Source organism: Cornus florida, unplaced genomic scaffold, assembly GCF_030987335.1.
Source record: "Cornus florida cultivar Cherokee Brave unplaced genomic scaffold, ASM3098733v1 CherokeeBrave_3.0.0_Hap2_Chr02, whole genome shotgun sequence".
Classification (NCBI taxonomy): domain Eukaryota; kingdom Viridiplantae; phylum Streptophyta; class Magnoliopsida; order Cornales; family Cornaceae; genus Cornus; species Cornus florida.
In genome coordinates, this window is record NW_026775572.1 from 64,565,975 (window position 1) to 64,638,063 (window position 72,089).

The 72,089-nt window shown below is 32.6% G+C and overlaps 3 protein-coding genes and 1 long non-coding RNA gene across 12 annotated transcripts; 1 reads left to right on the forward strand and 3 right to left on the reverse strand.

Annotated features, from left to right (window-relative positions):
- Positions 1–14,466: 14,466 nt before the first annotated feature.
- Positions 14,467–15,224, reverse strand: LOC132296342 (uncharacterized). Its single transcript, XM_059794554.1, has 2 exons — positions 14,973–15,224; positions 14,467–14,901 (listed from the first exon to the last, which is right to left on the reverse strand). The coding sequence occupies exons 1-2, from the start codon at positions 15,222–15,224 to the stop codon at positions 14,467–14,469; spliced, it is 687 nt and encodes a 228-aa protein (XP_059650537.1).
- Positions 15,225–18,145: 2,921 nt separating this feature from the next.
- Positions 18,146–29,138, forward strand: LOC132295160 (CMP-sialic acid transporter 1-like). 7 transcript variants are annotated; one of them, XR_009478344.1, is made up of 11 exons: positions 18,146–18,489; positions 19,433–19,592; positions 20,317–20,400; positions 20,702–20,916; positions 21,097–21,175; positions 21,897–22,066; positions 22,849–23,035; positions 25,426–25,503; positions 26,040–26,217; positions 28,104–28,195; positions 28,465–29,138. XR_009478344.1 is itself a non-coding variant. In XM_059793300.1 (10 exons), the coding sequence occupies exons 2-9, from the start codon at positions 19,542–19,544 to the stop codon at positions 26,181–26,183; spliced, it is 1,008 nt and encodes a 335-aa protein (XP_059649283.1). In that variant the 5' UTR covers positions 18,146–18,489; positions 19,433–19,541; the 3' UTR covers positions 26,184–26,217; positions 28,104–29,138. The 7 variants fall into 7 exon arrangements, 5 of the variants coding, with proteins under 5 accessions (XP_059649283.1, XP_059649285.1, XP_059649284.1 ...); XR_009478343.1 differs by having other exon boundaries at positions 26,040–28,195; XM_059793300.1 differs by having other exon boundaries at positions 28,104–29,138.
- Positions 29,139–30,141: 1,003 nt separating this feature from the next.
- Positions 30,142–31,049, reverse strand: LOC132295161 (uncharacterized). Its single transcript, XR_009478346.1, has 2 exons — positions 30,398–31,049; positions 30,142–30,356 (listed from the first exon to the last, which is right to left on the reverse strand). It is a non-coding gene; the product is annotated as an uncharacterized LOC132295161 (long non-coding RNA).
- Positions 31,050–44,950: 13,901 nt separating this feature from the next.
- On the reverse strand, positions 44,951–58,409 carry LOC132295162 (DNA-directed RNA polymerase II subunit 4-like). 3 transcript variants are annotated; one of them, XM_059793305.1, is made up of 7 exons: positions 57,851–58,409; positions 55,798–55,878; positions 51,053–51,161; positions 49,585–49,662; positions 49,337–49,370; positions 49,183–49,251; positions 44,951–45,402 (listed from the first exon to the last, which is right to left on the reverse strand). In XM_059793305.1, the coding sequence occupies exons 2-7, from the start codon at positions 55,844–55,846 to the stop codon at positions 45,325–45,327; spliced, it is 417 nt and encodes a 138-aa protein (XP_059649288.1). In that variant the 5' UTR covers positions 55,847–55,878; positions 57,851–58,409; the 3' UTR covers positions 44,951–45,324. The 3 variants fall into 3 exon arrangements, with proteins under 3 accessions (XP_059649288.1, XP_059649287.1, XP_059649289.1); XM_059793304.1 differs by lacking the exon at positions 57,851–58,409 and adding an exon at positions 56,289–56,447; XM_059793306.1 differs by lacking the exon at positions 57,851–58,409 and adding an exon at positions 52,814–53,038.
- Between the last annotated feature and the right edge of the window lie 13,680 nt (positions 58,410–72,089).

Genomic DNA, 72,089 nt, shown 5'->3' on the forward strand with positions numbered 1-72,089 from the left:
TTAAGATTGATCATCAGAGGCCGCCAGGAGCTCTACAGCCATTGCCGATACCGGAGTGGAAATGGGAGAGCATTTCTATGGATTTTATGGAAGGGTTGCCAAATTCCTTCAAGGATCACAATTCTATTTGGGTCATCGTGGATGATGAGCACTGAAAAGTGCGTATTTAAACCCCTTAAGCTTAAGCATTCTAGTACCTTTATCTATCTTACTTTGCCGTTTTAGATTAATTTCGTATTATTTTCATTTTCAGGCACTTATCCCGAAAATAAGCTAACTCAGCCAAATAAGAGCTTAATTGAAGCAATTCTGGGATTAATCAAATAAAGGAGCAAAGTGGAGAAAGAAGGAAGCAAATGAAGCCAAAGGTGGCAAGCAGCAAAGTTCAATCGATTCAAATTCAAGGTTCGATCGATCTAAGCACTTCAAGATAGATCCAAGCCTTGACCCAAAAGCATAAAGTTCCAAAAGGTCGATCGATCCATCACCATCCTTCGATCGATCGAACACTTTTGTCCTTATTCAAATAATTGATCATATCCACAGCTGTACCACCCACTAACCACTTTTGTCCTTTTCCCATAAATATCTCGGATTTGTCTTTTTCCAAAAAGCTCAGCCAGTTGGATCGATCCAGCCTAAGTTCGATCGATATCACTTACTTTCGATCGATCCAAATTCAAGGTTCGATCGATCGAACTTCCTCCGGTGCGAAAAAGTTAAAAATTCCATCTCATTGAAAGTTGTCCATTATCCAATCATTAGGGAATATTGTGTGCACGACTCCAGCTCATTTTGGGTGTCATTTTGACCTACCTATATAAGGATAAGGATTGGTTTTACAAAAAAGGAGCCAACATTATTTTCATATCATCTTTTGGAGAGGAAGCTTAGAGGAGGAGGAGGCTAGAAACACTATTGGAGACTCTTCATCAACAAAGAGCAGATTTCAACCATGGAATTAGCCCTTGAGGGTTGGAGCATCATCACCATGAGTGGCTAGACATCCTCTTAGGGCTAGAGTTAGGCACGCATACTTTTTATATCTTAATCTTGTGTATTATTGAGGGATTAGTGTTGTAATTGATGTTTTGACACTTTGATATATATAGATCTTGTTTATTCAATGATTTATGTGGTTTAATGTTTCCAATTGGTCATTTCATTCTATCCATATGTCTACGTATGCTAGAATAGATGTTCATGTGCTTGTCTCTAGATTTTGTGTTATTGATGCATGTCTATGTGTATTGATGCTATAGATTTGGAGATTGTCAAAACATTGTGCTTAAAAGAATGCTTTTGTGATTCTCTTGATGGTTCATGCTTATCTCTTGATGGATTGTGCCTCTCCCTTAGTCTATTTTCATGCTAGTAGTGTAGATGTAGTGTAGTGTTAAATGGGAGAACAATCTATGCTTGTTGTTTGATGATCCAAGCTTTTGAATGCAATTAGCATATGTCTCTATCCTTAGGTTGTATTTGGATTGCGAGCTTAATGAAAGGATTAATGACTTGTTTTGATTTATTGTGCCTTTCACATGTTGTTTAGACAATATATGCTTCATTGCTTAGATATATTGTGCCTTTCACATGATGTTTAGACAATACATGCTTAACTAGTTATCCTTACTTGTTGAATCAACCAAATTCACACACACCAATATTACAACATACCACTTGCCCTCATTAATTACTTGTTAATAATATAGAAATGCATTGCTTGGTGGTGATCTCTAAATCCCAAGATCTCTCTCTCTCTCTTACTTACTCTTAATTGCACTATTTAGCTATTACTTAGTTTAATTTAGTTGCTCTTTAATCAACCAACCAACCAATTGTTTGATCACTCGACCTACTAGCCTAATTGTGATTCCACGACATTGCTCGATCCTCATAATCCCTTAGGACGATCCCTACTCACTCTTGCTACGTTAGTAATAGTGGTGCTAGTGGTTTTTATAAATTTAAACTTGACTAAAAAGGCTTTTCTTGAACCGCACATTCACCACATCAATTTTGGCGTTCACGAGCGGCCGTCGTCAGTGGACAGACTAACGAAATCAGCTCATTTCTTGCCTATTCGCACTGACTTCACTTCAGAGCAGTTGGCGAGACTTTACATTACCGAGATTATGAAGTTGCATGGCATTCTATTGTCTATTATATCGGACAAGGATTCGAGCTTTATGTCAAAATTCTGGAAGAGTTTTCAGCAGACTTTGGGTTCAGAATTACACCTTAGTACTGCTTATGATCTTCAAACTGATGGACAGACTTAGAGGGTTAATTAGATCATGGAGAATATGCTTCGGTTGTGTGTTCTTGATTTCAAGGGCTACTAGGAGGATTATTTGCCACTTGTGGAGTTTGTGTATAACAATAGTTTCCAGAAGACTATTGGGATGACACCATTTGAGGCGTTGTATGGCCGACTGTGTCGATCACCTGTTTGTTGGATGGAGGTTGGCGAAAGCCGATTCTTGGGTCCTGAGTTCATCAAGGATACTTCTGAGAAGATTACACTTATTAGGGATCGCATGTGCACTGCCCAGAGTAGGCAGAAGAGTTATGCGGATCATCGCACTCGTGCATTGGAGTTTCAGGTTGGGGATCAGGTTCTACTCAAAGTGTCTCCTATGAAGGGTGTCATGCGCTTTGGGAAGAAAGAGAAGTTGGCTCCATGATTTGTCAGTCCATTCATGATTACGGATTGAGTTAGAGCTGTCGCTTATCGATTGGCACTTCTGGATAATTTGGATTGCGTACACAACGTGTTTCATGTTTTCATGTTGCGGAAATTTCTGCGAGATGAGGATCGGTATCAGCATATCGATGTTGGGGAGATTGAGTTCCAGTCGGATGGAACATATTTGGAGCCACTGTGTTGTATTGTCGACCGTCGGGATCAAATCCTTCGTAATAAGGTTATTCCTTTGGTACGTGTTCAGTGGAGTCATCACAATGAGGCTGAGTCCACTTGGGAACGGGAGGATGTCATTCGCTCGCAGTTTCTTGACATATTGGAAGAAGGTAAGAGTGAATTCCGAAGATGAAATTCCTTTTGTTAGGGGGGAAGAATGTAATACCCCTAATTTTAAAAGTATAGTCTCGGTAGTCTATTTTATGGTTTTATTGTAGTTTGTGCCTTGATATATGTTTATTTGGCTATTTGCTTATTTGTTTTATTTATTGTTAATTAATTAATTGAGTTAATTTCAGTTATTATTTTATTTAATTGTTATTTTATTTAATTGGTTTTTGTTTTTTCTTTAGTTGGATTAATTTAGTAATTATTAACTTTAATGTCAAATAAGTTAAATGAGTTTTAAATTACGTTAATTAACTAGGGTCTCTGGGAAGTCAGTGCGTGTAGCCAACATGGATAAATTTTAGACTACATGGATGGGCCGACTAAGGTTGGAAGTAGGGCTTAGTCTCTAATTATACACGGACTAGGGTTATTGTTATAAACCTATAAATATAAACGTTACGGTGGTTTAGGGTTGGAGAACAGTAAGCGTAATTATGTAAAACAGAGAGACAGAGAGATACAGGGAGAAACCGAGAGAGATAAAGAGAGGAAAGCTAGGATTTTGGCTTAGGCTAAGACTGAATTAAGGAGGGGAGTTTGGCGTGTGCTTGTGGGTTGAACTAGGAGCTACAGAGGTTGATAAAAACAATCGACGTTGCCGGAGTTGCTAGAGACGACAGTTTAAGATTTTTAACCGGAAATCAAAGGCAAGTTTCTGTTCTATTCTTTCCCATGGACCTGTGTTCTGTGTATGCTTAGGTGGACTCCAGGGATTTAATGAATGCTTCAATAATCTGTTATGCATGCTTGATATATATTTAATCTCGTTTACTGAAATTGTTTTGCAAATTCTTTAAGGTTCTGTTAATTAATTCATTCTGTATATGTGTTTAAGTTTGCTTGTTTGAGAACAATGATGCATATGGTTGCCTTATAATTAATCTGGAATGCTAAACGCACACTAGAACAAGGATTTAAACATTACAAAGGCCAGGGGTATCACAGGAGTCGAAGAAGATGAGGGGAAAACAGACAACGGCTGCTAAGGGAGGGAGAGCAGGCTCCCAAAACCCTTAGAGCCGGCTCCCAAAGAAGTGGAGCCGGCTCGTAATGCATTGGAGCTGGCTCTCAAGGTCCTAGAGCTGGCTCTAGGTGAATTAAAGCAGGCTCTCAATTTTGAAAGAGCTTGCTCTCTCCTTAAACTGCTGCAGGGTTGGTTTTAGGGACTGTTTGGGCTATACTGGGTGTCTGCACTTCTTTTAAATTGTTTTAAGTGAACTGTATTGGACTGGTATTATGATGGGAAAACATTAATTCATTATTGGACTAAGGATTGGAACAAGTTGAAGTTAAGAAAAAAACTGTAGATTTCACACTGTATCGGATATTTTCAATTACCTGCAGATACTTGCAACTTTTGATATATATAATCTATTACTGTCTAATTATAATTAAACAGAGTTACAGGTATAGTAAATTAGTGAAATCATTTATGCTTGGTTTGGAACAAAATTGATATGTATGTTGTATTAATTGTATCAATTTATGGATTTTATGAAGGATTTAAATGCTATAACTCATGATAGCAATTTAGATAATTGGAATGTGATTTTTAGGATCTGTAATGATTATCTAATATTATGATATATGTATTAAACTATATGATGCATATCCTGATAGTAGTAGATAAATAACAATTATTGTTTTAACAATTATGTTATGTAGAGGTTTGTATACACCGGTATGGGACGGTGGCATACTAGGAATGGCTTAGTTCAGAACACTAAGACCTACCTATTCTAGGGACGGATTAGTTCTAATACTAAGTCCTACCAATATTGGAATAAGATGGATTAACTACAAAAGTTAAGTCCTACTTATCACTAGGTGTCAGGTCAATAAACCTTTTGAATGACACACCTGGAATGGACTTTATATATCTATGTTATGGTGCCATGGTATGAGCTTGAGTCTCAGGACCATGATTAGGGTGCGTGTATTGCCTAGGATGGATAGCTGGACAGAGGTATTGTTCCCTGGTAGGTCTAGGTAAACATGACTACATTATGTGCGATTTGCATGGTACTCTATTCAGGCTGAGACAGACCTATTGGACTAGTGAGCGTCCTATAGTGTGTACTTATACATATATAGACTACTCTAGATATTGTTGGGTCTATCTAGGATGTATCTACGTATCGGGTTTATGTATGGATCATAGTAAAATAGGACTTACATGTGGGCCTAACCCATTCTCTTATTTTTCAGGTACTCGTCAGTTTCAGGGTTAGAGCTTGATCGTGCCAAGCAGATATAGACTTCCATTCCACCGACTACGTAGGACTATTTTCTTTATTTAGCTTTGGATTATGATTTCAGTTCGTTTACTTTACAGTTTGGGATATTAATAGGGTCCATTTGAGGGATTCCCGAGTTGTTAACCTTATGAAGTTATTTTGGAGTTTTGGATTTTAATAATTATATTTTGAGAATTTTCAATTAGAATTCATTTTAGCCATTTATTATTTATTTCTTATTATTTCAATTTGTATTCTGTGTTCATTAAATATTAATTGTTTGATATTTCCCTCGGGTTTAGGTCTGGGCCTGATCAACCCATGTCTCGGATCCGAGGGATATCACAAAAAACTCATGATAAAAGGTAATTTGTGTTAGAGTTTTAGAGAAATTATTTTATTTTACCTATTTAATTTTAATGGGTAATTAATTTGTGTTAAAGTTAACATATTTGAAATTGAATTATCAATAACAATCTTTTTAATATTTAATGTAATATATTAATGTTATTAATGTTGTTACTGTGTATAAGATGTAATGTCTAATCCATTGCCCAACCTTATCACGAGGATGTAAAAAAAAAGAAAAAAAGTATGAGGATAATATGTGGTGAATTAATTATTTATGCATCAATTGATTTATTTCAATATTTTATGCACCAATTGATTTATTAAATATTTTATTATGCATTAACACTTTTTTTTTTACGAAGTAAATAATAATTAATTTATAAAAATTGAGTACAATCCTCTGATATATTCTTTGCATATGAAGCAAATAATAATTAATTTATTAATTTATAAAAATTGAGTACAATCTTCTGATATATTCTTGGTTGGATCCATATGCTTATCTTGATCTCGAACGACACGATTTTAGATGTGCTTGTTCTTTGTTGAAGTTGAATTTGAGACACGATTTTTTTTAGATGTGTTTGTTGTTTTTCGTCCCCCCTGGAAGGGGGACGCCAAAAGGGGTGAGAGCCCTGTGGCACCACATGTCGCACCACGAGGCACTGTCTGCGAGTTGGGTTGTTTGGGAATGCAGCCTAAATCGGGCGGTAAATTCCGTCTAAGGCTAAATATAGGCGGTAACAAGTACTGCGAGGGAAAGATGAAAAGGACTTTGAAAAGAGAGTCAAAGAATGCTTGAAATTATCGGGAGGGAAACGGATAGGGGCCGACGATGCGTCTCGGAGCGTGGATCGTTACGGATTGCGGCGGCGGCCTACGATTTTAGATGATGGTTCTAAAATTATGAGTCTATTGAATTTCAATTTCTGCCCTCTTGGATTTATAGAATTCTCAATTTGTGTACTCTTCCTCTTCCCTTTATGCCTCTATTTATAGGCTTCTTGGATTAATAGGATGATAACATGTGTCCTTTCCTGATAAGAATATAATCATAACTGGGGCGAGCCGGATGAATGTCATTATCTTTTATAATAATAGTATAGATATAAATTTTGTGTTACAGTTTTATAAAAACTCTTTTAATAATAGTATAAATTTATTAGGGAATTTGTAATTTGAATTTATAGAAACTCTTTTAATAATAGTATAGATTTATTAGGGAATTTGTAATTTGAATTTATAGAAACTCTTTTAATAATAGTATAGATTTATTAGTGAATTTGTAATTTAAATTTTATTAAGTAATTTGAAAGTCGTGATTTATTTTATTTGGTAATCTTTTTTAGAAACAAATAGATAAATAGGTAATTTGAATTATATTAGTTAATTTTTAGAGTTTTATATCAATTAATAAATATTTTTTTATATTAATAAATAAATACTGAAATACTGAAACGCTTTGCATATTTAATAATAACTAGGAAAAGGCACGTGCGTTGCACGTGGTGAATGTTTTGTATCTTCTCGAATTTTTATTTTTATTTATTTTTTAATTGTTTATAATTTTTGTTGTATGATATTGTCAGATATTAAATGAATTCATATCAACAATGTTTAGAGAGTAATAATGGTCACCTCAAAAGAAACAAAATAAATCTTCCATTGATGGATTAATCATCCTAAATATGATCCATATATTAGAAAATTCGAAAGGGTACCAACAATATTTAGATTCTAATAATTGTCACCTTAAAAGAAACAAAATATATTAGAAAATTCGAAAGGTACTTAAAAAGTATCACAAACTATTCGAAACTATTATTTTATGAATTCTTAAAAAATAACTCTTTGAAAATAAAAGTATTTTTAAACTATTTATTTCTCAATCTTTATCTTTTTTTATTTCTCATTTCTTCATGAAATGAATCATTGTCAACTGTTAATTCTTTCACTTCTTTTAATTATAGTTTTATAGAAACACTTTTTATAAAAAAATATTTTTATATTAATTAATAATATATATATATATATATATATATATTTTTTTTTTTTTGTGTTGGAGTTTTATAGAAACTCTTTGAATTTTATAAGATAATTTTTAGAGCTTTTTTTTATTTTTATTTTTATTTTTTTTTATTTTAATAATAGCATAGTTCATTTAGAAATAAATAAATAAAATAGGTAATTTTTAGAGTTTTATAGAAACTCTTTTTATAAAAACTCTTTTTATATTAATTAATAAATATTTTTTTATATTTTGTGTTAAAATTTTATAGAAAATAGATTTGTTAGGCAATTTGTAATTTGAATTTTATTATGTAATTTGAAAATGGTGATTAAATTTATTAGGTAATTTTTAGAATTTTATAGAAACTCTTTTCATAAAAAAACCCTTTTTATATCAATTAATAAATATTTTATTGTTTTATAGAAACTCTTTTTATACAAACTCTTTTTATAATAATTAATAAATATTTCTTTATAGTTTGTGTTAGAGTTTTATAGAAACTCTTTTAATAATACAATAGATTTTTTTATATTAATTGATAAATATTTCATAGTTTTATAGAAACTCTTTTTATAAAAACTAATTTTGTAATTAGAATTTTGTTAGGTAATTTGTAATTTGAATTTTATTATGTAATTTGAAAATGGTGATATTTTTTTATATTTTGTGTCAGAGTTTTATAGAAATTCTTTTAATAATAGTATAGATTTATTAGGGTAATTTTTAATTTGAATTTTATTAAGTAATTTGAAAGTAGTGATCGATTTTATTAACTAATTTTTAGAGTTTCATAGAAACTCTTTGATAAAAACTATTTTTATATTAATTAATAATTATTTTATAGTTTTATAGAAACTCTTTTTATAAAAACTCTTTTTGTAATTTAAATTTAATTAAGTAATTTGTTTTTATATTTTGTGTTAGAGTTTCATAGAAATTAGATTTATTAGGTAATTTATAATTTGAATTTTATTAGGTAATTTGAAAATGGTGATTCATTTTATTTGGTAATTTTTTTAAGTTTTATAGAAACTATTTTTATAATAGTATAGATTTTTTTTTTATACTAATTAATAAATATTTTATAGGTATATAGAAAGACTTTTTATAAAAAACTATTTTTGTAATTAGAATTTTGTTAGAAATTGTAATTTGAATTTTATTAGGTAATTTGAAAACGGTGATTGATTTTATTTGGTAATTTTTTGAGTTTTACAGAAACTATTTTTATAAACTCTTTTTATATCAATTAATAAATATTTTATATTATTTAATAAATATTTTATAGTTTTATATAAACTCTTTTTATAATAATTAATAAATATTTTTTTATATTTTGTGTTAGAGTTTTATAGAAACTCTTTTAATAATAGTATAGATTTTTTTTATACTAATAAATAAATATTTTATAGTTTTATAGAAACCCTTTTTATAAAAACTCTTTTTTTAATTAGAATTTTGTTAGGTAATTTGTAATTTGAATTTTACTAGGTAATTTAAAATGATTGATATATTTTTATATTTCGTGTTAGAGTTTTATAGAAACTCTTCTAATAATAGTATAGATTTATTAGGTAATTTTTAATTTGAATTTTATTAGGTAATTTGAAAGTGGTGATTGATTTTATTAGCTAATTTTTAGAGTTTTATAGAAACTCTTTTATAAATACTATTTTTATATTAATTAATAAATATTTTATATTAATTAATAATTATTTTATAGTTTTATAGAAACTCTTTTTATAAAAACTATTTTCGTAATTTAAATTTTATTAGGTAATTTGTTTTTATATTTTATGTTAGAGTTTTATAGAAATTAGATCTATTAGGTAATTTGTGATTTGAATTTTATTAGGTAATTTGAAAATGGTGAGTGATTTTATTTGGTAATTTTTTGAGTTTTATAGAAACTATTTTTATAAACTTTTTTTAATAAAAAGTCTTTTTATATCAATTAATAAATATTTTAATTAACAAATATTTTATAGTTTTATAGAAACTCTTTTTATGATAATTAATAAATATTTTTTTATATTTTGTGTTAAGTTTTATAGAAACTCTTTTAATAATAGTATAGATTTTTTTATACTAATTAATAAATATTTTATAGTTTTATAGAAGCTCTTTTTATAAAAACTATTTCTGTAATTTGAATTTTATTAGATAATTTGTAATTTGAATTTGAATAGGTAATTTGAAAGTGGTGATATTTTATATATTTGTGTTAGAGTTTTATAGAAACTCTTTTTATAATAGTATAGATTTATTAGGTAATTTGTAGTTTAAAAGTGGTGATTGATTTTATTAGGTAAATGTTAGAGTTTTATAGAAACTCTTTTTATATTAATTATAAATATTTTTTTTTATATTTTGTGTCACGGTTTTAGAAACTCTTTTAATATTAGTAAAGATATTGATTTATTAGGTAATTTGAATTTTATTAGGTAATTTGAAAGTGGTGATTTATTTTATTTGGTAATTTTTAGAGTTTTATAAAAACTATATTTATATTTATTAATAAATAATTCTTTTTATATAAACTATTTTTATATTAATTAATAAATATGATAAAACTCTTAAAAACTATTTTAATATTAATTAATAAATATTTTTTGATATTTTGCTGTTACATTTTTATAGAAACTCTCTTAATAATAGTATAGATTTTTATTACGTAATTTTTAGAGTTTTATATCAATTAATAAATAATTTTTTATATTAATAAATAAATACTTGAAAAACTCTTTGCACATTTAATAATAGTATAGATAGATATAGATATATATTTGGGTTAGAGTTTTATAGAAACTCTTTTAATAATAATATAGTTTTTTATACTAATTATTAAATATTTTATAGTTTTATAGTAATTTAAATTTTATTAGGTAATTTGAAAGTGAAAAGGCAAGTCAATTGAATGTTTTGTAGCATAGACACTAAAGTATTAATTGCTTGATAGAAATATAATTACACACCACACAGTTTTTCTTTGTTTAAGCAAAAGGAATAATACACAATTTTCTTTGTTTAAGCACAAAGAATAGTGTGAGCCCGTGAGTGATGTAAATTTTCTATAAGCAAAGTTCAGTTTAATTAGAAAAATTGCAAAGAAGCTAAAATCTACATATACAACATATCTACAACAAAGTGGCATTGACAGGGGAACGAGAGGGATCATTTATGGGATATAACTTACAAGAAATCAAAACCTTCCAAATTCTCCTTCTATGTATGAACTCCGCCCACCAAAGTGGAGCACGGCGAAAAGAGACATGAGTCAAATTCTTGGGTCAAATTCCGAGAAAAGCTATACAAGTTCAGAGTATAAAGATTATAAAATTTAGGTTGGTGAATTGTAATTAATATGTATCCTAACCCCATTCAATGACACATTTCAAAATCCAATAATACAAATCACAAACACATTTCAAAATCCAATAATACAAATCACAACAACTGCCTATCCAAAAACTCATGCCAAAATGACTTTCATTAAGAATCTGATGAGAGTTCTTCTAAAAATTCCATCTTCAAGGCTTTTTGAACCAACAAAGATGATTTGATTTTCTGAATCTATGAATTTCTACACTTCTAAGTCTCTATTTATAGGCTTGATGATATGTGTAATAGTATAGATTTATTAGGGGCCCGTTTACTAACGCTTTTACTTTCTTACTTTCACTTTTTCGAAAAGTAAAATCATGATTTTGATTTCTTTGAGATGAAACAAAAAGTAAAATTATGTTTAGTAAACTGCGAGTTACTTTTGAAAATTGAAAGTAAAACACAAAAAGTGTGTTTAGTAAACTGCTGTCTACTTTTGAAATTTGAAAGCAAAACAAAGAAAGTGTGTTTAGTAAAAAATAATAAATTTCTGTTTTTGCTTTTAGTAATTTACATTGTTTTATATCTTTTTATATCTATTGCATTTTGGCATTTATAAAAGTCTATTTACAAATAAAGCTACAGTATTATTTTAGCCTTCACATTATTGCTGATTAAATTTAATCTTAGAAGAAACAAATTCAACCTTCATAATCAACTTAAAAACTGAGGCTAATGATTTTTTCTATTTTTTTGGGTTACACCCAAAACTTACATATTAGTAATGCATGGCTATAATTGCTAAGCCTATGTTAAACCCTTTCCACAATTATTAAAGTAAATGTCATTAGTCTGCTTTTTATTTTATTTTTCACAAAAAGATAAATCATTTATGGCTCATTACCAAATAAAAAATGAAAAATTATTAGAAAATAATTCCGCTGCCGGGGTTTGAACCCCGGGATTTCAAAAATTAGCTGAAATTTCCAATGTGATACAGTAGATCTCATGCTAATTATTCTGCATTTTATGGAATTTCTATTACAAGAATGAAATTCTCTTTCGATCCTTTCAGTCCCTACCCATGGGGCCATGAATTCTATTAAGATATGCTTAATTAGAGTGTTGGAGAAAAATTCTGCTTTCCTTTATTGAGATTTGGGGGTTAATTGGAACTTTGTAATTTTACATGACACTACAAAGTCTCTACAAAAATCAAAGTGATTATAATTTTTAAAAATAAGCTGAATGAAAGTTAAGGGATACTATAGTTGATCTACTAGTTAAACCGAAATCAACAGATTCGGATCATAGGATTTTATCTAGTAATGAATCAAAAGTGCAATATCATACAACATCATTAAATTAAAGATGCAACTAGAAAAAGATGTCACATTGTTGCAACTCAATGTAATATAAAAAGATGTCAGATTATATTAGTATAGTAACAAGTGAAACACAACTCTAATATTTCGGCCCAGCATACACATAATATCAAAAGCATGCAGATTATAACATGAATTCAAATGGCATTTAGATACAAAATTAATCCAAATAAAAATGACAATATTACAATATCCAAATAGAAAATTAATCATAATAAAAAGTAACAATATTACAATATCCAAATAGAAAAATAAAAAAATAATCCTAATAAAAGTGATAATATTATAATGAGCAAATAGAAGAGATTCATCTATCACGATAGTTGTTCCACAACTCATTTGCAACTGCATCACGGGTTTCACTCATCTCTTGAATTAGCTCCCGTGTAACATTTACTCTTTGAGAAGTACCACCTAGCTAGCTCCACTTCTTCTTCTTCTTCTTGAAGATTGACATTCTCATCCCCATATTCATCAAAAAGACGATCTAAACGGGCTTCGTCACGAATAAAATTATGTAATGTGCAACAAGCAATAACGATGAGTGCTTGTACACTCAGTTTGTAAGGAGGCATCAACTTAAGGATCCGCGAACGCATTTTTAATATACCAAAACAACGTTCTATCACATTTCTCAGTGACGAATGCCTATAGTTGAATAGTTCATGAGGACCCCTTATTCGTCTCCCCCTATATTCCTGTAAATGATATCTTTTGCCAGGATAAGGGATTAAGAAATACCTCATATTGGTGTACCCAGAATCCACAAAATAATACTTACTTGCACAAACAAAAAACAATTATTTTTTTTTCTAATTTAATATGATATCTTAAACATATGATATCTTAATTTAATACCTTCGGGTGGCAACGGAAAATTCATTGTAGTATCAAAAATAGTTTCCAATAATACTCTTGAGTCATTCGCGGAGCCTTCCCAACCTGCCACCACATATGTAAACTTCATGTCTGATTTCCTTCCACGATAAGGAATTTGTGAAGATGCTGAAACATTTGCATGGATGTGTGTACCATCAATTGCACCAATGCAATTCTACAACACATTATTTTGTTAGTAAATATAAATTCACAATACCAATTAATTAAGTAAAATTTTTTTTTAAAAAAAAACTACCTGAAAGAATGGAAAGTATTTCTCATTATGTTGAATCTCCAATGGTACCTTGTTCATATTTGATGGACATATTATACTCTTCCCTAATTTGAAAATATACTTTAAAACTCGGTGGAAATATTTATGCACAGTCCCCGTAGGATGTTGATATCTTTCTGCCACCACTCGAACACTCTTATTGTGTGCTAGAGTATACAAAAACATTGCAACTTGTTCTTGTACGGTTAAATATCTAGAATATTCCAAGCCCAATCCCTTTAACCGTTCACATAAATTTCTAAATACATGTTTATCTATCCTAAAGAGTCGATAACACCTAATGGGGTGGCCATTTACTAGTTCAAGTATATAATTATGGCCTTGAAGCATAGAAGTCATACATGGTCTTGGTGGAAGCATATAATGTTCCATGTACTCTATGAACATGTAAATAAACAACAAACAGACCCCCATTTCCTCCTCTTCATTTTCTTCATCATCATCAATTAAAGTAGGCAAACAAAATGGATCCATAATGGTAAACCTGATGCAATGAAACATGAGATGCATAAAATGATAATGCATTCAATAAAAGTTAGGGGAAAACACTAAATTCATCTTCAAATAACATATATAATATCTCAGATTAACACAATAAAAAGGACACAAATTAAAGCAAAGAAATAATAAACATTAGCAAAACAAATCCAGGGACTTAACATCAGACATAAGTTTACTAGTTCTAAATCACAGACATAAGTTTACTAGCTTAAACAAATCCCAAATAGAAATTACAAACACCAAAAGAAAAAACATTGTCTCAAACAAACACAACAATTGCAACCCATCAACACATAATGTTGCAGCCTATCGCAGCCTTTCAAGCCAGTCCCACTTCTTCTCATCACTAAGTTAACAAATACTCTACTCCAGAGCGGATCTGCACGAAATTATTTTAGGGTCTTGAAAAATGTGTCTCCATCAATTGGTCCCATGTCTTCTAAGATTTGCAAGCATTCAGTAACTTTAGCGGAGTCTTGATCAACTTGAGACATACCACTTGAGCCTCCACCCTTGTCTAGTGCCTCTGCCTTTTTCTTAAAATATTCACCAAATCCACTCATAGCAGAGGAAATTATCTTTTGAAAGCTCTCTTTAGTTGATCTTGTATGAGTGAGGTTAGGAGACTGACTCCTATGATGAGAAGTATCCACCACTTCATTGATCTCATTAGGATTTTCATCTCCCTCATCACCACTAATACATGGGCTTCTATTTGAAGGATGAGCACGATTACCAGTTACATATGTATAACCAAATAACTTATTAAGCAGATCATAATGTTTGTACCCTTTTTTCCGAAACCGCTTGGCATGCCTGACTTGCTGCAATTATATATTATTGTTAATTTATATGAAACAATAGATAATATTACAAATAATGTATTCCAACTAACCTTTTCCGTCTCCTCCCATTGGGCATCTGTAAGTGTGACCTGACCAGTTACAGGGTCCCATGATGAACCAGTGTTGGATAGAAATTTTTTGTATGCTTTATATTTGTCTCTCAACCCATTGAATTTATTCCTCAATTGTAAGTTCGTATACTTTTCTTTAGTCAACCTTAACATCCCTTCTTCTAAATTTTTCCATCCTTCAGTAGAAAATGTGGTGCCTTTTCGATTTCCATTCTTTCTTTCTTCTTCCATCAAAGTTATTAAGATCTCTTCATTTTTTTCACTCCATAGAAATTGAGAACTTTAATCCTCGACCACATTATCCCCATCCAATAATTGAGCACTTTGATCCATCACTACAACAATTAATACTATATGAATAATTATTGTATACCAAAGTGGCTAACACAACTTAATTGAGTACTTTGATACATCACTACAACAATTAACACACTTCTACAACTTAGCATTGAACATATAATACTATGAATGAACTCCTATATAATATTTGAAATTTTTTAAATTGTAACTATTATCTACTCTACTTCTACATTAAGTGTTCAAGTACCATGTTCACAGAGTAAGGGTTTGAGTATCTAAGAGGAAACTGAAAATTAAAGCTATTCAAAGAATTATTAACTTAACAGATTTAATAGAAAGCTCATTCTAAGCATATGGTACACTAATTAGACTTTCCAAGTGAGAATCTCATAAGTATCCCAGGAGTCCCAAGTCAACATCAAACAGTTTTCATCAGAAAGAAATCCAGTTTATAGTTACATAGTTCTTATGGTAACTATAGATTACCAGCAGTTTAAAGAGAGAGAACATTTGCAGACTTAGATAGGCATATTTCTACTTCTTTTATTATTATTATTATTTATTTTCTGAAATGCATATTTTCAGTTTATATGATAAAGTATGTTGTACCAAATAGTAGTAAAAAAACATATTTCAGCATTCAAAGCATTTAACAGGGTCTATTATAACAATGATTATGTATTCAGATGGCATTCAAAAGGAAGTTTTGGAGAAAAATTGACCCATCATATTTGTCATCGTGTGTGGAAGAAGTATTGCTTTTATTTTCCTCTGCTAGTAGTTTTGGATTAGGGTAAAAAAAAAAAAAAAAATTCTATGGTCTCTAGTAGTTAATTACTTCAATATTTGGCCATTTTCAGAATACTTTTTTCCAAGATGTGTCTACAAAGTAACCTCTATATATTAATATGAGAAACTTAGAAACCACATTTGAAGGCCTCTGGAAATTTAGCATGGCATTTAATGCAATAATGATGCTAAGATACATATATAAGGACAAAACTTTCGTGAGACTTGGGCAATGAAAAATTGCTTCAGCATATTTGGCTATATGTGGCACATGTCATCTGCAATATGAATAGTGTTGTGACAATCTCAAATTGGTTCATTTTCTTGGTAGATCTGGATAGGTATCTTATTAGGTACCATCAGCAAGAATCTAGTTCCAGGAACACACACAAACACACACACGCGCACACCAGGAAAAAACATAAGAAATTCCAGCCATTTGGCCAAGTTGAAACAGAAGTAAGTAGCTTAGAAGTTGGGACTCATAGGTTTCGACATATATCTAATGCGCATAAATGACAATCAATTCAACAATCAATCTTAAACTCATAAAAAGAAATTACCAATTTATTTCTGAACAATTCACCACTCAGTACCCTATCTCTTCTTGACCAATTTACACCCTATTTGATAATCTACAAGTGGAAGCAGAGTGTGAGGTAGTTCATGGCAAGCCCCTTCCAACACTGTGGAATTCACTCAAAAGCATGATGGATAGATTAATGACAGATTTAAGTGTAATTCATTATAACTATAAATTTGTTAGGCAATAAATTCTAAAAAATTTGATAGATGTTAGAGGAACTTTCAAAAGTGAAGCCTTTATATATAAAATTTCATATGCACAACAAAATGACAACCAATAAAACAATCAATCTATAAAAATCGACAACCACCAAATCCAGCCAATGAAAAATATTTTAAACACTTCTTCTATTTTCGAAAATATTTCAAACAGATTATGTAAATATATACACATTCAGCAAACGAAAACAAAGGAATTAGGGCTGAAGAGGTCTTTGATTTGAGGGCACTGAGACAAATTGTTATATATACACATATAGATATACACATACAGATATACACATACACATTCAGGAAGAAAATTGCAGATTCTAGGGCAAAATCTTCATACACGAGGAGAGAGAGCATCTGATAAGAAACAGAATCTGAGAAGAGGGAGAATCTGAGAAGAGAGGGTGAATTCACATGCGAAGTGTTGGTCGGCCGTTGAGTCTCCGTTGCCGATCGACGCTCGCAGATAAGGGATGACGATCGGTAGAACTTTCTTGAAGCAGATGAGGCGAGAGGCTAGGGCTTTCTTGAAGCAGACATGAGGCAGAGGCTTGCAAACGATGATATAAACGAGACAGAGTTTAGGTTTTTAAAGCTACAGTATTTAGCGCTCCAGTGTTTAGCGCTACAGTGCGGAATTTGAATTTTATTAAGTATAAAACTCTTTGAATATATCTTTGTCTATTTTGTCTAATGTGATAGAGTTTTATTGAAAATAAAATAAGTAATTTGTGGTAGAGTTATTCTTATCTAATTAGATTTTATTTTATTAGATTTTATTTTATTTTATAGAAATTCTTTTAATAATGGTATAGATTTATTAGGTAATTTGAATTTTATTAAGTATAAAACTCTTTAAATATATTTTTGTCTATTTTGTTTAATGTGATAGAGTTTTATTGAAAATAAAATAGATAATTTGTGGTAGAGTTATTCTTGTCTAATTAAATTTTATTTTATTTTATATAAACTCTTTTAATAATAGTATAGATTTATTAGGTAATTTGAATTTAATTAAGTAATTTTTAGAATTTTATATCAATTAATAAATATTTTTTAAAATTAATAAATAAATACTGAAACACTGCAACACTTTGCATATTTAATAATAGTATAGATATATATATTATTAACTATTATTTAATAAATACATATTAAATATTAAAAGTTTATTAGGGCCTCAAATGACATTGAGCGGACCTCAATGAATCAAGGTCAAGTCAACTCAGCCAACGGCCCAAGCCAAATAAGCCCAGGGCTGGCCCTGACAAAGGGCAAATAATTTCAGCCTCCTCAATCGCCTCCATCTCTATTCTCGTTCTCGACTCTCTCTCTCTCTCTCACTGCAACTGCAAACTACAAAATCTACAAAATCAGAAGTTCAAAACCCATATATTTCAGTCTATCTGTCTGCAAGAATCAAAACCTATTACTTATATCAAAACCCATATCGGCATATCATTTCAGATTGTTCAAAAAAATAAAACCCATATCGGCATATCTTTCCGTTTCCATTGCCCGCTGTTCCAGTTCGGGTTCGCCGTTCGCAAGCCTCAGCCGCTGTCTCTCAACTCTCAAGCTTGCCCTCATCTCTCTCTGCAACTGCTAACTTGTATGTATGGGTTTTATTTTAAATTTTTTTTTTTTTTCTAAATCAACTAATCAAGGTCTGTAATTCTTGTTTTGCAAACTAAATCCTATTTGGTGATTTTTTTTTTGATCATTTTTATATAAATTTTTTTTTTTTTACATTATAAAGTAACAAAATTTGCATTGCATTGCATTTTGAGGTAATCACCGTGATCTACATTTTTATTTCAGCAAAACAAATATATATATTTTTTATTTTTATAACTTCTATTTCTGTTTTTTTTTGGTTGTCAATTATGTGTACAAGAAAATTTGAATCTGGGCAAAAAAAAAAAAAAAAAAGAATCTGAATTGGATTAGAAAGCTGCAGAGATTGAATCTGAAACAATTTTTATCAACATGCCAAGCTTTTTGAAGATGGAAATCTTTTCAGAACTAAAAAAAAAAAAAAAATTCATAACAAGAACTTTGACAAGCAAAAGTACTTAATATAGGGTAAAGCTCTAAAGTTACTTCTTGAAAATTAAAATACTTAAAAAAAGCATGCTTTTGAGTGAATTCTATAGTGTTGGAAGGGGCTTGCCATGAACTACCTCACACTCTTCCACTAGTAGATTCTCAAATAGGATTAGTAAATTGGTCAAAAGAAGAGAGACGGTACTGAGTGGTGAATTGTTCAGAAATAAATTGGTAATTTTTTTTTTATTAATTACCCAAATAGGATTTTCTAGGCCTTAATCAGTCAATTGTCTAAAGAAACATTGTTAGTTAACTAAAATTGAATTAAACAACAGTTGATTTTGGTTGATATATTTTGATTTAGCCCACCCCATTGAGAAATCCTGGATCCGCCCTTGGTTCATGCCCCACAATCTCACTTTCATCTCATCACATGTACTTGTGTATATCTTTTTTTTTTTTCTATAGATATAATGAATCTGATGGACTGATGTAAAGAGTTTCAGTATTTCATCACATGTACTTGTGCAAATATAAAGAGAGGATGTTCTTGCAAAACTAGAAATATAAAGCTCCCCCAGATGCACACTGCTCCTGTGAGAGACAGTGTAGGAGATGCAGTGGTACGTCGTTGCTTCTCTCCTCACCGTCCTCACCAGCTCTCAGGTATTTCTGTAACCCAAATAAAAACCCTAATTCTTTAGTATCGTTAATCTTGTTCTGTTCTTAATTGTTTTAGGTTTATCGGATCTGTATGACTATTCATATCTCTCTCCATACATATGTATAATCGCTGAAGTTGATCAGTCTTTCGTCTACTTTAATCGATTCACTTCGTAGATGTTTAGTTACTTTATTAGTGAACTATATATCGTTATAACCTACTAATAATTTTTAAGTTAATTTTTTGAGATTTAAAATCTCTGTTCAAGACAAACTGGTTAGCATTTTGAAAATAATATTTTGCTGTTTTGAGCAGAACTCGAAGCAATTTTTTTGCTTTGAGAAATCCCAAAAAGTACTTCCACTTTGTTAATCAAATAATGCTCAACCATTTGACGAATTTATGTGGCATTTGTCTCAAAATCAATGCTAATCTGCATAGCCATGGCAATATAGATTTCATAGCATCATCCTCGTCATCACTGTCGTTTTCGGGGATCTCCAAGACCCCTCTCATGAATGTAAAAGAACACGGATGTAAAGTTACACTCTACTCATCATATTGATCAAGAAATTTCGAAAGTGTAATTGTCTTTAGTCAAATGACTACTAATTACGAATGGATGATAAAAAAACTCAGTTATTTTGGTGTCATTTTCGGCTCAAGAGAGGTGGGTCCATGTCTAGTTGTTTGATATTTAGGTTCCCATCTTTCATTGTACTGCAGGGAATTTTGACAACACTGTCACAGAGTAATGGGGGATATAAATATGACTATGCGACCGTTCCTTTTCTTGCTGAAGTGTTTAAGGTACTTCACAGTTTGTTACAAATATGATTAGGTTCATATCTTCATGTTTACGAGGTACTTAACTATTTGTTGAATCTGGTGTATATAGCAGCAAACTGATTGCTGTGATCAATTTTCAAAATTTGATTGAAATAACTAGCTTTGTACAGAAATGTTTTAGGTTTAGAGAAAGATTGTTTTTCATCTTGGTAAAGTTGTATATTCATGTGTGAATTATATGATGATGGTTTCATTACCTTGTTGAGACTTTTCTTTTAATTGTTGTTCTTTTCTAAGAAACATCATATCTGTTAAATTGCAGCTTCTTGTATCTAGTGTTCTTCTTTGGAGAGAAATGAAGAGATCACCTCCTCCAAGGATGACTACGGAATGGAAGACTGTTCGTTTATACCCAATTCCATCTATCATATACCTTGTCCACAATAATGTTCAATTTGCTACCTTGACATATGTGGACACATCCACATATCAGATAATGGGCAATTTGAAGATTGTGACGACTGGAATTCTATTCAGGTGTTGCTCTTAGTCCCCTTTTTTTTTTTTTTTTTTTTTGTTAATTGTGAATCACATCAAACCTAATATTTCTATATTGAAGATTTAAATTTCGTTTCTGTTCAATCATCAAATTTAGGCCTTCAGATATTGATTGCTTTTTACAAATTAGCGTTTTATTTCTATTTTATGTTTTATTAGGCTCTTCTTGAGGAGGAAACTCTCTAATTTGCAGTGGATGGCAATTATTCTATTGGCTGTTGGAACAACCACAAGCCAGGTGCTAATGGGATCTATAACTTACATTTTTCATGTCGTTTTGTATATTTATAACTTGTCGTGCATCAAATATCTTCTCTTTGTGACTTAAGCTATTAGAGAAAATATGTGTTCTTAAGGTGTCAAGAACAGCTAGAATACTTAAAATGGGAACGTTTTAACAACAGAGCAAATATATCTCCATGGTCGGTGGGCCAGGAGGATGTTCTACTAGAACATCCATTTGAGTGCTTGTCAAGAAATGAGGTTATGTCCCAGCAAAGCTTTCAGCGTATCATAGTTTTAAAACTGGTCAAGTGACTGTAGCTATAATCTCACTCATGTTTGTTTTGCACGTTGAGAGGCAATTTCTGGCAGAACACTGGCAGCAGTCAGGGAATCTTGGTCAACTCTGTGTTACCTGTAGAATAGAATAATGCACACCTAAGTATTAGTTTGACACAGAGTTAAAGTATGCATGATTAGGATGAGATCTAGCTTCACAGAGGTGTTACATCAACATATTGTCACAAAAGAATGCTTTCCAATCTACACTTGTATTGTAGTTTGAAGGGACCATCTTGAAAGCCATTAATAATACTCTCTCCTATGCCACAACAAATTTCTTGCACTTATTTGTCATGACTGCAAGCGTCTTTAAACGTCTGATCCAGTGAAAATATCTCTCATATGCAGAAATTTCCACTGTAATTCTCATGTATTTTCTCTCTTCTGAGATATAGGTCAAAGGCTGTGGAGAGGCTTCATGTGAGTCCCTTTTCTCATCGTCAATTCAGGGGTACATGTTGGGAATACTGTCTGCTTGTCTTTCAGCGCTAGCGGGTGTTTATACAGAATTTTTGATGAAGAAGAATAATGACAGCTTATACTGGCAGAACGTTCAATTATACGCGTAGGTTTCCTTTCTTTGGTCAAACACAGATCTCCACGACTTATTCTCAATCACAATGACACGACACTCCTGTATGTGCTTGCATGAAGTTATGAATCTCATTCTCTTGTAATCCTTATATGCAGTGAATTCTTAGAAGCAGTTATTGTACTAGTTTTCCTTGAAGGTATTTTGAGGGTTGACTGTTGGAAAAATCAAATCAAATGAAAATATATAAATATGATCTAGACCAAATAATTTATGTATTATTATGGGCATCTCAAATCATTAAAATTTTGAGAGCTAGGGAAACATTATTCTTCTTTTGTGATTTGCCAAATTTTTAGGTCCCATTATTAGTTTAATAGATGCTTAAGAAATCAATATCACATCTAATTTCTGGAATGATATTATATAATATATATGATTACATAAAGATGAATAGCATCTGCTGACTTCTCACTTATACATCAATGAATATTTTGTAAGGTTCAGCTAGGGGTATGCAAACTCCAAGCCCTACCTAGGGGGAAATTAAGGTTTCACAGCAATTTCTTGTCCTAAAGTTTTATGATGGCTTCATATTTAACATTAAAAATATATTGTTTAATGGACATGCTTATCGAAATAAAAGTTAATTTGTGTCCGTGACACCAGGGCATGCTACAGAATCAGTATGCTTTCCAATGTTGTGATACTTCTGTTTTTGAATTTGATTTAATACGGCCATATTGTGTTCCATTGCTGAAAGCCTGTAAGGGGTATTGGTTAGCTGATTCAGAAAAATACATTCTTATATCTAGGTTTGGTGCAATATTTAACATGGCACGACTTCTTGCGGATGATTTTAAAGGTGGATTTGAGAATGGACCATGGTGGCAACGAATTTTTAATGGATACAGTATCACAACCTGGCTGGTGGTGTTTAATCTGGGGTCCACTGGACTTCTGGTTTCATGGTTAATGAAGTATGCAGACAATATTGTAAAGGTATCTCCTTGTACTCTCTATTGTTAATTTTGTTTTCTTGGACCTTGTTGACTTGATAATGTCTGTTTGCTAAATCACTTACGTGAGTAGTAACGGACTCAGATGGTGACACTAAATTACGGAAGAAAATTTGTAGATTCTTATTTGTTCTTCCATTGTTGCAGTCATGATACTATTTTGTTGTTACATACATGCTAGATTTTTAGTTAAGTGACATAAGCATCACTCTTGCATCACTTTTTATTGTGGTTGAGATTTGTATATAATTTCAACATGCTTTGCTACCTTCCTTCAGCCACTAAACCTAAGAAAAAGAAGAAGATGATTTTTATTAAAATGGAAGGTTTGAATGTAATTAAATATCAAAATTTGCAAATTTGGAAACACCTAGGCATTGGGCCAAATTTTTTTGTTTTCTTTTTCTGGTAAACGGCAGTGGGCCAAAATTTTGATCTTCAAAATTTATGAAATTCAAAATTGTAATCAGCATATTGAATTGTTAACTAGCATCTACTCCAAAAGCTTAAGTAATTTGAGAGGGTGTAACTTAAATATATAAATCCTTTAACACGCTCCCTCACATGTAGCCTTCTTTTGGTCCAACATGTGTTTTTCAATTATTTTTTTTAATTAAGGTGGCGGTGAGGTTTGAACTTTGGCTTTGATACTATGTTAACTACCATCTACTCCAAAAGCTTAAGCTATTAGAGAGGGCGTAACTTAAGTATATAAATCCTTTAACATGAGTATTAGACAGTCAGACAATTGTCAAAAAAAATAAATAAATAATAGGCAGTTTAAACTGAACGAATATAAAGTTGTCATGTGGTTTTGTTTAGTAAATGAGTGCATATTTAGGAACAATGTTGTACTAAATGACTGCATATTTAGGAACAATTTTGTACTAAATGAGTGCTGGCCTTTATCGTAAGTTTAGTAACAGTTCAACATTGAATCTTGCCATAATGGGGGAGCAGGTTGAACAAATGCCGATTTTTTTTGTCACTAGAATATCACGTTATTCTATTTAAAATGAAATTTTGAGAAAAAAAGGAATGATTTTACAATTCTGTTCATGAAATTTCGACTAAAAGTTTGGTGCTAGCTATGAACTTAATATATCCTTCCTTTCTTTGGGCTTAAATCCAGCTGAAGTGGCAAAACAGGTTCCGGTGGGCAACACCAATAGGTTACGGTTACGCTTAGTGTAGTTTAGATCAATTGAGTTTTAATAAATTTCTTTGATAATATAGTTTGAAGAGTAAATTATTGGATGAGAGTAATAATGGTGGTTAGAAAGGAAGGGAACCAAATAATTATAATATTTGGCATACGTTCTACCAGTCTTGAACCTTGGCCTTTTGGTTTAGGGTTCAGGCCATTAAGCCAACAGGCCACAAGGTGGACTGGTAAATAAGTTTAATATTTAGTTGAAACCAGATTTAGAGATACCAATATGAACATTAATACTATGAATATGAATCAGATTTAGAGATACAATTTTCTTAGATAAACATTGCCACTTATGAGTTATGCCTTGATCATAAGGATGCAAGTCATTAGCTTCACAGAATAACAAGTATGTGAAGTTGTTTAGGTATATATCAGAGTAACAAAGTTATGTAAAAACAATGGAATCTGATAACTGAATCTTTATGGATGATCTTTTGATACAATATAACAAGAAATACTTGTCCACACTTACAATGAACAAAAATGGAAATGGAAAACAAAAATTGCAAGGGAAAAGGTCCGTGTATTATATTTGTTGATCAGCTGGTCAGCTACGTAGTTGAGATCAAATTTAATGATTAACAGCATCACATCACACCTGACAACACTATCAACCGAGCACTGCATCTCTAAAGAACCAAATCCAGTATTGCTCCATACTGTCGCTAGTTTCCCAATCATTCCACAATGAACAAAAATGGAAAAGGAAGACAAAAATTGCAAGGGAAAGGTTCGGTGTATTATATTTGTTGATCAGCTGGTCAGCAGCTACCTAGCTGAGATCAAATTTAATGATTAACATCACATCACACCTGACAACACTATCAACCGAGCACTGTATTGCAACCAGTTGGATTTTATGATTACTGTTACCCCTGCAGTCATGTATAAGACTGCTATCGGAGGCAATCGGTTGCAGTTCTCATCTGATCATTGTTGAAGCGTCCTGGTTATTGCCTTGTAGTTTAGTTGATCAATATTTGAAGTTCAAGTTCATCAGGTTTGAATGAGCTAAATCGTCCAGTGTCTACTTAGCAGTCAGCGGACAATAACCTGACGTCCTGGCATGTTAATCTGATAATGCTCATTAATATGATGTTCCTCTTTGCTTTTTTATTTGATTTGTATAATTCAGGTCTCTTTGGCTGCTTCTGTAGGTATATTCAACGTCAATGGCCATGTTAATGACAATGAGTTTATCTGTGTTCCTCTTCAATTTCAGGCCAACATTGCAGGTAAGCTTCCAAAAGTTTGTTCTTTGCCTTTTTGGTTTCCCCCCCCCCCCCCCCCCCCCCCCCAAAAAAAAAAAAGATCAAACTGTGGTTTTCTTATCACTCTCTCAGAGGAGTATCTGGACACTTGTCAAACTGGATGGAAAATAGGACAATCCTATTTTAAACATTTATTTATTTATTTTATTATGTAGGATTTGAGATATTATTTCACATTATTTTTTTTCTAGTAATACCACATTATTGTCCTTTCATTTGTCATGGTGGTTGTCATTGTAGCTGCATGTGTAGGATGATCACATGCATTTTAAGACCGGAGCGAACAATTTCTTTTTCCAAATTATGTCTAATGCTACGATAGGTCAATATTGTATTATTTATATCCTTAATCAATATCTTTTGAATAACTAGGTCTTTAAGACACTCAATTTATGTATCTAATTCTCTGCAACCAGATTCAGCATTCGGCTTCCTGTTCAGTTTGGTGATTACCAATTATTGATCTTCTATATGTCTTTCTTTTCTCTGTGTATGTGCAGCTCTTCTTGGGTATCATCGTCTGCATGATGTCACTACACATGTATTTTGCCCCACCAGACATGCTGCTAGATTTGCCTTTGACTGTAAAAGCATCCCCTGAGAATGACATTGAAGTTTCTGTTGATCGAAAATCAGATTCCTGATAAATCATCTTTCATCAAAGCATACAATTCTTTGGTATGTTATCATTCAAAAGGAAAAAATTAATGAGAGGCTGTTCTTTTACTATGTGAAATTTGTTTGATCTAATTTTTCCATGGGTTTAACCATTAACGAACAAAATCGGGGAAGAAAGGGATCCTATCAAGAGTAAGCATAGAAATATATATATTAAGAAGAAGAAGAATATTAAAGAACTTGTTGATTATAGTGGTAAATTTTTAGCTTGACCTTGCTTGCCAAAAATTAATTCAAGTCATTATTGTGGTATTAGTTGTTTATAATAGTGGTGGATGTGCCCAATGTGTGCACAGTGCTGTCATGATTGTAACTATGAAGAGGGGATCGTAGTATGAAAAGGTACATGGTTTACAAGGTAGCAACAGCACTGATGAATCATAGTGCTGGTAAGTGTGAATTTGCTATGGAAGCTGTGGGTTAGTAGTTAGTAGTGATGTGGTGATAATATTGTTAGGGTGGTGGCAGTGTTTGTTATGGTTTGGTGACGATGGTGGTACTAAAACTTGCAATAAAAAGCATAATGAAGTATCATAGATTACTTATAATGTTGGGTAACACTCTTATCTGGCTTCTGAGCTCCCTTCGTATAGAAAGCATATAAAGGTAGGTTAAATGTAGCAGAAAGACCTCAATCCAGCTTCTTAAAGGACATAATATAGAATACAGCTACTGAACTTTTAAAACCTTCTTTGATTATAAGTAAACTGTAGTCATCATGTGATCCATTTTAACCGTTCAGGTCTGTACATTTTAATTCTTTAATAAGTGCATCCATTTAGTAAACTTTACTTGTTTTATGGAGGCTTCGTCTTGTTTAGAGAGCCCATTGCAGTAGTGTCAAAGAGAACTAATTTTGCAGTGGTGTAGAGTCTAGTCTTTTATTATCAGTAGTACAAAGAAGCAACCCTGCTTCTGCCTATTGAAGTTACTAGTATGGAAGTGTATTATACCATTTGAGGAATTGATGAGTCTCCATATACTTGTATCAAGTTTCGATAATTACTTGATTTTGTTGCACTTTGGGAGAAAAGTTGTCCATTCCAAAAAAATTCCCTGTCCAGTCTCCATAGGTTCCTAAAAGCAACCGTCTGCAAAAAGTTTTAGGTTGATTTTTTAAAGGCATGTTCCCCAAACTACAGAGATGTGGTTGTTATAGCATAAGTCACCTTTTGATTCTTGAATCATGTCTGGAGTTCTTATTTATTTGACGGCCGGGAGCTTATTCTATAAATTATGTTGATGGAGAAAAATATTATAGACCAGGCATTAATACATTGTATAGTCATCTAGCCCCGAAAAAAAAAGAATGGTTGTTATGTAAAGCATAGGATCTTTAGCAAACATGAAACTAGAAAGTGTGAAACCTTATTCTGTCATTTGTATGATTTAACATATTACTAGGAATTTATGATAAGCGATGGAGATCATTACTACTACATTTCAAACCGTTCAATAACACTATCACGTATTAATATTTGAATATTTTATTTCCTATTTGAATAAAAAGTATTGATAGAAATGGAAAAAGAACAAATAATAGAAGTTCCAATATTGTACAATTTATTTTATCCATAAGATAAGTCTTTGTGCCCTTACTGTTACCCTGTCATAATGAGAGTCCTGTTTGATTGTAAACATTGGTCACTAAATTTCTTGTTGGTCTTGCGGTATCCATTCCCTTGTTAGTCTACTAGATGTGGTGGTTTATAATCTCTTTAGGTCTTCCATTACCAATTATTTTGATGTCAGTTATGTTTATAATGAAATTGTGTAGCTCATATTAAATGCTCCAATTGGTTGAAATAGTTACCAGAACGATTGGAGGAAAATTGTATTTAATTATTGCATTATTACTAGCATTCTTTATACATGATGTTGATTAGGTCTGGGAAGGTTAGCAGCAATCCTTGTCCCCCTCAAAGAATTCACTGCTGTTTGATTTTGTTAGACTACCTAAAACAATACGACTCAAGAGGTAAATTGTTCTTCTGAGGTGAGACACACACACACACACACACACACACACACGCCTTTTTTTAAAATTAAAAAAAAAAAGAAAAAATCCCAAATAGCTATAGATTAAAGTTTTTTAAAAAATGAGCAATGCAAATACATAGCTTTGTAGAGAGGCAAAACAAGTGGTCCTATGGTGAAATTATAAGCCGTTTGGTTAGGTTTTGGTCATTGGTGAAATTACCTCTTCAATTCTTATTTATTTATTTATTATTTGTTCTCTCTATACAGATTGTGTTAGGTTTATCTGGGTTGAGGGCAGGTAGGGTATTAAGCTATGGATCCCCTAAGATTAGGGGTTCCTGAAAAGTTAAAATATAGTATTAGAGAATAGAAGAAAGCATAGAGAGAGAGAGAGAAAAATTGAGTGGAGGTGGTATGGAGTCCTTTGCAAGACCGTCTGAAAATGTAGGTGGTAGAGCCAACAGGCGGCACAAGAGGGAGCGATGCGGTGGCTGCTTTCAGATGCCGCTGCACTACCTGGACACAATGGCGGAGTGGAAGCTGGACTGCTTGCTTGCCCAGGCCCGGGCCCGGGCCCGTTGCCAGAGATGTCAACCAGAAGAGAAAGTTCGCCATGGGAGCTTTCCTGTGGGCTCATTAAAACTGTTTGGTAGTATGATCCGTGAAGTTTATGGTATTGGTAGTGATGTTTTTTTTTAGCTATATTTGGTTTTGTCATTTTACCTTTTAAATTTAATTTTGTGTCATCTTATTATTTTGTGGACGTTATGAAACAGAAGTTTGAATTCCAGGAGTGGTAAAGACGTGAAAAATCCCAGTCATGTCTTAGGCCGTAACATATATATATATATAGTGTGTAACTTGTTTGCTGTGAAATTATGTAAAATTATCATAAACACTAATTATGTATTGATTTATGGGAATTTTTTTTTTTCTTCTTATCTTTCTCTCCCTCTTTCTTTAGAAGATTTGTGTTAATCGTTACTTGGTTCAAGCGTAGCCAGATTAAAAATCATAAGTCCAAAGGTTGGTCAACATGTTCCAACTTCATGATTCTTGGCTTTTGAACCTTCTTTAAATTTCCTCCTACTTCTAATTTCAAAACACGACTTAAAAAAAAAGAAAAAAAAGAAAACGAAAAACAACATCATGACTAAAGTTAAGCCCATCAAGAGATTTTAATATATTTTTTAAATAAGTAAAATATATTAAGAAAAACCATCTATCTCAAAAAAAATCTTGAATGAATGATATGTATAAAAACAGAATTATTAGTGTCTTATCCTTGAAGATCAATCACCCTTGTGTTGATTCTTGGGGCCAAACACTTTAATTACCTTGAATTTACTGTGAGCCAGGGGAATAAATTAAAATAAATAATTCATCTTCTCATCCCTAATTCATTTAATCCCGCATATGAACACCCATTATATACATTAATAATCAACTAGTATGATTTACTAGACACCTCAATCCATCTTATGAATTAATCAATACATATTAGTCAATATAAAATATTCACAATCCAATCGGCATACAAAAATCCCAACAAATTAACACCATCCCTTGTAATTAGCTAAGTAATTAATAACATTTATTTCTATACAACTTGGCTTGAGTCTTGGTCATCGCTGTGCTTCACATCTTTGTTGTGCAAGAAATAGAGAGTAGTAATCCCGCAAATCACAGCAATCAACGACAGCCACAAAAAAAACATAAAAGCTGTGAAAAAACATTCGCCAACGAGAAAAGATGTTGTGTGATGGTTTGGATGTTTTATTTCTTTAATATTTTTTAAAATTAATCCCACCAAAGGAATCGCGAGAACCACTATTCCTAGTATCAAGGCGACCGCAACCCAGGCAAATGCTGCAATAATGATTATGGTTTCGATACAGATGCAGAAATCACTATCCACCCGACTCCTTTTCGTCCATGTATATATATATATATATATAGATGCAAAATTACTCCTGATCCTTCCTTCCTTCGATTAATGGCTTCTTCGCTTTCCTTTTTAGGGTTAATAATTGCTTAGGTTATGCAGGTTTAGCGATGCAAAGGATTAATAATTGCTTAGGTTATGCAGGTTTAGCGATGCAAAATTACTCCTGATCCTTCCTCCCTTCGATTAATGGCTTCTTCCTGATCCTTCCTTCCTTCGTTTAATGGCTTCTTCGCTTTCTTTTTAGGTTAATACCTGCTTAGGTTATGCAGGTTTCGTGTAGGGCTGCTTTTATATATATATATATATATCGTTTTAGGTGGTGGGTGGACACGAAATCTCTCTCTCCGAATCAAGCCCTAGTCCAATTCAAATTATCAAGGATCTGGATCAGACATATGTATTAAAGATTTTTTGGCTTTTTTTAATACCCATATCCTGTAGTTATTATGTGTGTGATATATATATAATTGGTGTTTGTACAAATATGTTTCTGTTTTGCTTGTACTGGGGCTTTCTTGATTTAATGGTGAATTCCCAACCTGCTTGAAATTGTTGATTTTTTATTTATTTATTTATTTTTTTTTTATGGGTTGCCACTAAAATTTTCACTCTGAAATCTTGAATGGTTACTTGATTTCCACTAAAATTTTCACTCTGAAATCTTAAATGGTTACTTGATTTCCAATATCTGATTGGGAGAAAAAATATATATATATTTTCTCATGTTTTTCTCATTTGAGGTAAGAATTCAAGAGTGATGGGGAACGAGGTAATGGAGAAGAGGAATGACCGGCAACAGTCTAGTATCAATCTTTTGCATTCATAGGAGAGCTCTGTGAATTTTGGGGTTTCTTTGGTCTGACGAGGGTAGAAAGAGAACGAGTAGAGGAGAGAGAATGGGGGCGAAAACATAATTTGGTTCAAAAAGTAGAAAGGGTATTTTAGATAACAAATTAAAATAAATAGTAAAAGTTTATCTACATATCAGCATTTGGGTCAACTTCATTTTTGTGAAATTATCCGACTTTAACTACGTAATAGTGTAAAAATGAACCCATAAGTACATTTCATGTAAAAATCCTTTACATATATGTATTAAAGATATACTATAATCTCCCATATTAAAGATATATCAAAAGTCCTATTATATATATAAAACCAAAATATAAATCTATATATACTATATATATATAATAATAATAATAATAATAATTATTATTATTATTATTAAAAGTGTAAAAGACTTTCAGTATTTTAGTGTTTGTAAAGAGTTTTAGTATTTAATTATTAATATAAAAAAAAATTATTAATTGATATAAAAAGAGTTTTTAAAAGAGTTTCTATAAAAGTTTAACACAAATTACCTATTTATCTATTTATTACGAAGTATGAGTTTTTTAATAAAAGAAAATATAAGTTTTTTAATTAAAAAAAAATCTAATTAGACAAGAATATATTTAAAGAAAATAAAATAATTTCTATAAAACTTTATTATTTTTATAACGCATGTCTTTCAAAAGTGGAACAGGTGATATAACCATGATGGTTCAAAATTTGTTGTATTGAAAAAAGGCGGCAATAGTTGTTGTTGATCTAGTAAGTTTAACTTGGATTGTTAATTTTTTCTTTACTTTATCTTTTTAGAAGTATTTTTAATTTTTTTTTTCTTTTGTTTTATTATTATTTTTCTCTTTCTAATTGATGCATGTTTAGAAATGGTTGATTTGGTAACTTTACTTTGGATTGTTATTTTTTTCCTTCATTTTTTATTTTTTATTTTTGGTTCATTCTTAATTTATTATTATTTTGGGTCATTATTGTTATTTTTTTTTTTCTTTACTATCATTCTTCTTTTTTCTTTAGTTTTTAATTTTATTTTACTCTTTTTAAGTTTACTTTGGATTCTAATTTTTTTCTCTGGTTTTTATTTTTTATTTTTGGTTCATTCTTAATTTATTATTTTGAGTCGGAATTTCAGTGTTTTTTGAGTTTGGGTTGGACTTGATTTTAAATTGAATTTGTTGCTGAAAATTTTTTATATGTTAATTTGTTTTTCAATTTTTATTATTATTATTTTTTCGTTCAATCTTAATTTATTGTTTTGAGTCTTTTTGGTATTCAAAAATTTTAAAATTTTTGGTGCATTCTTAAGTATAAAAATATTTATTAATTAACAAAAAAAAGAGTTTTTATAAGTTGTTCTATAAGGGAAAATTACACATAAGTAGAGTTAGAAATCTTAAACAACAAATTAGTCAATTTTAAAACTTTATTTTTCACTTTGGTTGAATTAAACAAAATAATTACATATGCATAGAGAATCATTGTTAATGTCTAAAATACTCTCAAAATTATTATTTTAAAATATCAAATTATTCTTTGTAAATCATATAATTTTTTCATCCAAAAAATTCAAAAAAACTATAAATGAACATTACGAAAGGCTTTAACGGACTGCTTTTAGTTGTGATATATATATTTACATCTACAAAAACAAAAACAAAAACAAAAAAAAAAAAATTATAAAATGGTGTTAAGGCCTGCCTTAATTTTTTTAATTTTTAATTTTTATAGGTTTTAACTTTTCAAAAATAATAATAATAATGAGCATAAAAAAGAAATATAATATAAAAATATTGTATACAGTGAGGCACAAAGTTAAAGAAATTTCAATTTTCACAATTAAAAAAAAGTTTATTAAGACTTTTTTAATAAAAAGAAACCTAATTAGACAAGGGAATATAAACAGAAAAAAATAATTTAGTTTCTCTAATTAGACAAGAAAATATATAAAAAGTTTAATAATTGAATTCCTTTTAAAAAGTTTAATTAATAATAAATGTTTTTATTTCTTTAAAATTCTAACATAAATTACCTATTTATTATGAGTTTTTAATTTTTAATTAATATAAGGTTTTTATAAGAATTTCTATAAAACTCAAATCACCTATTTATTATAAGTTTTTGGGTTAATTTCATTGACACCCCTAGGTTTGGCCAAATATCACCTTCAAATATTTTTCGAAAATTACTATCACTCGTGTTACAAACGTTTGTTCTGTTTTTCACTCACACCCCAACTGTTATCTTTAAACATCTTACACCATATAAAATAACTTAAATGCCCTTTGACTTTGTCAAAAAAAACTTTAACCTAAATAAATATACTAAAAGACTAAATTATCCTTAAATGTTTTACAAATTTACAATTATATATATGTGAGTATTATATAGTGTGTGTCTATATATATATATATTTGACGTACTATATACATATATATATTTGAGGTAATATTTTCCATATATATCAGACTCAAAGTTTTTTAAAAATCGACATCTAATAAAGGCAGAAAAGGGTTACACCATTTTCCATATATATCAGGCTAAAAGTTTTTCAAAAAATCGACATCTAATAAAGGCAGAAAAGGGATTCAGTCATTTTTCTCCTATATGAGACCATAAACCCGAAATGTAATGACCCGGTCACTTTTCTTCCTTTCTTTTCCTCCATTTTTTTTTTTGCGTTTGAGTTTCTTTGCAAAGTTTGGGTTTTAGCCCTTCGTTTCATTTTGAGTGCTCGGGAATGATCTCGACACTCTTCCTTGTGGATGTCTTATGTTGTTTCGTGAGGGCCGTGTCATCTCCTCACCTTTTTCCACACTTTGTTTATTTTATTTTATTTATTTAATTATTTCTTTTCTGGCTAGCGTTTTCTTTCGCTTAACCTCACTTTTTGTGTTCGGTTTTGCTTTCACTTTTGCATGCACTCATGATATATGATTTCTTAGAAACGTGTATTTTTACTTTCCTAGAAAAGCATGCCATTAGTGCAATTTCTTCCTTCCTTAGGGGTGTGGATGCACACTTTCTTTGAAAACTTTCTTGTTTTGGGGTTACTTATGTAATTACTTAAAGTAATTATTTTTTTTCTTTCTTAAAGACCATTTTACAATTGAGTTTGCAAGATATTTAGAGGAGGGACATACTTGCAAATATTTTTGGGCCACTTTGGGATTTTTACATTAAAGAGGGGTTTTTATATAATTGACCATTCTAGTGTGTGTTGACTTTGGTGTAAAACCACATAGTGAGTGGATAATTTCTATTTCCTCCACTCACATTTTATCACATCTTATTTCATTTGTCTTCCTCACCAAAACCTTAGCCACCATTGATGGAAGCTTGATCACCTAGGCTTACTTCTTGATTTTTGGAAGCCTTCACTCATTCTAGCCTTAACCTTGGGAATACTTTTTATTTTCTTCATCCTCCTCTACATAACCCTTGAAGGGTGAATCATTTGGAGCTTCCTAACCTTAGATTCTAGAGATACTTTTCTCTAGTAAGGTAGGGGATGTATTATGTTTGTTATCTAAGTGGCTTAATTACTTTTTTAGTGAAGTATAAGTTATATATATATTTATTTATTAATTTGAGAAATTAATAATATATTCTAGCTTGCATGTAACTTACTTTTGACATGAAATATGTGATGATCTTGGTCTAATCCTTACTATATAATATTTTGAGAATTTTTGAGCAACTTTTGAAAAGTAGTAATTTAATTATTTTATATTAATTAAATTTTACATGTTTATATCTTACTTACTTTGTGAAATTGATGTGATATTTGCAATCACCATGAAATGGACATTCACATATTTATTTTGAGAATTTTTGGGTAACTATTGAAAATTAGTAATTTAATTATTTTTATGTTAATTAAATTCAACATGTTTATATCTTGCTCACTTTGTGAAATTGATGTGATATTTGCAATCACCATAGAATGGACATTCACATATATTATTTTGAGAATTTTTGGGAAACTATTGAAAATTAGTAATTTAATTATTTTTATGTTAATTAAATTCCACATGTTTATATCTTGCTCACTTTGTCAAATTGATGTGATATTTGCAATCACTATGGAATGGACATTCACATATATTATTTTGATAATTTTTGGGAAACTATTGAAAATTAGTAATTTAATTATTTTATATTAATTAAATTCCACATGTTTATATCTTGCTCTCTTTGTTAAATTGATGTGATATTTGCAATCACCATGGAATGGACATTCACATAATTTATTTTGAGAATTTTTGGACAACTATGATTTCTAGAGAAACTAATTAATTAGGTTAATTAATTTTTATTTAGTGTTCTAATGAATTGGACTTGTATTTCATGGGACTTTTGCCTTTTTATCATGCATCATGACTTGTTGTATCTTGGTTTCACTAATTAAATCTTGTATCTTATACTAATGGTATATCTACATCATTGGATTCTATATGCTTTGTATCCTAGTTTGTAGTCTATGTAGATGCATATCATGATTTTTTGACATTTCACATGCGATTATAGTTGAGGACTTAGGGCATGACTTGTGTGTTTCTATAATTTTGGTTGTGCATGGAATGTGACTTCTTGTATTATATCTATGTTGACAATATCTTGACTTGCACAACTTGTTGATTTTGGAAACTCGGCGATATCAATATTCAAGAATTGACATGGCTAGGATTTGGTTCTAGTACGGGAGATAGAGAGCTCCCTACATTATAGTGCGCATTAGGGGAAGATACCCATGGGTTAGTAGCCCTAAAGTGATCCCGAGAGTACGGTTTTAATCCGAGCGATATTCGAGTATCCACATTGTTTGATTTCACTTCTTAGATTTCAAGTGTTATTTCTTGAAGATTTAAGAACCTTTTCATGTTTTATGGAATATTCCAACCTTGTTTCATTGCATAGATTTTATGCTTTATCTTTGATTTCACTCTTAAATTTCAAGTGTTGTATTTCTTGAAGATTTAAAATATTGTCGTGTTATATGGAGTATTCCAACCTTATTTAATTGCATAGACTTTATGCTTCATCTTGGATTTCACTATTTAAATTTCAAGTGTTGCATTCCTTGAAGATTTAAAACTTTTCGTATTATATGGACTGTTCCTATATTGTTAATTTTCTTAGTTATCTCGTTTCATGTTACTTTATGCTATCGTGACTTAGGAATGATCCTATACATGTAACTTGACTTAGATTCTAGGTGGCATGGACCACACATAATGATTTATATCAACATGCAAAATCTTTAAATCCTTAGATTTCGAGTGTTATCTCTTGAAGATCTAGGAACCTTGTCGTGTTATATGGAGTATTTTCTACCTTGTTAAATTGCAAAGACATTATGCTCACTTCGTGTATTTAGATCTCATTTAGCATATTTGAAACTGTGCACTTACTTCTTGCATCTAGATTCCATTTAGTATACTCGTGTCTCGTATACTTGCTTTGTGTGTTTCCGATTCCGTTTAGTATACATGTGTTTTGTATACTTACCTAATATGTTTTCATCTTCGTTTAGTACACTTGTAGCCGGTATGCTTACATGTCGTGTATCTCATTTTAACCACTTATGTAACTTAGGATGATTCATGAGTCTCACTTTGACATAGACGTTAGGTAGCATGAGCCCCTTTAACATGTTTCATCTTAAGGTGATAATATTGCAAAATGCTAGGTCTTTGTATGCCCATTTCCTATGAGTAGCTTTATGTTACTCACCCCAAAGTTACCGGTGATATTTTTCAGATACATAAATTAGGATTCGAGATTCACATTATACTTGGGATGGTTTGTAGACTTGAAGTTTTCAATTCATGCAAATGTTAGCATGAAATGTCATTTTGTAGCTTTATATGTCAAAATTTGTATCTTTGATTCCACATATGTAATGTGTACTTAAGTACACCTTTTGTAACGTATTTGATATGTATGAGATGAGGTCGGAGGCCAATGACGTTTACTTTGCATCCTATGTACTTTTAACTTCTTGAAATATTATGAAAATATTGAAAAATCACAAGTTATTATCTCACCATGGTTACATCGGGGTGTGGGAATTCTATTTTTATTCTTCCATTAAGTCTCATTAATCATATATGAAGTGTGGCCAAGGGCGAAACGGTAATTTGATACCATTTTATATTTTTGGTTTTCAAAATTTTGATTCCAAGATCATTTTTCTTATTTTTGGCCGCAGGGGGGTCGAATTTTGAGTCGGGTCTTCGCGGGAGCCGCGGACCATTCCCGCATGCTTAGAATCATTTATTACACTTGCATGCACATTCGTTTCAACCTAGAAATGCATTTAGGGTCAAATGAATACTTGGTGCAAAGTTGCATTTTCTGAGTTTTTAACCCTTTTCTGATTTAGGGGCATTTTGGCCATTTCACAGTGTGTTTTTTTCATTTTCTCCCGCGCAACCAGGTAGAAAATTCGATTTTGGGAGGGGTTTCTTTTTTGTTTTTTTCTAGAAAAATAGCTCATTTTTGCTCTCAGTTGTTGACAGATTCAGAAATTCCATAAGGCATCAGTTGTTGTTATTGTTGTTGTTTTTTGTTTTTTTTTTTTTTTTTTTGTTTTTGTTTTTGCCCTTTTCTGATCTAGGGGCATTCTAGGTATTTCACAATGTATTTTTTTCATTTTCTTTTTGCGTACCGGGTAGAAAACTCGATTTTAGGGGGGGGGGGGGTTTCTTTTTTGTGTTTTTCCCAAAAAAATTCATTTGATAGCCCGTTTTTGCTCTCAGTTGTGGACAGATCCTGTAGCAGCCTTTTGGCCCTCTTGACCTCTTCTGATCTAGGGGTATTTTAGAAATTTCACAGTGTGTTTTTTTCTTTTTCTTTCACGTGGTCGGGTAGAAAACTCGATTTTAGAGGGGGTTTCTTCTTTGTATTTTTCTAAAAAATTCGTTTCGGACCTCGTTTCGGCTCTCAGTTCTGGCAGAATTTCTTTTTCCCCTAGCATGTCAGGATGCTCGTGGGGTGCCCGTGGTGCCCCGTCTCGACGTCCCGACGTCGATTTTTGTTTTCGCTCGTTCTCCTTCGTCCGGACTCCAAATCGAATGAAATTTTTTTTTTAACTTGACTAATTTTTCGCTGTGTTTCCAACGGTGTGCTCGATTGCACCCAGATCTTCTTAGATAATTACCAATTTACCCTTTTAGCCTTAAGTGCTCGTTTTCTTCGTCATGCCGTTTCTCCTTCGTCTGGACTCCGAATCGTGCGATTCTTGTATCCATCTTGATTAGTTTGTCGTTGCCTTTCCAGTGGTGTGCTCGGTGGCACCTGAATCCATATTTTCAGAAATGACTATTTTGCCCTTGGGGCTATTTTTGTCCGATTTTTCTTACTTTCCGCTTCCGCTACCTTTTTTTGAATTCCGTGACTTCATGGGAAGTCATGGGGGTGTTTCAGGAATGAAATACATTCTAGGGACATCATTTCCATGTAAATGACTATTTTGCCCCTGGGGGTTTAATTGTTATTTTTTCGATCTTTTACTTCCGCGTCAGTTCTCATTGAGTTCCATGACCTCATGGAAGGTCATCAAAGTGTCTTAGAGGTATGTTGTGCCTTGGGAGACCGTTGTCTTGTTTCTTGCTTTCGCATCTGGATCCACTATCAGGTCAATCTTCAGTTCATCACAGGACGCACTGGCTTGAAAAACCAGGGCTGTCACACGAAAACTAGAATTCTAGAATTCCCAAATCAATTATGTAAATACCTAGATTGATAAATTGAAAGAAATAATAAAAGGGTTCAATTTCACCATAATTGAATAATTACGTACCAACAAAAAATTATTATTATATAACTAACCCAATTTGAATAGAACGATGATTACAAGAACGGCGAACTCACTTTCAACTGTAATGATGAAATTATTAACCCAATTAATAGATATATTATTAACCCAATTTGAACAAACTAGATTATATTACAATGAATTTTGGTTTGAGCTAATTGGTACTCCTCTCAGTTAATTCAGATCCATCAATGGATCGTAGAGCTCCCTAAACCAATCCTAACCTAGGATACCCATAAATCGTTCACAACCCTGCCGTCACTACCTCGACATCACCCTAAACCACGTTGCTGCTTCTGTCGCCTAAAGGTTCTGTTGTGAACCACGCCATTGCTTCCAATCCGCCTCAACCTGACCACTGTTGATTCGGCATGGTTATTTTTTCCATATCTCTAATTCATCTTCATCTTTGTCTCTCTATCATACACACCAATATGAAAATAGAATAATCAATTACAGTGTTTGGGGACCAGATTGGAGGTTGTGTTCCTCACTTCTAATCAAAATTTTGTTTTGGTTATTCCAAATTTGGAAAATATATCATTTTCTCTGACATATGTGATAACAAAACTGGGTTTGGGTCATGCAACCACAGTCGCCGGCAACACCACTGCCACCACCCATCATCGCCGACCCACCAACCACCACTCTCTTTATACACTTTCTGTCTCTTCTGCAACACTCAAAACAACACCAAAAAAGCCTCAATTTTTGGAACCACCACCCACCACCACCATGATGGCCAATAGCACCATCTACCCAATGAATAGATTTCAGAGAGATGATGAAGTTAGGGATTTTATTTGTTCCTTATCCATTCTTTCGCCAGAATATCGCGATTGGACGATGCTTCCAAGGTGTCCTCCTCTATAATTGTTAGGGGTATAATTGTCTTTTAAGTAATTTGATATTTTGAAATAAATGTAATTAAAAAGTTAGGGGTAAAGTTGTATTTTTTAATTTTTTAATGTAGCTCCTGACGAAAAAGTAAAAAATGACTTAAGTGATAGTTATTTTCGAAAGATGTTTGAGAGTGATATTTGACCAAACTTGAGGGGGTGTGAGTGAAATTAACCCTAAGCTTTTTTAATAAAAGGAAGCCGAATTAGGCAAGGAAATATATAAAGAAAATAAATAATTTAGTTTATCTAATTAGACAAAGAAATATATAAAAAGTTTAATAATTGAATTCCTATTAAAAAGTTTAATAGGATATTTTATAAATTATATCCATAATTTAATACATAACCAATTTATACATAAAATTAAATAATAAATAATAAAGAGTTTCTATGACATAAAAGAGATAGAAGGGTTAGAGTAGGATTCTAATTATATTATTTTATTATAAAGTTGCATAGTATTTATAAAATAAAATAAAAAAAACTTGGAGAGTTCCGTAGATATATATAAAAGAAAGAAAAATTAAAAAGAAATGATTTATATCACATAAAAGAGAGAAACGTTTAGAATAAGATTTCACAAAAACTAATAATAATAATAATAATAAAATAAATAGAGAATAAAGAGTTTCTATTATGTAAAAGAGATAGAAGGATTAGGTTAGGATTCTAATTATATTATTTTATTATATATTTGCATAGTAAAAAAAAAAATATCTAGAGAGTTTGATATATATATAGACTATTATTAAAAGTATAAGGGGGTTAGAGAATTTCAAATCACTAATTTATAATTAATTTACTAAAATAATTTAAATAAATTATCAATAAGCAAAGTCTAATTAAAATAAATATATACCATTACTGAACAAAGATACCTAATTATAATGAGTTTTTAACTCTTAAACAAGAGAATCCTTCAACCGAAACTTCTAATTTCCTTCTCTAGAAGTTTCTTACTAATTTTCTTCGTTTCCTACCAATTTTCTTCTCTAATACGATTTACTTTTCTAACAACCTATTTCTTCATCTATTATAATTTCTAAATGAATTAAATAAGATAACTAATATTTATTCTTTTTTTTTTTAACTATTAATTTAACCCAAATTCTACTTAAAGATAACCTCTTCTTAAACAAGAGAATTCCTTCCACCAATATGTCATATCATTTATGTACTCAGGACCATCAAGTTTGATCGAATAATATATTATTTAGGTGCTACATGATTCCTGATGCTGTAACTTATTTGTATCTCACTGTCTACAGCATTAAGGCTTCTTTATAATGGCTATTATATTGGTGCTGTGTGTTTTTCATATTGCAAATTATTTATACTTTACTTTCTGCAGCATAATACAAGGGGAAGGTCGAACCATATTTTCGAGTATAGTCATCTTGGATCATTTCCTATGTTATCTCGTTTTTTTATTCTACTATAGGCTAAAAATACTCATGATACTAACATCTTTAGATATATACCATTAATCAGTTCTTTCAAAACATGTACTTATGGTGTAAGGAAAAGGGTGTGTGATTTTTTTAAGGGTGTGTGTTTTCTTTACATTGGGAAGTGGTTGTTGACATGTTGAGGGTAGGATTAGTTGGATTATCTAATTGGAATCTAGAAAGCTAGTTTACATAGTTAAAATTGGTTTAACCGATGAACAAAGATTTGTAGACATCATTGTTCTCTTCTTGTTCTAGGTAATCATATGAATATGCTAATGCTTTTATGATCTGATGAATTTGACAAGTCTGGTATATTAAGTGCAATTAGGATATGATCTCCTACATCTGAAGGTTCCTTGGCCGCTATATTTTTTGTATGGCTCATGAAGAAGTTACATATATGGAAGAGAGAGACTAAAACAGAGTAAGAAGATACGAAGAATTTTTGTTTTAATTTGGTTAAGTAAAGATATAAGGTGTGGATCATCTACTTCTTTGAAATTTGTATATGGTTAATTTTTGTATAAAATCATGATTTAGAATTCGTTTTATATATATATATATATATATGATGTTATTGGCGAGAAGTTATTTTGGTTATGAAGCTATTTTTTATTTATTTAGGGTTTGCTTCTGGGATCTTTGCAAGGCTAGTAGTAGGGAAAAAAAGGCCTCGTAGGGGCTACACTATTTTTAAAAAAAAATTATATAACATGTTCTACCACGGTTTTTTTTTTTTTTTTTATAGCTAAAATGGTAAACTTTGATAAATAAAAGAAAAATGTACAATAGGTCCATTGAGAACATTACAAGTCAAGGGCTATGACAACAAATGTTGCCACAGGATCACCAAAGGAGATAGCAAAACATGATACAGCACCTATGCATTTTCTAATACACCACAACTGCTTTTCAAGTGTAAATTGATCCACCTAGCAATTTCAAATCTGCTTTCAATATCTCTTATTCTCAGCAATCATATATCAGCATAATACCATCTAATCAATTAAGAATCAGGACTGACCATTTGCATACGAACAACCTTGAAGAAATAACTGATGGAGAGCTTCAGGAGATCCAATCTTCCTAATTTATTAACCAGACCTTAGTTTAAGGAATGAAAACCTTGCTCTGATGCAACCCTTGATTAGGTGGATGATGTGAATAGCTGAGGCTGCTTTGTTCCTGAATGCTCTTGCATTCCTCTCAAACCGTGGTAGAAAGACATTTTCTACTACGGTTCTGCACCGTAGTAGAAAGTCTTTTTTCTATTACGGTTTTGCATTGTGATAGAAAGTCTCTACTTACTACCACGGTCGTTTCCACCATGGTAGAAAGCATTTTCCACCGTGGTAAAAAACTGTTTTTCTTGTAGTGATCAATCTCAAATATTAGGTATCTCTCAAATTTTCTTTTTTCATTGATTTTTCCGTTCACCAAGAAATTACTATAAACGTACTTTACTATTTTACTTAATTTAATCCAAAATGTAATGTTATTTTCTATTGTTAAAAGTTTAATCTCTCTCCAAATAAAATATAGTTCACTAAAATCAATATATTTCTTTTCAATATTCTTCAAATTTTTTGTGTCGTAACTTTTATTTTTTTTTTAATTTGATTTATTTGTAATTTATATGAAAATTTTAATCAATAATTATATTTGAAATCGAATTCTCTGCTAACCAAAGAAAGGAATCATATTATCCTACTTTACATTTTATATGTCGGAATCAAAGTTCAATTATACTTGTGATTTTTCACAATATTTGTCTCATATTCCAATTTGTCAGCTATTCACGATTCAACATTCACAAATAATGGGTTTAAATTATCATCACTAATATCACTCCATTCTTATATTGTGATAAAAAGTCCGCTAGAACTACTTTGTCAAAGCAAAAAATAAAAATAAAAATAAAAATAAAAATAAAAATCTATTAAAGCTTCACACCTGAAGTCAAAAAAATAGTTAGAACTATTTATACACTTAGTTACTTAATAAGTTTTACTAATATTTTTTTTTTTATTTTCTGGTGTTTGGTTATCGTAAAATATTTACGAAGAAAAAATGTATTAAAATTTAACAAAAATAATTTATCTATAAATTTTCAGCAAATTATTCTACATGCCCCGCCCGATGGACTCGACCTCAACCTTGACATAGATCTTTACCAAACACCAGCAAGTAAAAATAAAAGAATATTTTACCTAAAAAAGAAAAACATTTTCTAAAAATAATATTTTACGTCGAAACAAATAGAGCCTTTATGTTTTACTAGTTTATGTTGTTATTATGTCTAATGGTTTAAAATTATGAATTTTAATATTGATCTAAAATTAGTATTTATATAATTAATAATTATTTAAGTAAAATTTTGTAACTCCTTAAAATTGTAATTACTCAAACAAGTTGCTAATTAATTATTTAAAAATAAAATTTATTTTGATAATTCTCTATAATTTTTAATTAAAATTATAAAACAACTTTTGTTTACGTGCATCACACGTGATTTTTACTAGTAGAGTGAAATACAAGTGAAACTAAAAATGCCAAACTAATATAAGATATTCATTTTGATATTTGTGTACATGACTATAAAATATTATTTTTATTTGTCTTTTTAGTAAATATATTAATTTTAATTTACATCTTTAATTAGAAAAATATAGAAAAGGAATTTCAGATAGACATGTTGGTAGGATAGTTATAAATTCATTTTAATAATATAAATTTACCTTTTCTATTCAATTCTACTACCAACTTTTATCTAAATCTATTATATTTTTAACTCTTCCCATTAAAATAATAATTTCTTTAGGTTTATTAATAGTTTCACTGCTTTATTTATTTACTCTATTGTATTCTCTTTTTAATTTTCAACACGTTCAGTACATTTTTTTTCCTTTATAATGCATTTTTAATAATAATATAAACTTACCTTTCCTGTACTTTTATTCTATTTCTATCTCTTCCCACTAATATAATAATATACAATTACATTTTCTCTAATTTTAATCTCAACATTCAAGGGAATTAATCTCTTTAATTATTTCTTAAATTTTATGGTATTGTTCACTTAATCCCTTCCATTACAAGTTAATTAAAGAAAGTTTCCAAAAGCTTCGGATGGTTGTGGCATTCTTGTCTGTTTATTATTTGGGAGCATTATTTTAATAATTATTGATTTACTATTGGATGTGGTAATTGATCACCCTGTTTTTGTGAAGCTTCTAGGATAAATTGCCTATAGCAAATATTTCCTTTCACTATATGACCTTTAATTAAATAGCAAATGAAATTGACTATATAGAATTTGTATTGAATTGAAAAAAATAAATTAAATTAAATTACAAGTTGTAATAGAAAAAACGTAGTCGTGATTTTGAGATTGTTTTAGGAAATTGAAAATACACACATCAATAATTAAATTTCTATTGAAAAATTCAATTATTTTGATCAATTTACCTTGTGTCAATTTTATGTTCATTGATCATTTTAAAATTTTACTAATTATGTTTTATAAAATAATTTTCTAATTTATTATTATAAGAATTTTATAAATTGTTATCATTATTAAATCTTGGAATCAGTTTATGTTGATTAATATATCAGTGTAACTATATATTTTAAAAAATAAATTTTAATTACTATTTTGAGGAAATAATTATTTAATTGCTTTATTGAATATTATTTTTATTTAGAGTGATAATTATTTGATTTAAGAATTACTTTCTAATAATTTCTCAGACATATTCAAATCCCAAATTTTAGCTGGTCGCAAAACTGTTTCAAATGGTATTCCAAATCAAATTGTTAATTCAAATCAATTGATCAATTCATCCCAACATATAAAGAATCCACCAAATGATCAGTCAACCAAAGTTTACAATATGCAGGAGTACCACACTCCGGAGGTTCCCAGCCGTTGAATGTAGTGGTGAACCCCACTGTTAGATAACAGCTGAGAGGCCCCAGAGTACGGTACCCGGGAAATTAAAAAAAGACCTTATTGATCCATTAAAAGTAGCCAGATTAAATCAAACACCCATCACTGTAGTAGCTGCTATGTTAAGACGCCAAAAGGGATCATAATTTCTGTGAAACAACATATAATTCTATACTGCAGGATTCACATAGATTGGGCAGAAAATGGTGCTGCTACTCGAATTTCTTAATCAGAGACAGATCATTCAACATTTTCTCAATCGCCTCGTCTTCATGGGCACGTCCTTTGCTCTGCAAAACAAAGGCTCCATCAATAGAAATTAATCATAAGAAATGAGATACAGAAGGCAGAAGAACAAGTACATATGGCTGCTTTCAGTGCCAAGGGTGGAAAGGAAAATGAATTATTAAGGCTTCAGTTGGATCATGGGAAGAACCAAGGGTGGAAAGGAAAAGGCATTGTAATTCCATCTCCAAAGCATTTTTCGAGCTCCCTTCTTTCCCTAATGCATTGTGATGTTAGGGGGAGAGGGAGGGTCCCTATATTGTTCGGATGCCCACGAAAAGGAAGCTGCTTAACAGTCTCATAAAAGCTGCTTGGCATTACTCCTACAAATAGAGTCCAAATTGCTACATTGAACTAAATTTTCTCCAATTTCAATTCCAAGACACCAATTCCATACGACCGAACATAGCATGTGTCTAAGCACTTTGTCTCTTTTTTTTGTTTTTTTTTTTTTTGTTTTTGCAAATTTGGAAACCAAATCATCGGTAAATTTTGTGCTACAATTGGTCTGGCGAATTTTGTGACTTATTTGAAACCACAAACTCCATACAAATAGTTTTTACTATCATCATCAACATTAAGGATTCTTAATTTTTTTTTAAATCTTGATCGGATAGGAAATAAGAAATTTTACCAATAACATACAGTTTTTATGACTGATGAATGAAAAACATGCAAAATTCTAACAGAGTTTTGCTATAATGCACTCCGTAAGCATTTTATATGCGAGAAAGAATATATGATAGATGCTCCCAGGTTTCTGATTACTGGAGGTCCATATTTAGAGTATAGAGTTCGAAAAAATTTAAGGTTTTAAGAGAGAATCTAAACTCAAAACGAGTTTGCAAACCTATGACTTATAATGGGCTTCGACAGATCCTCTGATTGATCGAAGAAACTTGCACTCCTTTACTTAGGTTTTTCAAATTAGAAAGTTTCCAAAAACAAAGATGCCCCATCAAAAAGGATTTTAAAGAATCAAATCATGAAATATATGAAACCCTCATTGATGAATGCATGAAGTCATGAACCCCGACTGATGAGTGCATATTTTATTGTCAATTTTAACTTTAAACCTCGTGCTTGAAAATTACCTTTTCCCCCTTGAATGTAGGGTTAATTCCTGAACAAGAGATCACTAACCAACGCTACCATTCAAAATTCTAACTAAAATAAAAAACAAAATTAGACTCAAGTCTTGGACATGATATTTGTCAACCAAAATCCTATTTGATTAATTGACCTAAAAAATATGTGATACATTACTATTGTTATATTTAATACTGTACCTGATATTGAACACCTGTTAAACCTTAAGGCAAGCACAATGTTAGCATGTGGAACACTGTGATGACATATCATCATTACAACAAATTCTACACAACATAATATTTTCAAGCTAATTACTTGGAAATAAATAAATAATATATTTTGACTAACTGATTTAGGTTGGGAAATCATGTTTTGAGATTTGGTACAAAGTAAATATTCAACCGACAAACAATCCCAGTAACATCAAAAAACCTTCCCTACCTCGTGGATTGTTAAAAATGGCAGTTTGCATTTTAATAACGGTTAAAAGGGTTACGGTGTTTGAGAAACAAAATGCAACTTGAAGTCTATGCAAGTAGTTTAATAAGAATAATAATAAATTAATTATACATCAATTAGTCATACCTTCATCATAAGGTGCCTGTAGAAGAAAAAGAGAACACGTAGATGAAGGTTTTACACTGGTAACTTAAATTGGTTAGATGGCTTGTAATAGAAAAGAGTGGAAAAAGAGAATTCATGTGGCCGTCCCCATTCATATGGGATAAAGTCAATGATAATGATAATGACGACGATGACTTAAATTGGTTAGATTATTTTATATTATTTTTTCCAGTAGGTTTGGCTTGATAATTTTACTATGCAAACCAGCAATAGATAGGTATATCATGCTCTGGAACTCTACTAAATATCAATTAATAAATTTCTTCAAACAGCCTTTCTTTTAGTCTATAATACTTTTAATGACAACCTCTGTCCATGTTGGACATATGTTGGACGCCGATACGTTTTTGGTCACTCCTGGACGTGTCAACAACTTTTGTGTGAATTTCAAAATAAAATATTAAATTTTCAATAAATGGCTAACACCTCTTGAATCCTGACACTTACCAACATGTGATTGATGAATCTTGAGTGTTAAATACTTTCTTTTAGTATAGAAACAAGTATACTTCCAAGGAAAAATAAACTAAAATTTTATATAAATTATAGAAATTTTCCAGTCATTTTTAAAAAAAAAAAAAAAGAAAAACAGAAGAAAGAAGAAGCAGAAATAGAATTAACAAAGAAGTCATCATAATTGTGTTAGTACATATAGTTATCCACATACACCCATGTTGTATTCTTACTACCACTTTGTCAAAGCACCATACAGATCATTGATTTTTATGATTCATAGGTTACAAAATTAACACTCAACCCAACCCAATAAAGCCTTTTTCACCTATTTGGGACCGGCTATGAATCCTGTTTTTCATTATGCTCTATCTAAGCCATAAATAACCTCAGTCAAACAGCATGTTACCATACCTTTCCTTACCAAACCTACTCATATTAATTTTGGTCTTCCCCTCCCCCTAGCATTACCCATCAATATGGATCATGTCGTTCTTCCTAACTGGTTCACTTAGTGGTCTTCTTTGCACATGTCAAACCATCTTAATTGATTTCTCTTATTTTATCCCCAATAAGTGCTACTACAACCATCTCACAGATGTTTTCATTTCTATCATTTCTTGTACTGCCACACGGCTATCTCAATATTTGCATTTCCGCCACACTCACTTTATGCATATTTTCTTTCTTAGGCAACCCAACATTTGCGCATAAACTGTGGTTGTCTAATAGTTATTCTATAGAACTCCACTTTCAATCTTAGAGAGATATGTCGATCACTCAATATACTAGATGCGCTCCTATTTAACCCATCCTGCTTGGGTTTGTGATTAAAATTATCTCCAATTTCTCCTTCATTGTAAAAAATTGAGCTTATATAGTGGAACTGTCTATTTGTATTTTTAGATTTACTAAAATTACAGTCCATATATTCAGTTTATTCCTACTTGTCCTAATCCTTTTAGTTCTAGAGCTTCCCTTCAAGCCTCCAATTTAGCACTTACTCCTCTAGTTTCATCAATTAAATGAATATCATCCGCAAATAACATTCACCATGGAATGTCATTTTAAATGTGTCTTGTTAGTGCATTCATAACTAAGGCATAAAGATATGGACTTAATGGTGTCCCTTGATGCAAGGCTAGCAAAAATTACAGTTATTAAATATTATATTTACTTGTGAGTAATGTCGTTTATCGTAATGTTACAAAAAGTAGTTCTTTGTTACTTTTTCCTTGTCATGCCCATATTCCACTCTTTTGACATTTGTTGTGTCGACGTGTCCATGTCGTGTTTGTATCTACATCTCCTACCCATCTCCAACTGTCCATGCTCCAAAGTTTCTCGTAAAAGGTGGCCCTCCTAGCACAAATCTAGTGCATTCAAGTCATATGAAATCCATGGCATGTTATAATTATAGGAAATTTTCTTTTTTCGCACTTGACTGCTTGCCACGCATGTGAGTACCATGTCATCTAGGGGAAAGAAATGAACTGTAGTGTGTACCATGTTATGCTATTTCTAAATCATAACATGGCTATTCCAATAAAACCATGAATAAAGTAACAAGAGTACTTGCTAAGAGAAAGAAATAGCTATCGTTGAATCAAAAATACCTTGATAGACGGGACCATTGCGATAGCTTCCTCCACAGTTTCAGGGCAAAGGTTTCCAAGGACACAAAGCTGCACAACACAAGGATTAAGCCAACATTTATAATTAAATATATAAACTCCAGGTTTTAACTAATAAAGTGATTGGATATGTTACCTCAAATTCAGCCAACTGGTATCTACTAAGAATTCTGAATGTGGGTTAAGTAAAAACTGCTGCTGATAAAAGATATAACAGATTTTATTTACTATCACATTTAAAGTGTTGAAAGTTTACAACACTAGAATTAAACAATCTTTAATAAGAAGCATAAACAATAAAAAAATGTTGGTGATCATCCAAATGTGCATGAACAAACAGATACAGAAACAATATTACATTATTTTAATTTAATTGAAGGATACTCTCGAACTTGCCTAACGGCATCAGGATTTTTATAGCGGCTAAAGCGCTTCACATACTGCAGTGCCTTCTCAAATACTCTAAAAAAAGAAGGAAGGATAACCAAAAAATTCCTGCTTAAAGGACTAATAATTTGAACTTGTACAAATACAAACTTTCTTGTGCTGATTGGTGATCTGGATGGCTCAGATTCAAAAATCTGGAGTTGGTGCCAAAGAATTTAAGAAAATGAGAAAAACATGCACTGCAGAAAATGCCTTCCTGTTAATTTATGAAACCTCATCTTCCACATTTTTCTTTTATCTTGCTCGGAGTAGCAGACAATACGACTCCTTTCTCTAGAATTTACATTTTACATTATAATTGCATTGTACAAATAATCTTGCATAGTAGCTCAAAAGAGAGAGACCTAAGTTATCGTTATAATAAATAGACCCCCAACCAAAACAAGAAAAAAAAAAAAAAAAAAAAAAAAACAAAAACAAAAAAACAAAAAACAAAAAATAGAAAAGATTCAAATCTAGAAGTTATCTTGCGCAATTGCTCATAAATGAAATTAATTAATAAGAAGTTTAGCTATAAATTGACATCTCACAAATTCTATTGCAAACAACTCAGTTGAATATGAACCTTATTCCCAAAAAAGATTAGCACTGAAATGCACTCACTGAGGAAAATCAAAATTATTCATCAGTTCCCCCTTATTAATCCATTCAAAATGCAGCACCCGATCCATGTCGAATTAATATGAAATATTTAAAGAAATAGAAATTGATCTAGCAGCAATTAGTTAAATTTATTTATTTAATTCTAAATTTTAATCTGTTCATCATGTTATCAATAAAAATTTAGAGTGGAAGATAGAGAAAACAGGCAACTGAAACAGTACAGGAAATTGTATAAAACTCAAAATCAATCTCATTGCTAAGATACTGTAAAAATCATTTACAAGTTTAAAAGATAAAATTTGAAAAACCTGAATTGTCTTAAATTGATAATAAAGCAAGATACCTAGGCAAAATCTAACTACTGTGCAACTACTTCTCCCAGTGGATAGAGATGCTAATAATTGTTATGCAAGGCAAGGAAGAAAAGCCTTTCCAGTGTTTTCATAATACCTCAATAACTACGCAAGGACGCTAAATCAAGCTATCCATCTCCACAGAGACATACTGCTTGCCAAAATGGTTTGGAAAAAGAAGTTTCACCAACTTCTGTTAAGCCCTTTAATACTGAAAAAACTTCTGTTAAGCACTTAACTGGTGAGACAATAAGTGATGGATCAGTTTTAGCAACATAATTGATACTTATAAATAACATAAATGGTGATAAGGGCTAAAAAGTTAACCTCACGACTTTTGTATGGTAATATGTCGAATAGTTAGCAACAGCATCAATAGCAAAACCGTATATACACTTAAATCGTAAATTGAAAGAATGAGAAATGGAGGGAAACAGTCTAATACTCACTGAGAAACTTGATTCATTGGATCCTCAGACCTCTGCTGAAGCTGCTCATACTTGTGTTCAAGAATTAAGGCAACTTCACAATTCATTAAACATTTAGCCTTCAAAAATTCTGAGAAGACAAACCAATCCATCAATGAGAAAAATTTAATGGCACCTCTTGGCAAAACTTGTTATGTATAACAACGGAACGGAGATCATGCACCTCTAAACAAACTCAAATCTAATTCATTACATTGACAAACACCTAATACACAACTTATTGTCTCAACAATTGAGCAATATGTTAATCAATATGATGAAAACGAAATATTATCAAACAAATTCTCAATTTTTAAATAAAAAGTTACATTTTGTATCAGTTTTATGCTGTGAGTGCTTTAACTTCACTTGTGTTACCAAGCAGAGATAAATTTCTGAAGTTCTTGTTAGAAAAAGTGAGGGTAAGTTAAACTAACCTCCCCTCTAATTAAGTGAAAATACAGAGACAACCCCTATGTATTCAGAATTACGTTGGCATCCTGTCAAGCCTTGTCGTCAAATGATGTTAACAGAAATTGTGAAAAGACATGAATGCCCTCCATATGAAATTCATTTCTAACATGACAAAGACGAGGACTTAGTCTCTTTCCCTCTCCAAGCAAATTGACTCGCCCAGAATCCTGAACTCTGCAACCTCTCTCTCTCTCTCCCTCTCTCTCTTTCTCTCTCTCTGTAGGGAGTAGATGTGTGAGAGAAGCCCTAGAGAAAAATTAAGTCGTAAGTGTGTCAAATCCATAGATTGTCAATCAAATGATCAAAAAAACAAAACCCAAACACTAGCAGCAAAATCCAAGGCTGAGAACAACAAGAGCAAGAACAAGAATAACGACAACAGCAGACAGCATCAAACCTATATTCCCAATTTGAAACTAAACAGAAATTAAATACAAATATATATTTTGTATATTCAGATATATATAATGACCTATATACATATATGTTCAGTGTAGTACGGTAGAATGATAGAGGGAGAGAGCGCAAATTGAGAAGGGAGAGAGAGAGAGAGAGAGATGAAGCTGAGTGATCTCTCATTTTGAACCTGAATGACCGTGAACTTGCTAATGACATCCGCAAGCTTTAGTTTAAAACCCCAAGTGCTCTTCACACCCCAAATCTTATCCTCATTTCCATTTAAATAATATGCAAAGGAATTTTCCCAGCGTGCTCGCCAGCCACCTCAATGCCTTCGATTACATATCAACAATAAGGGTAATAATGCCATTTAAGTTTAATCAATGAGGACTATATTGAGTTTTCACACATTTGAAGGACAAAAATGGTATTCTAAACATCTTATTTGCTTACATAAGCATTTCTTAACGTTGACCAGGTTTGTTAAAAGAACTTTGCTATTAACTATTAAGGCAGAGAAACAAATTACCAAAGTGAAAAGGACCAATATAGCAAGTTAATGCAGAGAACCTTCATTTATTCTTGAATAAACTACCTAGGGCACTATATAATCTATACATCTTACACCGATAAAAATTGGAGCTATAGCAATTATGGTACTTGTTGTCTTTAAGAGATAACCAAAACAGCAATAAAGTAGAAGAAGATGAAGAAGAGAAGGAAGAGGAGGAGAGAAAAAGAGAGAAAGAATGAAAGAATACTACCATCCTTCCACCACATTGTATATATACTAACAAGTTTCAGAAATTACACATAAGCGCCCAACATTATATAAGTAATAACAAATAAGCCCCTGAGAACAGTACTTACCTTCCTTTCTAAACCAATTTTAAGTTGCAAGTCGGATGTAGGCACTTCAACTACTTAGTGCCTTGACCATGAAAAGAAGAAAAGGCAACAAAAAGCTTAAGCTTCCATTTGAAGAGAAAACGCTGCAAAAATGGTACGACTATTCAAGCACCAGCAACTAGCAAGTTGATCGATAGCTTCAACTAAGAAAACAAGTCCTTGCCATTGATAGATATTATCCAAGTTCTGTTAAAAATAATAATAATAAATAAGAAATTAAAAAAAATAAAAAAATGTAGCAATATACTAATTATCTTTTTCTTTTACAAATTTTTAGTTAGAGTCAACTTCCAATATGTATGTCTATTGAAGGGTCAAAGGAGTCTGCAGGATTTTTTTCCCCCCATTGCACCAAGCAATGGCCCCAACTAGCTTCAAAGGAAGCAGACGATATATTGATATTGGGAAGCTAGGAGGCTGTACAAAATAAACCAATTGCTTCTAAGCTTTACTGATAACAATCTGAGTTTTAATACGGAGTCCTTCGCAATCAGCTTATTCCTAGAAGTCCAAATTATGGATGGAGTTGCAAAAATATCCACAAGCAATCTCCATAGCCCTTACTGAGGGATGCTGGTTTCGGACGAACTCCCAAAACCTGATAATCGGCATCAAACCGCATGAAGAAAGTACTAGTAGACACTAAATTATTCAACAGTATTGCTTGATAGAAATATAATTACACACCACACAGTTTTTCTTTGTTTAAGCACTAGGAATAGTGTGAGTCTGTGAGTGATGTAAATTTTCTATATGCAAAGTTCAATTTAATTGGAAAAATTGCAAATACACTAAAATCTACATATACAGCATATCTACAATAAAGTGGTAAATGGTAATAGCATGTGCAAAATTCACAATTACTCAAATGAATTGGCAAAATTCCACAAGACATGAGCTTGAACTCATGCATTGACAGGAGAACGGAGAGGGATCATTTATGGGATCTAAGAAATCAAAACCTTCCAAATTCTCCTTCCATGTATGCGACTCGCAGAATATAAAGATTATAAACTCTCATGTTACCAGGAGACCTGCCAAGTCTGAAGGTTGGTGAATCGCAATTAATACGTCTCCCTGACAAGTGCTTTTGAACCCCACTCAACAACACATCTCAAAATCCAATAATACAAGTCACAACCATACACAACTCAGGGTCCAACTGCCTGATGGAGTGGGACTGCACCTAAAAGAATAGTAGAATGGCAATATTTAGTTCAAACAATTTCTACTAACAAGAGATTTAGGATTTCACAGGTGAAGCATGCCTGTTTTGACCAGACAAGCTTGACTGAACTTAAGCATATCCAAAAACCCATGCCAGAATGACTTTCATTAAGAATAACAGAGAGTTGGCCATTGATTCCACTCAAACTTCCAAGAAATTCCATTTTTGTTCCATTAGAACGTCAATATATCAAGGCTTTTGACCCCATCACAGATGATTTGGCAGCTCAAAGAAGTATACAAACATAGACTAGCCTAATTTGACTACAAAATGGTGCTTGGTCAGACCATTTCTTGGCATAACAAATAAATCCAATTCTTTCCTAAAAGACTAACGGGAAGCCCAAACAATTTCTAGCCTCTAAAAGAACCACTATATCTAGAATGACCCAGTATAGTTGCGGGTGATAGCAATCAAGATTTCGGATTGAGATACTACTAACTTGCTTTCTACTTCCAACTTGCTCTGGGATAAAGCCATAAGCTTCTAATAATTATTCAATTTAGCATAAAAGTTGAGTCAATCCTTGAAACGCTGAAGTGTCCAACACAAATATATATATATATATATATATATATATATATATATATATACATATATATATACATATGGATATATTTACGTATAACATAAGGAGAGGGTTTGAGAAAAATCCCTGATTTTAAACTTGTCTGATATAAATATGTTAACTGCATTAAAAAAAATAAAAAATAAAAACATATAAAGGGCTCATTAGGGTTCTTAAGAGGTTCTTTTATGCTGGATTTCATCATAGCAATTGAAAGCAGCAACAAGAGTCAAAGTTCTACAAAGAATTTGTTACGACAAACAACACAAAATCAAGAACACAATCACAAATCGACAGAAAACATAAAACCATCCACCACACAAAACAAAAGGATTGAGGCAGTTCGGCTTATAGGTAGTCGTCCACGGAAGATCAGCAAATACATTTCACCATCCGAAGGACAAACAGTCCGTACTTCCCTTTCCCTTTTCTTTGAACCTAATCTAAAGTCTAATCCGAAATGGCGGGATGGCGAAATCTTTATAATGCAGGGCAATAGTTTCTCAAGCAATATCAGCATGCTAGCAGTTTGGCTAATGCTCTCAAGTGCTGCGTACCCGCCCATAGCACATGTTGCCTAAACTCATAGAGAAGGGCTATACAAAAAGATAGATCGAGTTCGGCTTTCAGTGTTCTCTCATACCCAAGCCATAAATCCTAGCACCATTATATACTGGGTTACAAATTTCACGAAGTTCTTCTTAGAATTGCAATGATAAAACAAAATCAGTATCAAAAGTCAAATTAGCCACCCAGCATACCAGTAGCCTAACTTCATAGTCTCAAACATAACTTGGGTGAAGAGATCTTTTGACTAGTTGTATAAGAAAATATAGACTCGATGAACAGGAGTACAAATGGATAAATAGTTATTATGCCAAAATGACATAAACTAACAGAACAACTCATATAAATAACTTTCTCATCATATAGTAAGCATTTCATTCTACACAACTCTCCATCCAATGTAAGTTTTCCTATACCTTTTTATACTAATACACAAACTATATGCATCAAAACACAAAACATATCAACTGTTACCAAATCATACAGTGGACCATAATTATGGGAAAGAGACCAAAACTTAAGCCCAAAATACGAAACATCATGGAAGAATGGCATGTATCCATCACAAAAGAAAATGATTACCATCTCCAATTTTCAGCTCCGCGGCATTTTCTTCCTCTTCTACAGACATGCTGAGAGCTCAGGACAAACCTTTTGAAGAATCTGGTTTGAAGGATTCATTGTAGCAATCCCAAAAAATAAAAATAAAAAATGAATTAATAAAATAAAATAAAATCATATATATAATTTAGGGAAAAAATCATATTTATGAAATTTTCAATTTGTGCGTATAGAAACATCTTTAAACCATAATGTATAGCGTACAAATAATGAACATTGCAAGGAATTACCAGTAAGTTTGTTTGAAGGCACGATCTATACAAAATTATGTGATGTAGGACAAAAGGGAAACCAAAAAAAGAACTCTCTCTACAGAGAAACAAATTTTCAAAAGGGTTCTTATGAAATTAATCAGATTGAATTGGGTTATCAACAAACATGGAGATGCCTGAAGACGCTATATAAAATTATATGCATAATACATGAAAAAGAAAGAGATCAATCTTTGTTACCTAACCAAGGCGATGAGAATCAGTTGGGTTTGTTCCAAATATCTCTATCTGTTCAGTCGATGAAGAAATTGGAAGTTCAGAGGTTCTTATTTATGGACATGATCCTCTCCTACGCAGGAGAGGATCCTTGTCCGTTATGGTGGTGATTGCCTGTAGTTGAGTTATTATTGCTTTAAATTTTACTTTATTATGTTAATTTATTTTATTATTTATTTAATGATGCCAAATTTCATATTAAAATAACTTTTAAAAATTATTATCACTAAATCTAATTTTATTTTTCCGTCAATGACACCCTTAAAAGCATGGGAAAAGATAATTTTACTTCAAATTTTTTAATACTCTTTATTTCAAATATCAGCAATCTAAATGGACAACATTGTCCTCATTATATATTATATGTCTTCCTTTTTCCTTATATATATATATATGTGTGTGTGTGGGTATAAAAACACGCAATAATCATTAATCGAGACCAGAAAATCATGAAAGATTAAATGTAAGTCTGTTTTCTTTCTTTTATCTGTTGTATAGTTCATGAAATTGTTAATACTGTTTTAAAGGATTATATGACAAAACTATGAAGTATTATTACTTTAAAAGCATTGGACATTTTTTTTTTTTTTGTCCTAGCAATAGAAATGTCTTACGGCATCTACAAGAAACATAAGAAACTACACACAAACCACAATCAAAGCAAAAACAAACGCAACAACCCAACAACAAAGGACCACAAGACCCACAAAAATAAGACAACCAACAAGAAACATTACTGAGCTAATGTGACATACACAGTGCAACACAGGTATGATGAGGTGCAGAAAACAAGATTGGGTTTAAATTGTGGGCTATCAGATCATTAGGCCCATATGACTGCCCCACCAGACCATACATGGATTTGACATCACCATTAGAAGCCAAAAAGAAGGATCTGAAAAACATACTAGAGAAGCACCCCTCCCACACACCATTATGACACTCGGTAACAAGTAGGCCCCAAACTGACGCCGTACAGTACCATCGAAAACCGAAGACCCACCTCTGCACACCTAGCGTGAACCATACGCCAAAGGAAGTAGGAAGCCACCATCACCGACGAACACCATGAGAACACCATAATCGGTGACCTCCCTAATCGGAAAACACCGTAAGAACGATACAGCAGCCCCAACGACCAAGACTGCAATGAGCGATAATTATCCCACAAAGGGATTTGAGAAGTAATTGCATGGCTGAAAGAAATCTAGTGGGGAGCATATGTTTCCTTGAAGGAATTATTCAGAAGGCTCCCAATAGTGATAGCATCATGGCCATAAACAAACAGAAAATAGAACGGTAAATACCAAAGCTGATGGACTACGGCCTCGTCAAGGCTTAAATTGTTGATGCCGTCGAGATGATGGCGGGGTTGCCTCCAAGCCCTATAGACCAATGCTACCAGTGGATCTCATCTCCAACCACTGATGGACCCAAGAAAACCCAATCCACCGCCGAGGCGAGACAGACACCAACACAACATACAGAGAAGATTAGAACTAAAAAAGAAACAAAGAATACAATACCTGGATCAAAGGGGAAGAGCGACGCAGAAGGGCCAGTAGTGTGGTCGCCGGCCAGAAGACATGATCCAAAAATCAAAACATAAGAACCACCGACCAGTTGGGATCCAGTCGGCCGGTCTTCATCCCCACCGTCAATTGTCTGCGTCATAGGCGAACAGAGAGCGAACCAGCAACGACGAACCCAGAGTGCAAAAACGATAAAAAGAAAACAGACGACAAAAAGCCGGATCACCAACGAAGCGGCGCCAATACCTGGATCAAAAGTATAGATCTTGAAGCCCTCATTAGAAATATTTTCGACGCTCCAAAAGCCATGGAGAAACCCCATCAGCGTAAACAACACCAGTCCGCCACACACATGGACATCGTTAATCTGAGCCCCACCAGATACAAGACCTGGATAAAAGAGAGAAACCATTGAAAGACCCACAAAACAGCAGGGAGATCGCCGAAACTGAAAACCAAAAAGCATTGGACTTGTGGACAGTTGATTGATATGATCAGAAGAAATTAGCACTATGCCAATATTACCCTTTTTGCTATTTTTTTCATGTGTGTGTGTATACCATACACAAACACACACACACACACACACACACACACACACACACACCCACCTAGTGAGAGAACAAGAAGAAGAGAAAGAGAGAGGGGATCAATTTTTGGGCATTTTGGTGTCCTATGGGGGTAATTAAGTAATTTTATATGTGAAACAATCTTTTGCAAGTCAACACAAAGTCAAAAGGGTAATAGTATCATTTTACATGCAAAAAGTGATCTAACACCACTGAATAGTAACGTTTAGGGTGTGAGTGAAAAATGGAATAAACGTTTATAGTGTGAGTGATAGTTATTTTCGACATGTGTTTTAAGGTGATATTTGGCCAAATCTGTGGGGGTGTAAGTGAAATTAACCATTTGTTTAATTTTTCAAACTCCTTATTATTAACATAGCTGATATATGATGTGTGTGATTTTACCACTCACAATAGTATGAATCATTTGCAGGATGGGGCTGCGTAGAGGGTGTCGAACCTTATGGACTATGGTAGTTTTATGGTGTGTCCGTCGATACCAAAGCACGAAAGTGTGTAGTGTGGCCAAGTTTGAATTTATAGAATGCCACTACCACTACTAACTAAAATATAGCAAGAGTGACTAGGGATCGTCCTAAGGGAAAAGAGTCGTATTTTAGAATCAATTGCTGGATTAGTAGGTCGAATGATCAAAAGAGGGGTTTGATTTGATTAAACTAATGTTTAATTAAAATATGCAATTAACAAGCTAGAAATTAGAGGGAAAATAAATGAGAGAGAGGTCTTGGGGCTTAGAGTTCACCACTAAGCTTTACTTCACCAAACACTAGCAATTGTAAATTAATGGGGACATTTAAGTTATAGAATATGTATGTGTGTGTCACTAATTAAAAACTAAGCATGGATGACAAATAAGCATAGATTGTCTAGTCAATCTAGTGAATATCACAACCTATCAAATGAGATCATAACCCATTCAATTAAACCACAATTAGAACACACACAAAAATCTAGAGAAATGTACTATTTGCACTCATAAGTATGGAACATCAAGAAACAAGAATGAATTGTCCACCTATCTAAGAAATTAAAGCAATTACACTACAGCTAGGCTAGAGACATGAAAATTAAGCTAATTAAACTAAGGATGTGGCACAATTCATCAAGAAACAAGTGTGAACTATCAAATAAACCACAAAAGTATTCAATTAAGCACTATGTTTTGACCATCACTAGATTAACAACATCTATACACATAGACATGCATTAATTTCATTAAATCTAGAGTAAAACACATGAACACTCATTCTAGTATACATAGACATATGGATAGAAATAAATGATCAATTGAAAGCATTAATCCATGCAAATCAAGTAAAAATCACAAGATCTATATCGAAACATTTATTATAACTAAAATTCCCAAAAATATACAAAAAGCTAGATTTAGGAAGCAAGCCTAGGGGCTATCTCTAGCCCCAAGTGAAGGATTTAGCCACTCATTGTAGTGGTCATGGAACCCTCAAGGGTTAGCTTGGAGGTTGGCATCATCATCTTCATCCTTGTTTTTCTTCCTAAAACCCTAGTTCTAGAGAGAAAAATATCTACTCCTATAAATGATACAAGATAATTGTTCAATTAATTCATTACAAGCCTCTTTGAGTAGGCACCAAGTCAGAAATACAGCCTATGATTGGAGGAAATTCGCAGTTACTCAAGTTAGGTAGAGGTCGATGATAAGCGCTGAATACTGTATATTCAGGCGCCCTAAATTACATTAACAAAGTCCATTAATTGATTATTTTATGTAGATTAACTCCATATGCATGTTTTTTGTGCATTTTCAGGTTAAAGTGCAAAAAAGAAGCAAAAATGATGCCTTGTGGAATTATGAACAAAAAGGGTGCCAATTCTGAATTTCTGGCAGCGGTAGAACCTGACTTTTGTCGCCATTTTCGACCTAGAAAAATCAAGAACTGGACTCCCATCATAACATGAAAGATTTAGAGCTCTGAATCAGCTTTCCAAATCTTCAAGCGGTTCGTCATTCGGAGTTCGGAACAGAGAGTTATGATCTTCTTAACAGAGGTGCGCAGAACTGCCTGGCAGCACTGAAGTACTGCCTTTCTCCCCATTTTCGACCAACCAGACTTGAGAATTGGGTCTTCATCAAAACATGAAGTTTTGAAGCACTGAATCAGCTCTCCAAATCTTCAAACAGATCATCATTCAGAGTTTGGGGCACAAAGTTATAGCAGTTTTACCAAAGTAGGTCAGTGCTGAGCAAGAAGAGCATGTTGCACATTGCACTAATTTAGAGTGCTCGAGACCACTCTTCGAGTGCTCGAAAATCAGCCAGATTGCAGCTCGGAAATGAACCCCTCTTCAGCCCACTTGTGCATTGGTTTCCACATTTCCACCCTCCTTCTTTATGGAGTGGTTGGGAATGTCTTTGGAGGAGAGAGAGAGCTTAGTTGATAGATATAAGGCAACTAAGGGCCACATGCATCCTATCCTTGAATTCTACAAGATTAGAGGGGAGAGAAGAGAGCAAGAAAGGAAGGTGTTCTTGAAGCTTAAAGGAGGGAGCTCGAAAATTGGAGATGGAGTTCAAGCTTCTTCTTCATTCTAAGGCTCCAATGAGTAACTAACTCTTCCTCTAGGGAGGTGATGAAGTCCCTCCCTTGTAAGCATGTCCTAGGGTAGTCTATTTTGGGGGATTGCAATGTATATTTCTATGGTCTTTTTCATAACTAAGAGCCTTTCATTTGTTGTAATGAATGTTTATATATGTATGGTTGATTTCTTCAAGTTCATTATCTTGATTGTTAGGTGATGTCTTGTATGAATCTTATTGCTTGAGTTTTCATGGTGAGAATGGGAACAAGGTTATGAAATGGTTTCATGGCATGTTGATAGGTGACTTTGATAGACCATTGCTTAGGAAATCCTTTGATGGTGTATGCTTAATCTCTAGCTCCATGTGCTTCATCATTTAGTCAAGAACTTGATAGTCTTTCATTTAAGTAAATGTGTATAAGCTACACCTTAGTTAGGTAGTCTAAGCATGTTTACCCTTTTCATAGATTATACTTGTTTGAGACTTAATGTACTTCTTGATCAATTACATGGCAACCATGTGTTGTTATGTAATTCTTGACCATTATATGTTATTTTTCCCCTTAATTAGTTCTAATCTAGCATGTGTATAGGGATGGAGACGGATTCATCTCCCTAGTCTTCTCTACTTGCATTTCACCTCTTTACATTCCTTGCAATCTACTATTTTATACATCTTAATTTCATAGCTTTAGTGACAAACCAAGCAAACACCCTATTCCCCCTTATCATTCTAAAACGATTCTAGACGCTTAGGTTGCCTTAAACTAGCGCAGTCCCAGTGGTTCGACTTATCCGACCAATAGCTCTATTTTACAATGATTCGTGCTATTGCGAAGGTTGATGTTTAATTGACCAACCGATCAGTCGACGCGCTCTAGAATTAGACAGCACACTAGGCAGTTTGATCGATCGATCAAACACTTATCTTCGATCGATTGAAGGTGACGTGACATCAAAATATCTTCTTGACCTTATCCACTTTGCTGAGCTGGCACCGCCTCATTTTGATCGATTGTAACCGACTTCGATCGATCGGGCTTCCCTTCGATCGATCGAAGTTCCTCTAGTGCAATTTTCATGGCTTCTTTTTCCAACTTTGCTTCTTAGCTCAAAAAATCAAGCTAAATGGCTCTTGTTAACCTGTTTGAACTTTATTGACCTGAAATAGGCAAAAACACAAATAAGTACTAAGATATGAAAGTAAGATAGATGAATGGACTAAAATACCCTAACTTAGGTGCTAAAATGTGTCACATTCGAGCACTTATTACACCCCCAAACTTAGATATTACTAGTCCCTAGCAATGAACTACAAAGAAAAGAAGGAAATAAACAACTATATAACTATGAATCTAGAAAGCAATAAAAAGATAACGCCACTTTCGTAGGGAACACGATTACATTTAGCATATGCAACAAGCCTTTTGAACCCCTAGGTTACCCCAACACCAAGTAAGCAAATATGGTCCTCCACACATCAAGACAATGATCATGCAAATCAAAATAACTCTAGAATCATTTTTAAGTGAACTGGCATCAAATATGTTGCTATCTAAGCCAACTAAAGAAATGATCACATCCGGCCTCAAACTAGCACACAAATCTAGTACCGATCATCAAAACAAATAATGAACCTTTTATTAAAGCTTTATTCAACTAGGTGCACTTATTCTTTTCACTCAATTTTTATTTTTATTTTTTATTAACCCAGAGGAACAAAGATGGAAGCATGATGCAATGTAGTGGTTTATTAAGCTTTCTAGCGATCCATGAGGTCGAGCGTTAGTTCAATGACTCTCAAACTGAACGGTTTTAGGGCATTAAGTGTTTAAACACTGCTAAAGACTTACAAGCTCAAATCAAATAGGCTACAAATCAAAACTACCTCCATCTAATCATTTCCCACTTCTCACCTTTTGGGAGAAGTCCTCACTTTTGTTCTTTTTTTCTTTTTTTTTTTTTTAACCTAGAGTTTGGGCCCTCAACCTTTCGCCGCCAGAAATTCAGTACTTGATGAGGCTAGAATCCCGGCTACTCAATGAAAAGGGATTGTTATCCACTTTTGTCAAGATGAAAGCTTTCAATGCACTACTAGCTCAATTGAGATATAACCAAATCAATAATCAACAAAGCATGTACCCCACAAATAAATGCTAGTGTGCACCTGTGCTAGCGTAGAATCCTAGAGTGAATTTCAAAACAATCACAGTATCAAGATGATGTGGACCACAAATGCAAGCAAGATATCAATCTTTCGAAAAATTTACTCCTAAATGGCATCCACAAAGCATACAAGCAGTATTGGCCTCTCAAGTCAAGCAATTTTTAAATTCTAAGTATTATGGTCCTCAAAAGATCAAAATCATAGCCCAGGACTCTCAAATCATATCACATGCATAGAAATCAAGTGCGACATGTAAAATATGCTAACACACCCCCAAACTTAATCTATGCATTGTCCTCAATGTGCAAAGAAGTAACAGATAATGGAAAGAGTATACCAAATGGGTGAAGCAAAAGGGACTCGGCAACGGAAGCTTAGCTTTGGAAGGCGCACCCCCAAACTTAGATTCTGAAAACCTGTCTGAAAATGGTCACACTAACAACTGTCAAAGCATATGCATCAATGATATAAATGAGAATCATGGTATCTAATAATGAAAAACTCAGAATATCCAAAACTAATATCAATATCCCAAAAATCCATATATATAAAAAATAAATCCAAGATCAGATATCCATAAATCAATATAGCAGTGCCATGCAAGAAATAATATCCAAAATATCTAAAATATTCAAAACCCAGTGTAAGTGTCAAAATAAGCAATAATATCTCAATAACAGCAATGTATCAGATAATAAATAAGAGAGAGAAAAAGTGGGGGAATCATGGAATGGGATCCGGAGTCATCATGTTCGCAATGTGCTGGAGCATGGCAGACATCTCAGTGCTATGGCGAGTGAGAGAAGTTGTAAGGTCAATCTGCAGTGCGCCAAGTTTACCTCTCACTACAGCTACATCTACTCACAAATCATCGTGCCTCCTCAATAACTCATCATGTCGCCTCACCAGATCATTGTACCACCTCGTGACATCCTCATGCCGCCTGGTTATATCAACTCTGAAGGAAATAAAGTCTATATGCAGTTGAGTGACCTCTGATCTGTAGCCAGAATTAGTACTAGCATATCGGGAACGAGTGTCGGTCTGCATTATCGGCTTTGTAGGAGGGACAAGAGAAAAGTCAGTTTGCTGTAATGAAGAAATGACATCTGTCGGTGTGCTAGAGGCTATAGTGGTAATACGACATCTCTATTTGGGAGGAGATCTATCTGCGGCATCATCTGCTACAGCTGCCTCCTCTGCTGCTGCGCCTGTTGTCTCTTCATATCCTTATTTGCCCTATTCTTACAGTAGGAGTTGCAAGTCTTTGTCCACATTGCCTGATCATATGTTCTCCTCTCTTTCCCTCTCTTTACATCAGGCTTTGGAATCTCCTCGGGGTCAAATTGATAACCCTGGTCTAGTAGCAGCTGAGTAATCAAGTGGCCAAAAGGTAAGGGCCAAGTCGTAGCTCTAGTACTGTGTGTGTGATGCAGGTTCTTCCAGAACTTGTGCATGAGCTCCCAAATCAGTGCAGGGATAAAAATCCAATACCCCTAGTCTAAACAATATAGAGTCTGAAAGATCCCCTCTCATCGCTGATTGCCATGGAAATTTATTGAGGTGCAACACTGAGTCAAAGAACTAATACCGGGGATCAATCTCAACCCAGTGTACAAAGGTGTGCCCCTCAAATGCAGCATGTGGAGATAATATAGTGACCATGGTCAGCTCAGTGGGAAAAAGGTAGAGTTGTAGGGTACAGAGGCTCCTAAGAATCATCAGCCAACGGAGAAGTATGGGGCCATTGACTGGCAGCAGCTATGGTCGGAATAGAAATATCGATCTTCTAGCCATCAATGGTAGTATGGAGAAGAAGTCGGTCATTCTCATCCATCCAGAGGTACTGGTATAACAGAGCAACCAACCGGGGGTAGACGACTGTGTCTGCTGGTGTCATAATGGCATCAATGCCCCGCTGCATAAACTCATCATAGGACCACCTAGTCTGGTCCAAGGTAGAGAATAAATCTCTATCAAATCTATACTCGGTCTCCCGTGTCTTACTGGTGTAAGACTCAGCGGGGACCTCTCGGATAATAGCATGCTCAGCGTCCATGGAAGATGGCTCAGACTGGACTGATGCAGAAGATGAAGAGGGTGAAGAAGAAGACTCTGCCACTGGAGATGGAGGGGCTCTCTATACTCTTTTTCTAGCTAAAGTCTTTTGTCTACGCTGTATTTGCAAAAGCAATAAGTATAAATCAGTGCACATGTATAGGATAAGGTAAGCAACTGATAAGAAATACAAAGTATACTTGAATCAAATAAAAACAGAGAATAAAGAATAAAGAACTAGGATCATGCTTGTGCAAGAAATGATTAAGAAGGCTTCAGAATTAGCATTCAACATGCTTCAACTAAATATAATAGGTCACAGCACAATCAGCAATGTCCAATAAGCAGTGATGGCATAGAGGGTAGAAAAGTCACATATGGAACATTATGAGCAAAAATATGATTAACAGGACAAATATAGGCTGTGATGTGCATAAATGATGCAACGTGCATTCACAAACCTAAAGCTCAAGTAGATGCTGCAATGACATGACAAGTAGACTCTAGGATGACATTGTATCAATTCCTAGCAAGAATGTCTATAAGTGCAACAGTTAAGATCAAATGGAGTAAGTAGGATAACATGGAGCATATAATCATGACAAATGTTAACCTAGGACTCAAGAAACAGGCATGTCATGTAATAAAGACTAAGTAGATTGCACAGTTGCAAAACACTACAATCCAAGGCATGTTATGACAGACAAGGTCAATAAAGAATCCTAGACATGGTATGCAACTAGATTGCATATATTAGAATGATGCACAAATAACAACAACTCCAGACAAAGAAATATCCTGTACTGCAATGCAACAAAAACAAAGTCCTATGATCACTCTGGCTCGTGACTCCCTCTAAGGCTTAAATGAAACAGAGAAGGGTCAATAGCTGGAAATACAAGAAGTTTACCATCTGGAAGTCAAAATCTGGATCGGAAAGAACCTCGGTCATAAGCCTTACTTGGCTTTCAAGAATGAATCACAAGTACATGATATCAAAACAATGGCATATAAACAAATAGTTGGTAAGATAAAATAAACATATCCTCATACTCAGGCCAAATGCATTTGAAAATTCAAGTTCAGTTCAAAAAGTGATTCTAAGGCCAAAGAATAGAAATCATATCCAAATCATGCATTTTAAACTTCAAAAATCCACCACACTCCTCCAAACTTATTCAAAGATCAATTCCAAAAAGATATGTCCAAAATATGCACTGAAACGTTAAAAAACTGTCAATGTGATATAAGTGTGTGTAAAATGGTGTATATACAAGCAACAAGTTGCAGTTATTCCCAAAGTACACATAATTATTCCAAGAGGAACACATTTGACAAGTTTCAAGTTCAATAAGCAATAAAGGAATCATATGACTTCAAATAGTTTGGTTTGGAATGGCAATTCAATACATGTTGAAGACAAGTTCAAAATCATGATATGGAAGGTCAAAAGACATCAAACTGGTGCCCGAACATGACAAGAATCAAGAATTTATCAAGAACAGGTTCAAAAGCACTTAGAACATGCAATTGGATGGAAATCAATCAAATGGAATAACTTCAACTCAAGCAAGGGCATTCTGGTCAACTTTGAAATTTTTCAACACTTTTGGGGCAAATTTGGAATTTTTGAAATCTCTAGAGTCAAAACATTCAATTGCATTGTATAAAAGCATCATGACAAGAATCATGCAATGAATGAAGATCAAAAGAAGAAATTATACAACTCGACTTCTTATTTTGAAAACAGAGTTCAAAAATTTTCTTTCTAATTATTTGAAACCCAATAAGTGTGATCACAAAGCATTTTAACATTCAAAGGTCATTTTACCAAAATAATGCACTTGAATCATGAGCAAAAGTCAATTGGAAGTCAAAATTTTTCAAAGAAGTCCATTTGAAGCATTTTGAAGCATTTAAGGCAAGACTTTGTAAATTCAAGTTCAAAAGTACAATTTCAAGTCAAAGAAATTTTCCTTTCATTTAAGTCTCAAGACAAAAATTTCATTTTGACATTCAAATTTGCAATTCAAATTAACAAACATCTTTCCAAATTCATTTCATTTTCAACTTGAGATTCCAAAACTATTTTTCAAAGGCTTGAAAATTTTCCTTTTAAGATTCGATTCATCCTTTTAACTTTGAAAATTCTTTTCAAGTTTCATCTCAGGTTTCAAAAACAAACAACATGCCTTTCTGAAATTTTCAAAACAAAGTTCAAAAATTTTACAAAAATCCAGCATGGTTTTTCCTAAAAAATGGACTTCAAAACACAACAAATATCAATTAACAATCAACTTCAATAATCAACAAGGGACACCGCCCATAATCAATCCACAATATCCAAGTAAATCATGCCTGTTCTCCCTCTAACAACTACAATAACCATAATCCATCATCCATTTATATTTTGTTTCCATCAACATGCAATTCAAAAATCAAAGTATGCAATCCAAGTCAATTGTTCCCAATTTTTAAACAATATTTTTGCATTTTTACTTTCTATTTTGATTTTGATTCTTTTCTAATTTTTATTTTGTTTTCAAAATATTTTTATTTTTATTTTTTTTAATTTATTTTTTAGAAAAGCGTATGACAATAAAAATGGACAATACAAAATAAAATAAAAATTATCCACAAGCATATGAAAATAAAAATGGATAAAAGAATAAAGTAAACAAAAACAAAAAGAATAAAAATAAAAATAAAAATAAAAAAGATTCGGAGGTTACCTGATTTAAAAGAGAGAAGGGGAGAGTGAAACTAAGAAATTTGGATCAAAACGGAGGTTTTCAAGCCTCACTGGAGTCGGAGAAGGTGACCGGAGACTAGCCAGAACCTCACCGAAAAGTGCAGGAATTGCCAGAGCTTGGAACTGAGATCTTTTTAGACTAAATCGGCCGGAGATGAAGACTATGAGGGAACCGAGAGTGATGGAGAGCTAGAGATCGGTTTTTTGTTGCCACTTAAGGGCTAAAAATCTCACCGGTGACTATGGTGGTTTGGCAGCGAAGCTTCGCTGCTTGGGGTTGTTTGCCAATGGGATAGAAGAGAGGTGGTGTGGTGTGATGTGAGGGAAAGAGATTAAGATAGATTGAGGGTGAGATGGAGAATCGGGAGAGGAAGGGAGAGTTGGGCCGAGAGAGAGAATGAGAGGGAGGAAAAAAGAGAGAAGAAGAAAAGAAAAAGGAAAAAGAAAAGGAAAAAAATAAGAAGGGGGGAAAGAAAAAGAAAAAAATAATAATAATAAAAAAATAGGGTTAGGAACCGAACGGCCAAAGGGGTTTCCGAAAAATTCAAATGACACCTTTTCGATCAGTCGAATAATTTCGATTGATTGAACTCTCAGCTTTGATCGATCAAAGTTAACATTGATCGATTGAAACAAACTTTGATCGATCGAAATGGAATTTGAAAAGACCTCAATTCAGTGGGTTCGATCGATCGAAACCTCACTAGAAGTGCACAAAATGCAGGAAATTTTTTCGAAACTGGATTTTTCAATTCAACTCATATTTATACGACGCAAAAAACATAAAAACCAGAAATGAGGGAGGAATAGGGTTGGTAAACCCTACGAAATGTATTAGTCTTTAACGTCTCTAGCAAGACGTTGGGCTCTTTTAGCTCGGATCAAAAATCTTAAAATGCATCCCCTCCTTGGCAGGGTGAATGGTATTTTGAATCCCACCCAATAAACCATTCCCAAAGGAAATTGTTAGATTTGATTCAAATGAGATTGAAGGTCGTTTGTCAACTAAACACTTAGGCTTCCATGCCCTTTCAACACTTGGTTTGAAAACAACATCCTTTGAAATCATTTTGGAAGATAAACCTTTTGAAATTTCATTGCCAAGCAAAGACTCATGTTTTTCAAATTCACCTTCAAGACATTTTTCAACAACACATACATCTTCCTGCTTGTCAATTGAACTCGGGGTTGGATTAAAAATGTTCAACTTCACTTTCATGTGGCCAAATGAAATTTTCATTATCCCCGTCCTACAATTGATGTTAGCATTAGCTGTTGCCAAGAAAGGATGACCAAGGATAATGGGAATTTGGCTCTTAGGATTTGGGACCGGTTCCATGTCAATGATAACGAAATCAACCGGAAAGAAGAACTTGTTAATTTTAATTAAAACATCCTCAATGATACCCCGGGGCTTTTTAATTGATCGGTCGGCTAGTTGCAAAACTACCGACATCAGTTTTAAATCACCTAAGCCCAATTGAACATGAATTGAATATGGAAGAAGGTTCACACTTGCTCCTAAATCTAAAAGAGCCCGATTAATAACATGGTCACCAATAATGCAAGAAGTAGTAGGTGAACCAGGGTCTTTGAATTTTGGGAGAGTATTGTGTTGCAATATTGAGCTCACTTGCTCGGTTAAAACAACTTTCTTTGGTGCTTGACTTTTGTTCTTCCTCTTAAGAATACAAAGATCTTTCAAAAATTTGGCATAAGCTAGAATTTGTCTAACTGCATCCAAGAGAGGAAGATTGATTTTCATTGGCCTAAACACTTCAATGATTTCATTTGCTTTATTTTGTTGCTTTTCAAGAGGGGTGGACGCTTTCAAAGCATCCGAAAATAAAGCCTTAGGCTCAAAAACTTTTTCAAAATCATTTTTTAAAACTCTTTCAACAAAGGGTTCTTTCACATGCAATGAAGGAGGAATAAGATGTGAGACGGGACGGGCGTCAACTTTTGGTTACACCGGTTCACTCTCGCATTTGATTTACCGACTTGATTATCCACAATTCTTCCACTTCTCAAAGTGGTCAACGCATTCACATGCTCTAGTGTATGACCTTCCGAAGAGGAATTGGTCTCCACTACAAATTGTTGCTCTTGTGGGGTATTTAAAGGCATTTTCCCTTTTTTCCTAGCATTTAATGTACTAGTGTGATACCCCTTGATTCTAGAGCCACAGGTGATCAAGTCCGAGCACAGAAAACAAGGGATATCAAATAATTAATATTTAAACAAGCATTTGATTACAAAAGAAATAACTAAGAATAAATAAATAGCGGAAAAAAAACTAAATCATAAATCCTTAACTTAGTAAATAATTAATCCTCCAAATACGTAATATCCAAAAAAATTCATATCATTGCAACTCGAGAATCCATCTAGTGGAACCCTAATGATAAACCCAACTGAAACAACTGAAAAGAAATATAATCCCAACACTAAAACATAAAGAGAATCCTACGTAGAATCGGAAGAGTGATGTGGACTGCCTCTGCTCAGCACGAACAAGTCCTGTGTCTGAAATTGACGAACACCTAAAAAATAATAATAGTGGGTCAGACCCACAAACAAGTTCTTTCTACGATAACCCAAACAGAGACCGGAAAAACTATATATCTATAGCTAACCCATGCAATAACTATATAGTCCATACTACATATACACACTCAAGCAACCTCACTAGACTATAGGGTTGCCTCAACCTGAATAGTAGGTAACATGCAAAATGCACATATAGTGGGCATGAGTACCTAGACTTACCAGGCACACAACCACACTATATCTAGCTACATATCCCTAGAAATATACGCACCCTATCCAATGATCCTGAGACTCAAGCTCATATCATGGCATATGTCTATATATATATATATATCCAATTTAAATTAATCCACTATGTATCATCCAACTTGTTCAGTTGACCTGACACAAATATAAGTAGGACTTAACATTTTAGTTAATTCGTTCCTTTATAAAATAGATAGGACTTAACTGATAAGTTAATCCATCCCTAGAGTGCCAACAACCCATAATGGTGCACTAAATCCACACAATCCAACAGCTGATGTAACAATTAAAGAAGTACATCGAATAATGCAGAGTAAACATAATAATATGATATCATGTTATCACAAAACAGGAATGACTTATAAAATTATTTAAGCTTCTTATATCATATATCCTACACATACTGAATCTTAAACAGATTGATATTTTATCATACAATTACGTAAGCATTCTCCATATACCCTTCATGCTATACATTTAATCTTAATTGTTAGAACAAATTAAAGACTAAATCCATTCATTCATCAAAGAATCAAATAGCATGTGTTAATATATTTAAGTTTGTTTAAAATCTATTTAATCTCATTCCTAGTCCTTATTTGATGTTTAGGACTCCTCATAATTAATAAAAAATAATACAACGCTGTTTCCAAAACTTCTCCACGTAAGGTTCACTGCTTCAGGCTCGAGCATCCTGCTTCAGGCTTGATCTTTTCACCTAATTGCTCGAGCTTTCCTTTCAGGCTCGAGCTTTACATCCAATTGCTCGAGCTTTTCCTTTAAGGCTCGAGCTTTTCATCCATGGCTCGAGCTTTGCCCCCAAGGCTCGAGAACTGTAACAGCGGTTCGACCACTGCTACGCGAATCAACCCAGAATTCTACTGTGAATTTATCCTTTATTGTTTAAGGAGTCTAAGGCATATTTCTAGGTTTTATCAATACTCAAATATGAAAATACATCATTTAAAACATGTATAAACTCATACAGTAATCAAATCAAATCATGAATTTATCAATTCATACAACAAGAACAACCATGAAAAATATAATTTATAAACCTATATTCTAGATCAATCAAATTATAAATTTCCAGTTTTAATGGTTCTTTAAATAATCCTAAGATTATACTAGAGATATAAATTCCACAGATCAAAGGACAAGTGTAGAACAAGAACTTGCCTTTAGGGATTTGATAAAAACCCTAACCTCCTTCTTCTTCTTCCTCCTTCTTTCTCTCTCTCTCTCTAAAATAATACGTGATATAATTCTAGTCCCCTTTTTCCAACCCTATAGTTATATATTTATAGGCTA

Bases quoted from the DNA above. Each gene is read 5' to 3' on its own strand.
- LOC132296342 (XM_059794554.1), bottom strand. From the start codon at position 15,224: ATGGAAGAAGAAAGAAAGAATGGAAATCGAAAAGGCACCACATTTTCT. The intron at 14,902-14,972 runs GTTAGTTGGAAT...ATATAATTGCAG, and splicing joins AATGGGAGGAGACGGAAAAG to CAAGTCAGGCATGCCAAGCG.
- LOC132295160 (XM_059793301.1), top strand. From the start codon at position 19,542: ATGCAGTGGTACGTCGTTGCTTCTCTCCTCACCGTCCTCACCAGCTCT. The intron at 20,917-21,096 runs GTGTTGCTCTTA...ATGTTTTATTAG, and splicing joins ACGACTGGAATTCTATTCAG to GCTCTTCTTGAGGAGGAAAC. The intron at 21,176-21,896 runs GTGCTAATGGGA...TCTGAGATATAG, and splicing joins TTGGAACAACCACAAGCCAG to GTCAAAGGCTGTGGAGAGGC.
- LOC132295162 (XM_059793305.1), bottom strand. From the start codon at position 55,846: ATGTCTGTAGAAGAGGAAGAAAATGCCGCGGAGCTGAAAATTGGAGAT. The intron at 51,162-55,797 runs GTAATCATTTTC...TTGTCTTCTCAG, and splicing joins GGAGCTGAAAATTGGAGATG to AATTTTTGAAGGCTAAATGT. The intron at 49,371-49,584 runs GTATCCTTCAAT...ACCCACATTCAG, and splicing joins GCCGTTAGGCAAGTTCGAGA to AATTCTTAGTAGATACCAGT.